Below are 72,089 nucleotides of genomic sequence, written 5' to 3' on the forward strand. Positions count from 1 at the left end.
AGTTAGGGACCTTAGTAAATGAAAATATGTTTTTGCCAAGGAATAGTTTTGAGCTTTGATCATAATGTAATCATTTTTGCCAAATAATATTTGGGCTTTAGTAGAATAATTGTTTACCCAATAGTTTTGGTTTTTTTGATAAAACGGTATTGGGCCTTTTGTAAAAGTTGCTAAAATAATATTTGGGCTTTTTGTAAATAGGTGTCAAAATAGTATTTGGGCTTTTGTAAATAGGTGCCAAAATATTATTTGGGCCTTTTGTAAATAGTTTGAGATTTTGTAAAAATATTGCCGTGTAGCAATTGACTTAGTAAGAATGCCGTGTAGCAACAAGCTTTTACGGGCTTTCTAAAAAGATTTTTGTTGGGCTTTTTGGATTTTGCCCACAAGGTAAATGAGTTTGGGCCTTTTATAGAGATGGTATAATTTTGTGGCCCAATTTTGGTAGTGGTATGATAAGTATTTGTGTGAGAACCCAAGTTGGATAATATGTGGGATATGATAGGTAATATTTGTGAGAGCCTAGGTTGGGTAAAAATATGGAAAAATATTTGGGTAATATGTGGGAAGTATTTAGGAAATATTTGTGTGGGCCCAAAATAGTTTATGGGCTTGTATTGGTATTTTAGTGAGTGGGCTAATGAGATTAGGGCCCGAAAATTTGCACCTCAACAGTAAGTAACTGAACGACTACAGGCAGCGATAAGATTTATCTATCTTTTGTTAAAGCCCATCTTCTCCATGATCTTCTCTAAATACACCCATTTGACTCGATCATATGCTTTGCTCATATCGAGCTTCAAAGCCACATATCCTATTTTGTCACATCTTCATTCCTTCAAGTAGTGCAGTGTTTCATGTGTTACAAGAATATTATTTGTGATAAGGCGGTCAGACATGAATGCGCTCTGAGTTTCTAACACCAGGTTAGGCAGCAAATGCTTCAAAAGGTTTGCCAGGACCTTTGCTATCAACTTATACAACACATTACTCAAGTTGATCTGCCTAAAATCAGATACTTTTTTGGGACTTTGAATTTTTGGAATCAAAGATATGAAAGTATGATTAAGGGAAACAGGAATGGTACTTGAGTTGAGAACTGTAAGGACTGCTTCAAAAACTTCCCTTCCAATTTTCTCCCAGAACTACTTGTGAAACAACGGTGGAAGACCATTTGGACTTGGGGCTGTATTTGCATCCATTTGCTTGAGAGCAGACAGCACCTCTGCCAGCACGAAAGGTTTAAGCAATTTAGAGTTCATACCTTTCGTGACTTGTAATTCCACACCATTGAGTACTGGGTCCAAATCCATGGGGTTTGTAGTGGTGAACAATGAAGAGTTGTACCATGTAAGCAAATCTCTAATATGATTTTCCCTTTCCACCCAAGCCCCCTGTTCATTCTCAAGCCCTGAAATAAAACTCTGCTTATTCCTCTCCGTGGCTTTACAATGGAAATACTTGGTGTTTTGACCCCCGTATCAAAGCCATTTAGTTCTAAAGTGCTACTTCCACATGCATTCCTCCCTATCCATGAGTTGTTTAATCTCATTAGTCAGCACTTTTACATGAGCATGCCCTTTGGCATGGATACACTGTCTGCCTTTAGTAGTTTTTTTCCTCTTCCTAGCTAGAACAATATGAACATTGCCAAAGATATTTTTATCCCACAATTTAAGCTGATTTTGGCTGTCACTAACCTTCCTTAAGACCTTATCCATTGGATTACCGTCGGAGCACATATCCCACGCTGAATGGACTACTCCTTCACATTGCTCATCCTTGAGCCACATTGCCTCATAGCGAAAAGATTTTTGAGGTCGATAAAATTGAGTTTGGATATCATCTGAAGCAAGCCACAAAGGTTTATGGTTAAAGGAAAAACCTTGCAAATGGTGCAACTAGATTGATGGGAACTTTAATAGCCATTCAGTTGTTGTTAGAGCTCTATCTAGCCGAACCCACATCAAAGGACCATTGAATCGATTGTTACACCATGTGAAAGTAAGCCCGAAAAGCATAAATCATTAAATCCACAAAAATCCTGGCAATCCCTAAAATCTAGCATTTGCTTCTCTGGCCAGATCTCACCTCCAAATTTCTCCTCAACTTTCGTGATTTCATTAAAATCATTGATACATACCCATGGCAAATCAAGCTGGGGTCCGAGATGACGAAGAACTAACCAAGAATCTTCCCAGTTGGCCACTTCAGGTGCTCTATAGAACCCCGTGAAGCGCTAGGCGTCATCAATTCTTGGATTTATCACTGCGTCGATATGTTGAGGCAAAAATGTTCTGATGTGAAGGTTGATGTCATTCGACCATAGCAAGGCAAGCCCTCCACCTAGATTCTTCCTTGGCACAATAAATAAATTGTCAAATTTTAGTTGACACCTAAATCATTCCAAGTAGGACTTCTTCTTCCTAGTTTTCATCAGAAAAACCAGGTTGGGATCTTTTTCCTTCACTAAATCCTTGAACTCGTCGTGGGTTCCTAAGCCCACGACAGTTGCAACTTATGCATTTCATGTTGAACGGTGGGGTTGAAGGGTAGCCACCGTCGATGGATTGGATGGTATATGAGCTTCATCGAGACTCACCTCTTGCCATTTTGTTGGTTGTACTTCTGAGATATCAAGCGTTGGCCTTTCCCTCGGTTGGGTGTTATTTGGTACCTGTATCTCATCAACTCGGGCTGCCTTAATCATCCTAGTCCATCCACCCCCTTGCATCTTTTGTGGCTTGTTGATGGGCTCGACCTGATTTGTTAACTCCTAGAAGGGCCTTCTTAACTCCTCACTCACCTTTCCTTGCACAAATTGAAGCCTAGGTTTGTCCTTCAGCCTAGCTGACGAAGGCCCATTTACTAGCCCACACAATTTGACAGGCCCAAAACACTCCACTAAGTTTGGTCCCCCACCCAGTGCTCTTGCCTTGATATTGTGACAAAGGTCACTGTCATTAATACATCGAGCATCCAAAGACGTGTTATTTGGAAATTCATTTGCCCTCGATACAATCCCACAATTATCGGTATCAAACTTTCAGATATCTTGATCTATTTCCTATAACTTAGCCAGGAATGGATCACCACCCTCAAACTTACCCACATTTTGCATACCCAAAGCTGATGAAACACCTAAGGTCGTTTTACTCACCGTTTTGCTTTCCTTAAGTGCTTCCTTACTAGCTCCTTCCCAGAGAGTGGACTTTTTCGATTTCAAAATGAACCCAGTTGGATTTACCTATTATGTAGGCAAATTAGCTAGGTAGCAGTAAATTTTGCGTACTCCACACCCCCCCCACCCCTTGAATCCTATTCCATATCGGGATTGCTCTCAGACGGAGACCAATGAAGATTCTCTTCTGCCATGCCTAAGCTGCTCCCCCCATCACTTGTAGTGCTTTTTTTGACAGAAACACTGGCTCCGTCATAGTAACTAGGAGCAAAAACAACCAGCTTATTATAGGATCTATATGGAGGAGCCCTCAAACCTTAATCAAACTGTTTTTGTTCCGTAGTGAGAGTGCCTTTGCTTCAATCCACATTTTACACTCTTTGTCTCCATGATCCAGACACCCACACCAATAACAAATATTAGGCAGTCTTTCATACCTGAACTTGACCCACATATTCTTCCCGTTCTCAAATGACACCAATCTACCCCTACACAGTGGTAAGGCGATATCCAAAGTTACCCTTACCTGTATGAAATTGCCACTGTCCTCATCTACTCCGCCCATTGATATACTAACCTCCCCAGTGATATTGCTAATGTTCTCTGCTATTTCTCTCGTCATGAAATAGATTGGAATGTCATGCACTTGAACCCAAAAAGTAGCCTTATTGAATTGGAGCTCGTACATGAACATCAGCCTCAAATTTCTCCAAAACTACCAAATGCTTGACAAAACACCATGGCTCGCTCCGGATAATACGAGTCACATCCACCTGGTTACTAAAAACAAACATGACTATATGATCATCAAGAGTCTGAATTTAAAAAAAAAAACTAGTGGACTGCCACAATTGCCTGAACGTTCATGCCATTGCTTCTATTTTTAGCACTCGCCTGGTTAAGAATTTTGCAGCTATTAGAAACTCAGAAGATCTGAGTTTGTTCTGTAGTGTGAAGCTTGAACCTCCCTTCTCTTTAAGGGAGAGGTTGTTCCAAGTCTTGGTAATTTCCTCCATTAAAAGGTGTTTCCTTAATCCCCATAACAAAAAACCCAACAAGCTCAAAAGGTAATGTTGTTACCTTTGGAGAACAAAACACTCCTTCACAAGGAAGGGACAACCTATTTTGCAGCCTAAAAGAAGATGGCTAGAGCCAAAACTTTCCTAGCGATAGAGAAACCTACATGAGAGGACCTCGTGCCCCCATCTCATTTGCTTTGGCGTTGGAGTAATTGGGTCCCCATTGCATTTACTTTGGGGTTGGCATAACACCTTGTTCCCCTTTTTCTTTTCTTTTTTTTCCTTGTTTTTTTTTTTGACAAAAAAATCATATAAAGTTTATTTTATCAATTAATATTGAGGGTTATTTTTTTAAAAGTTAAAAATAATGGGTTTATTTTTTATTTTTTTTATATCTAATATATATGGTATTTTTTTTTTTACACACTTTCTAAACCATAATAAACATTAAATATATTTTTTAAAAATTTAAAATAATAGAGAAGATAGCTAATTAACTACATGAACAAGAAATTTCACAAAAGAAAAAGGAAAAAGTCATATGTTATAAGCTAAGTAGGGAGGGGGTTAAACTTCACAATAGATGGAGGCTTTCCAAGCGGTACAGTTTGTTTTCTAGGTTGGTATGCAAGACATTATTCTTGAAGGGATTGATCAAGGCCTCTTTGCTAAAGTACGGTAGGGTCATACTAAAAAGCTTTAGCACAAGGCGTGCTAGTAGAGGACTTAAGGTTGCTCATTGGTTCATTTAGAAGTTAGAAGTTATGCTTTGTTTTAAGACCAAAGAAATAGATAGAATAACGTAATTAGTTGGCTAAATTATCATTAAGTGTAAGTGAGTAGATCTTTTGGTAAGATAAAATTCCTCCCAGGTTAAGGAAGATAGTCCAAGCTGATGTATTATAAATTGCTATTACTATAACCCACCCTCCACCCCTCCCCCCGTGGGGGCGAAAAAGTAGGCAAGAGTTTTTAATAAGTATTAGCTATAAGAACTAGGGTAATTTTTGGGTGGGATGGAAGGGCAGTTGCCCCCCCAGTTGACCCCTCTAGCTCTGCCTTTGGTTTAAATCTAATATTGCATATCCACTAGTTTTATTGCATAAAACATGAATAACTGTTTATAATGTTCTTATTAAAGCAAGTTAGAGCAATATAAGTTTTTAAATCGTGAAATGACATTTTGGGTTTTATTTATTTATTTATTTATTATTATTTATTTAAAATTCCCTTACCTCGGAGCAGAAGAAACGAGAGCTTAAATTTTGAAGGAGCTCAAACCTAATCCTTACATTACCCAATTCAATTTGGGATCTGCTGAAAGCTTATTTGGTGGCCAAGATTTAAAGGCTTCAAGCCATTAACACTAACAAAATTTTGCGAGATTGAGGTACAGGCCAAGGCCATTTCTCAACTTTTTTATGGTGAATCTGATGGATACTAATTTTTTGCTTTGAAATAATTCGTAACAATTGTGTCATGGATTTTTGGATGTTCAACATTTACCTTTTTGGTTTGCATGATACCATTAAGCAGGATGTGAAGATACTATATATTAACAAGAGTGGGAATCTTTTTGCCTTTCATGTGTTAGATTAGATGCCTCACTTGTACTCAGTTTGAGGGCTAGAGGCCTTAAATGATCAGTGAGCCAGTTCCACGGTGAAATAAATATAACGATCATAAGGTTGAATACAACCCAAACTTGATTGACCCCAAGGCACCATAGGCTAAATCGTCTAGTTCTTGGGACCATGTTGTTTTGGTAAGGTTTACTACATGTGCAAGCATTCATTGCATAAAGTAGAATATAAAAAATGAGATAGATAATTTGTATTCTATGTTTATAATCGAGGTCGTTGAAGCTGGTATGATTATAATTTAAAAGCATATATTATTTTCAGCATAACGTACTTATTCTTTAAGCAGTTGAGAACTCAACCTAAACTCAATGTACTTGTTGATACATGACGAATGACAAAAGCTCATGAAACTCACATACACATTGATACATAGAAATAGACTTGTGCTTATGTAGCTTTCCATGAAGAAAGTGGTGGGGTTTCAGAATCCTTCCAAGTTGCAACATCCTTTGTATATCTGTCGCCCTTCACGACATCCTCAGCAGCAAATGATTCAAGTTCAACCATTTCTTCTGGTGTCAGTTTCACAGACAGAGCTCCAATGTTTTGGTTAAAGTTTTCAATCTTGGTGGTTCCAGGTATGGGACACACGTCCTTTCCTTGGTGATGAACCCAAGCAAGTGCTAGCTGTGATGGGGTGCATCCCTTCCTTGCTGCCATTTCATTAACACGCTCAAATATGGTTTTGTTATGCTCCAGATTTTCAGGTTGGAACCTGGGTAGGAACTGCAAGTAGCAACTACATATATTAGCTAGCATCAGGACAGAATCACGAAACAACAACGGAGACTTTCATGGAGGCAGGGTCACTACTCAGTCATTCATAAAGCCAATGATATTTACACATTAAAATACTCATTGTTATCAGCATCAAGACTTCATCACTAAAAATAATTTTGAGGTAGCACAATTTATAAAGGCAATGACGAATATAAAGTTTTAAAAAAGTCCATAACACATCTATTTAGGTCTGTAGGCATCCATAGTTGTTGTTCCTTGGCCTAATGATGAGGACATCACACCTTATTAGATTGGATTTCTTATGTAGTTGGATTAGTTCATATATCATGCCTATGAACTTGCTAGAAAATGTGAGTTAGCTTTTAGATCCCTGTTTGTGAGGTATCCTGACATCCATAGTGTCACCACCAGTCCTCTATCTTCAAGTAGCAAGCCTCAATTCACCTTACCCCCTAGGCCTCAACTCACCTTACCCCCTCCTATGTCCAACACAATTAGTGCACCATTAGCTAGGGATGATAAAGGAAAAGGAGGGGAGAGTGAATCATCAAAGATAGGTTCCCACCTACAATGTTTTAAATCGCAAGGCTTTGGTCATATTGCTGCCAAATGCCCAACTAAGGCCCTTATCCTTTATGAAGAGGAGAAAGAGAATAAAGAGGACGATTTAGAAGAAGTGAATGAACCCAACATGGTTGAAATCAATGTTAGAGATGATTAATGCGAGGAAAACCTTAAACTTGGTTGCATTCAAATGATACCAACTCACAACCCATGAGAGTGATCTAGAAAAGACAGAGTGAGGATTCCATTTCCCATGTAAACCAATATGCATGTGAAAGTCCCAAAACTGAAAGCATGATTCCATTTGAAGTAAGGTAGGAAGCCTTTAGGTACTCATTTCACCCCATGATAGGGCACTTGAGTCAATAGGAACATATAAGCATCATGAGGTAAGTAAACAATTTCCAGAAAATGATAATCCCTATAAAATTCATGCTAGTTCAAATTACATGAAATTTCAAGTGCGAGATTTCATCATGGTTCCAAGTAAGCAATTGCAAGCTTGTAGGACTAAATTAGTCAATATGTTGAAACATGTTGGACCAAATGCATATATTGTTGATTTTCAAACTGATTACAAAAATGACTCCATCTTTAATAGTGAGAATTTGGATATTTACAAAGGCCTAGCAGTTTATTACCAACCCATGATTTTGTCCAAATCCCTATACCAGCATGTAAATAAAATATTGATGGTATTTTAGATGAACAGGTTATTTCTACTAGGGATGGAGAAATTCAGTGGTACCTAGTTTGCTGGAAGGGATGACCAATATCGGACTGCACTTGGATCACAAGAGATGAACTGCAGCAACTTGATCTAGATTTATTAGAGTACTACTCAGGGTTATACTTGATGGAGCAGAGTCTTCCCCACCCCAGGAGGGTTGATGAGGACAGCACACCTTATTAGATTGGATTTCTTATGTAGTTGGATTAGTTTAGGATTCCAATTTATTTTGAGTTCACATAAGGATTAGACGATTAGATAAGGATTGGCCTTTAGATTACTATCAGTTTAGAGTTTTATGGTGGCCAAAATCGAAAATTAGCCATAATTTTTAAACATTATAATTAGTAGGCTAAGTTTTCAAACTATATTTTTTACTAGCAACTTGAGTCTTAGAGACTCGATTTCGGCCTATAAATCGAGTTTTTAAGACTCGATTTCCATGAGTTAATCACGTCTGATGTGGCATTTTTTCCACGTGGCGCATACATGGAAATCGAGTCTCTAAGACTCAATTTATATGTGTTTTTAAAAAACGGGTCCTATAGCCACTGTGCCACTGATAATGTTTGAGTTTTTTTTTTTTTGACTGAAAAGGTAGAATTTGAATTAAAATAATAAAATAAAAGTACAAAGGTGTCAGGCTATACATACTAGCTTGACACCCAGGACAAAGAAAAAAATAAAAAAATAAAATCATTATTTTGTGTACATTGGTTTGGCATACCAACACACCCAGGACAAAGAAAAACTTAAAAAAAGGAAATCATCATTAGCTGACACCCAGGACAAGGAAAGACTAAAAAAAAGGAAATCATCATTAGCTGTGTACGTAATGTTTAATATATATGTAGAAATGGCTGGGCTTATAAATCGAGTCTTAGAGACTCGATTTCCATGTGTGCGCTTCGTGAAAAAAACGCCACATCAGAGGTGATCAGACTATGGAAATCGAGTTTTTGAGACTCGATTTATAGGCCCAAAATCGAGCTTCTTAGACTCGAGATATTAGTAAAAAATATAGTTTGAAAATGTTTCCTACTCATTATAATGTTTAGAAATCAGAGGTAATTTCCCATTTTGGCCTTTTATGGTTTATGAAATTTTATTCTTGCAAGCTCTATATAATGGCTTCAAGTGGTTTATGTTTTATTAGACTTTTTTTTTTTACTATTTTTTTTTTATAGGTAATAAAAGTTTTATTGATAGCAAAAGTGCAATTTGTTTACGATTGTAAACTCATAGCAAAGAAAATAATACCAAAAAAAAAATTAGATAGAAACTCTAACAAAATAAGGAAAAAAGACAAGGAAATACAATGTGTAAGACCCCAAATACAAGACCACTCAAACAAGGTCCTAGCTAGCAAATTCTTCAACAGATAAATATGTCTCTCAGTGTCCTCAAAAGTTCAAGCATTGCATTCCTTCCATACTCACCACATAAGACATGCTAGTACTATATTCCAAACATTTGAAGAATAATTCCCCAATCAATTCCTCCAAGCGAAAAGAAGAGAGACAATTGTATTCGCTATTCGGCATCACCCGCTGAACCCAAACAAAAGAAGAACCTCACTCCACAAAGCATGAGCAAAACTACAATGGAGTAAAAGGTAATCCACAGTTTCCTCATCACACCAACATAGGCAACACCAATTAACAAGAGGCAAGTTCTTTTTAACAAGGTTATCTATTGTAATAATCCCACCCCTAGCAGCAGCCCATAAAAAGAAAGACAACCTTTTAGGTATCTTAACACACCAAATGCTTTGTCAAGGGAAAGAAACAAAAGTTGCTTTCAATAAAAAATTATAAAAGGAGTGCACATAAAAAATACCATAAACGATTCAACTGCCAAATTATAACATCATCACCCACCCCCCTTGGAATTTTGGCAGAAACATGCTTAAAGAAAGAGTGAAATCTCCCCGTTTCCTAGTCATTAAACTCATGACGGAAAAGTAAGTTCCAACTTCTACCTCCCCATCTAGTGCATATAAAATCAGATCAGAAATCAGAGCATCTTGAACCACAGCACAGACAAAAAATTCCTGATATAACTCTTTCAAAGAAATAGGACTGCCCCAAGAGTTGTGCTAGAATTGAATGGGAATACCCCCTCCCTCTGCATACACCACATGACTGCATCTTTCCTAATGTTCTTCCACAACCCACATCCATGTGTCCCTCTAACAGCTCTATTGATTAATGAAATTCAGCTGGGAGATTTTTCAATTCATTGGGTGCTGATTCCTAACACCTTAGGTGTTGATGGCTAAATTTTCTTGCTTGGTGCCAATTCCAAGCGACCCCTAGGTGCTGATTCTTAGGGTTTATCTTTTAGTTTTCTTGTTCTTTTATTTTCTCTTAATTGTCCTGCATCACTTAATTTTCATGACTCTAAAAGATTCCAGAAGGCAGTTCAGATGACATAAACTGAGGTAGGAAAATAACAATTGTAATCTAGGTATGCCATGCTTAATTTATTCAGTTCAATCGGTATGATGTGCCATTGAAGTATTGGCATATATTAAAATCAGTATCTTTCAAGTAGTACAGCATCCAAAAAGTCAAAAACTTCTTTCATAGACGACTTACATAGATTCTAGAATTGATTATTATAAGTCTTTGGAGCAATGACAAAATAGCAACAAACAATTAGTCCATAAACATTACATAAAAATAGTTTTCTGTAAAACGAAAAGGAGTTAAATGGGAAAATATTCTATTTCAAGAAAACTGATCTAGAAAGCGGTTAAAAAATCTTATTATAGAGAAGAACCAAATATTCTGAATGGCTAAATGAGAAATGAGGTAGGATACATTAACAAATATACAATAGAAACTTGACATCTGCAGTGTGAAGTTATCAGCAAAACATTTAGACATTGAAAATAACTTGTTCAGATTATTAGATTACCTGTATACTATAACCACTAACGAAGTTGGTAACAAGTCAAACCTTATATGCTGTATTAGTTCATTAAGAGAATCAGGCAGAGCATATAGATATTTGCAAGGTCAATCACCATGTGAGCCAACTGGGGAGATAAAATCTCTAATAATGCACTGATGATGCTATAAAACTGTGAAACTAAATGCATGTATATCTCATTTCGAAGCACAACATTTGAGTGATGGACCTACAGACCTTTCGGAAATCATCGTCCGTCAGATTTTCAAGAAGCTTAGACCCAGAGGAAAAGAACCCTCGTCCTAGAGGACTGTATGCCACAATCCCAATCCCTAGTTCCCTGAACAAATAGGAGAGTAAATTTAAATTTTGAACCATAATTATTATATACCTTAAAATGCAATTGTAATTGACACCTCACCTGCAAGTAGGAATTATTTCTTCCTCCACATCTCTAGACCACAAAGACCACTCTAGCTGCACAGCAGTTATGGGATGAACCGCATGTGCCCTTCTGATTGTAGAAGCAGAGGCCTCAGATAGACCTATATACTTTATTTTACCCTCTTCAACTAGTTTCTTGAGTTCTCCAATCTTACAATACAAAGGAGATTAGAATTAGAGGATGCTCAACAGCAAGATTTTAAAAGATGCATAATGGGACGTATTAAGAGAAAATAGAATTAGAGGATGCTCAACAGCAAGATTTTAAAAGATGCATAATGGGACACATTAAGAGAAAATAGTGGCAACAAATGTAACAACTAAGCTAGCTAACAAAGAGATAACTGCAAGATAATCACTGTAACAATAGTATATTGATATGTAATTAGACTACTTGGAATATGATAAGTGCCAAATTATAATGCTTGCTGATCATTATCCGACAGTCATGATAGGATAGGTTCATGGTTACATGTTCTTAGGCAAATGGTAGTTTCCTTTATTCAAAGATCTCATAAATAATTACAAAATAATTTAACAATGATGATCACTTACAGTGAAGCATGAAGCTAAATTTAAATATGCATATTGATAGTCATCATATGTCAAAATACGACGCCTTCACAACAATGCTCATTAATCCTTCAAAAGGGGCACAAGTAAAACATGGGGCCTTTGACTCTCTCTCTCCCCGAAAGGAAATGTGAAGTCACTAAAAATATATATTAAATATAAAAATGAATTCAGAATATTGATTTCTTGAATTTGCCTAGGATGCAGTTCAAAATCTTAGGGATGTGTAGATACAGATAAGAGTGGGGGGATGGGGTGAAGTTGTATGATATACATTATATAGAAAAGTGAAAATGAGTTCATCAAAACAAAAGTGTATTGAGGCGCTTCAAACTGGTAAAATTAAAGTGTATTGAGGCGCTTCAAAGTGTATCGAGGTACTAAAAAATATACTTCCATTCCATGAACAAAAATCCAAATGGTAAAGTTAAAAAAAAAAAAAAAAAAAAAAACCCCTCAGTAACAGCAGCTAAATAAAAATTAATTTTAGAGGTCATTAAAAAAGCACAAGACTACTACTACTTAAGACTTGATATCTGAATCTGATATGAATTAACTAACCGTGACTTCAATGGGAACGCGGGTGTCAACACGATGCTGATAGTAGAGATCAATACAATCAATATTGAGGCGCTTCAAACTGGCCTCACAGGCTGCTCTCACATACCCTGGATCGCCACGGATTTCCATCTTCCCATCCGCAAAGCTAGCACCAAACTTTGTTGCCAATTCCACCTTCTCTCTTACCCCTCCCTTCAAAGCCTGTAGCAACCACCCACGCAAAATGGAAAATTAGCTAGGAAAGTAGTAGCAGTAGGAACACGTACAACATTTTAAATTAGTAGTAGTACCTTTCCAAGGAGGATTTCATTGGTGAAGGGGCCATAGACGTCGGAGGTGTCGAGGAAGGTGACACCAGCGTGGATGGCGTGATGGATGAGAGAGATCATGTCTTCATCAGGCTTTGGAGGACCGTAGAAGGCGGACATTCCCATGCACCCTAAACCTTGTGCAGACACCTCCAGTCCCTGCGAACCCAGCTTTATTCTCTCTACTCTTCCACCCATTATTAATTCTTTGCTTCTTCTTTTTTTTCCTTCAACAATCAACTTCTACTGCTACTGCCACTTGTTGCTGCCTTTTATAGCCAAGAAGATAGAAATATCAAAATGCTGGCGTAAGGACATACGTTTTCTTCGGGTAACTATTCCCCCGCTCCCGCTCCCAACCCCACGGCCCCACCGTCTGTTGGAGGGATTGAATTAAAAAAAAAACCGTGTTCTAAGAATACAAATTAATCTATTTTTAAAAAAAAATATTTTCTCAAAAATTAAAAAAAATTTTAATACTTTTACAATCTGAAATTTTGTTTTTTAAAATAAAAATTATTATGTGCCCCTACGCATTAGCAAAATCTAAAAAAATAAAAGCACCTCAAGTGTACATAGAAGGACAAAAAAAGCTAAAGGACGAAAATTAATCCAAAAAAGGAGAAAACGACAAAAAAAAAAAACTAATGAAGATTAAGAAAACGAAAAGGACAAAAAAACTAAAGAAGGAAATTTATAAAATAAAAAAAAGAAACAGCTGACACGTATAAAAAAGACAAAACGGAAAAGAGAGCGAGAAAAAAAAAAAGACTATAAACAGTATTTAGCACATTGACCGAGGCAAATTTTTTGTCTAAACATTTTGGTTCTATTTGATATACCCGCTCAAACACATATTTTTAGTTTTTAAACATTATTATATGTATTTTCATAATTTTTTATCTACACATATTTTAACACATGTTTTCAAATGTATGTTTTTAATTTTTAAGTGCATGTACCAAACACCATATTTCTTTTGTTTTCTCTCATTTTGAAGAGAAAAGTTTTTGATGGGCCTAGGAAAAAACACTTGGATCCTATCATTAATTTTCCTTCCCCTCGCTCAACCAAACACACTCTAAAAAAGTTTTCATTTTTATTTTCTTTCAGAAATTTTCTATCTATCCTATATCACCTCCAAGCAAACACACCTTATGATAACTACAAATATAAACTTGTTGTTGAGGTAAAAACAGCTTATTAAATTAGTCATGAATATACCTTTCTAAAAGAAAAAAAAAAAAAAAGAAATTAGTCTCTAGTATCATTTCTACGATTTTTTTTTTATTATAAAGTTTTAATTTATAGCGGCCACTTTTGAATAATTAATTACTTTGAAAATATGATTTGATCTCCTTGTTTTCGGTTGAAATAAATCTTTCAATAAAGCCTATTATGTGATATTAATTGAAAATTGAAATTGACGGCATAACCGCATAAGCATTTTTTGATAAGCATAACTGCATGGCATATACGCATTGGCTAACAAGTAACAATAAAAGTAAAACAATAAGTAGGATACTCTCAGCAAAAAAAAAAAAAAAAAAAAAAAAAACAAACAAACAAACAAACAATAGGTAGTATACAAAAATCATCCAGAAGTCCATAATCTTTCAGGTTAATTTTTTTTTTTTTTAAATAACTACTTAAATATATGCACTTTCTTATGTTTACCAAAAAAATTTCATTTTAATATTTTTCCTTGTATTGTCGATTGAAATAATGGAATTGTTCTAATTGGAGAACTTGACAGCCTTTCTTTTCTTTATTAGGCTTTTGAGTGGAGTTGTGGTGTGCTTTTGTATTAGAACTCATTTTACTCTCCCTTGTGTGTATTTGTTTCTCAAAAAAAAAAAAAAAAGTAATACTTTAAAAAAAAAACTTTAATTATTTTTTAATGCTAAAGTAGGCAATCCACTAAAATGATGCAATTGCTCACTAAAGTTTACCTTCGTTTCCAATTTGGGGTCAAAACGGCCAAATACCATTTCTGGACAAAATATTTAACAATCTACCACTGTTTAAGAAATATTTAGCACTATAACACTATTTTGAAAGTCGAGTTCATGAAACTAGAGTTCTACATAGAACTCAAGTTTATAAAAATTAAGTTCCAAAAAAATGTGACATGGTGGTAGAAGCTAATTTGGTATTTTATAATTTAAAAGTTCACGTGGAACTCAAGTTTAGGAAGCTCGAGTTGCTTGTAATATAAAGGGGAAATTACACTAAACCCACTTGTAATATTGTTCTTGCAGTTGGGTCGATTGCTTCTGTGGTTGAGTTTTTGTAGTTGGGTCAATTGCTTCTATAGCCACCACCAACAATTTTTTTTTTTTTTTTTACAGTTTTCTGGTAATTGTTTATTTCCTAACTCTAATTTATAATTTCCTGTGATTGTATATGAGGAGGGCAGATCTAACATTGTCAGTTCTTCAGAAAGTTTGGGTTTTATGGATTTGATCTAAACTTTGATAGAGTATGGGACATGAATAATTATTTTTTTTTGAACATTTCATGAAAGGCCAAAGAGTCGGGCCATACATGGTTCTAGGTGCGAAAGAGCCGAACAATACGCAGGTTTTCAATTTCCGACACAGTTGTTCTTGGTGCATGAAAACCTTTAGTTTTAAAATATCAAGAAGGAAAGGCAATTGTACAAGTTATTATATTTAAAATCAAACCTCCATGTAGCAGCATTCACATAGTTCCATTCACGTGAAATTTTCTATATGGCTTGAAGAATTGCTTTCCAAATTTCACTATCGTAAAGCATCCACAGCAATTAACAACGTGATGCATTAAGTTGTCCAAGGGTGGAGTACTAATTGCAAGCCAAGATATTGTTCTATTTTGGATAAGACAGCTAGGAAATAATATAGGTACATAGAATCTATAAAATAAGGAGGTACTTAGGATGGTAATATGTTAATTAACCATATCTCATGGATGTTTGCTTCCGATGTTAGAATAAATTTTTTTAAGAAGACAATATTAGTATACTTGATCTTTTGTGGAGGCATTATTTGTCAAATGCAATTGGTATACAACTATTAGATGTCAATTACATGGAGCAACGACCAAGCCTTAGTTCCAATTGTTTTTGAAATTGACTATAGATCCTCTACAATCAGAATCGGCCACCTATAAAACAAAATAAATAAATAAAGGATGGATACTAGCTGTTTTCAAAATCTTTTAAGGGCAAAAGTTTTTTTTTTTTTTTTTGGTTGTTAATAATTTGATAATTGGGGGCGAGGGGGATTTGAACTTGGATGTCTTTATTCAAAACACCAAGATGTGCCTATTAGTTGAGCTACAAGGCTCTTGGTGGCAAAAGAATTCTATTTTATAAATATATCTGTAACACCCTGACCCAACTGTATAGTTAAACTATGTGTTTGAGTGGTTAAGTATTATTAATATTTTAAGCAACTTACTTTCTAAAATTAATATAAGAGTATTTAATAAACATATTATTTTATAATGCCATTGAATAAGAATTGTAAAGATTATAAATAAGTGAATGACTAATTGTATTATAAATATATACTAAGTATGTACAAAACTATATTAAGTGGTTAAGTTATTAGATGTATATATATATATATATAGTTGTGGGTGTTTAATTAAGTATAAAGGTAAGAGTTTATATGCAAAGTTATTTTTATAGATTGGGCCTTATAGAATATAAGCTTGTGAGGGGGGTGGAAAGTAAATTTTAAAAAGTTTGAAGGGTGACTCATCAACCCTTTTCCCTTAGCAATACACGTGCCCCAGCAAGTCAAATTCCCTTATCTTTTCTTGGCTGCACCAGAAGCTTCATCTTCCATTCTTCTTTCTCTATTCCTTTTTCTTTGTTCTTATCTCTTTCTTCTTCACTTGTTCCCACACGACAGCACCTTACTTCTCACCAATAGCCTTCCCTCTCTCACCGAAACCATATATCTTTCTCTAAAAAGGAATTGTTAAATATTAGCATTGATACACCATGTTGAATATGCTAGTATGGATGCGGAAGCGAAAGTATAAAGTATAGAATATAATAACACACGAGAGTTACGTGGTTCAGCCTAACGGCCTACATCCACGGAAGAAACCCTAAAGGGCTACATCAATAATATATTATAGTGTAGTACAAATCCTGTGTTACAATGAATCATAACATGTGTATATATAGTAGACTAAACCCTAGACTAATAGATTTCTAGTACAAGTAGGAGACTTGGCTTGCACACAAAGTAGAATTAGGCTTGGGCCTATACTAATGGGCTAATATATCTCTAACACCCCCTCTCAAACTCAAGATGGAAGTTTGATGAAATCTTGAGATTTGATAAAATTGAGAAGGTCCCTTGAATGAAATTTGGCTCTGTGACAGTAAGGCAATGGTCTTGCAGTGTTGATGCGACTTCTGACGATGGCTTGACTATGCTGGAGAGTTTTGACGGCAGCAGTAGGAAACCAAAGAAGATGAACGCAGCGAAAAATACACCGAGAAAGACAAAGATTGCTCTTAAATATAATGCAAGGACAGAAAACCATGGCCACAAGAAGGTGGCTCTGATACCATGTTAAATATTAGCATTGATACACCATGTTGAATACGCTAGTATGGATGCGGAAGCGAAAGTATAAAGTATAGAACATAATAACACACGAGAGTTACGTGGTTCAGCCTAACGGCCTACATCCACGGAAGAAACCCTAAAGGGCTACATCAATAATATATTATAGTGTAGTACAAATCCTGTGTTACAATGAATCATAACATGTGTATATATAGTAGACTAAACCTTAGACTAATAGATTTCTAGTACAAGTAGGAGACTTGGCTTGCACACAAAGTAGAATTAGGCTTGGACCTATACTAATGGGCTAATATATCTCTAACAGGAATCAAACTCTTACTAAAGTTTCAGCTTCAAGTAAGTATATATGTTTATTTTTTATTATGGGTATTTTAATGGTGGTATGGTTTGCTTTAGTTTCACTTCTATGTTCTCTAATATTATTGTTAGAAGCTGAAATTTGTGGTTTGTGAAATGAGGAAATCATGAACTTGTAAGTTTATATACATATATATATATATATATATATATATGTTGTGTTAAGAGGCTTTGAAATTGTGTTGGTGATTTGTTGAAGGTAGGTTAGGGTTTTTACCAATTAATGATTTTATATGATTAAGGAAGTAAGAAAAAGTTAGGGTGATTACTTTTGATGTTACTGCTGGGACTTTTGTTGTATTTAATTTTGCTATAAATGGTTAAATGACTATATATAAGTGTTTTCTAACATGTCTAATGAGTGTATAAAAATCTCCATATGAAAATACCATTGTTTGATAATTGTTTGTGAATTTACAAGAAAATGTTGCAAAGCTGTCACTGTGACAAATTCTGTGTTTACGCATGATAAATTATGTATTAAATTGTACACAGTGAATTTCGATGCTAGGGATATTTCCTATGAAAGCTAAGACACATGTGACTGTTATGAAAGTGGTCTCACAGCATTTGGATAAATATAAAAATAATGGTTTAATTTCTAAATTGCATGAAAGTTTGTCAGGACAGATTTGAGTATGTTGTCTTGTATGATTTTTAGTAAATCATGGTTTTATGATATGGCTCTAAAATTGATATGATATTTACTAGGCATCTAGAGGAGTTTCTCTATAAAATTGCATGACGTTTGGATGTGTATGGACAGTCCATTTGTATTTTACAAATGAGGCATATGTTGCTGAAATGAGCAGTAAACAGTAATTGTTAATTCTGAAATTTAGGATTTAATTCTAAAGTTAGAATGAATGTTTTAAGCTATAATTTAATACGCTTATCATTTGGTATGTCTAGATCATATATAAATTTTTTATGATTTGGTTCAAGGTAGAGTACTCTAAAGGAGGGGTTTTAAATTATTCAACTATTGTTTTTATGGAGCTATTTTGTTCATGCTATATGTTGCCTTGTGTAAGTTTATACATGTACCATTGCCTCCAATCTCAAACATGTTCTGAATTGATTTTAAAGCTGATTGACATAATCTGAATATGAACATTAAAACAATGGTTTCTCTATGATTTGGTACATCATGTTATTTGATGAATGTATTTTGTGTTTGGGGAACCTCATTGATGTGGGATTAGGATTTTCTTGATTTTAAGAGATAAGCTTTGAGATGAATGTTTAAATTTATGATAAAGAATAATTGATAGTAATAAATTTTGATATTTGGTTTAGATATTACTAGCCCCCAGGTCTGAGCTCCCTTGACTTTAAGCTTTCGGTTCCTCTACTTTCAAGTAAGGGATAAGTTATATGAGCATTTGGTAAGTCATAAGGTTATTTTAAAATATATTATGCATTAAAAGGTTTTTTATTAGAAATATGACATATAATCATGTTTCAGACAAAGATATGTTCGTGAGTTCTTGAAACCTTATGTATATAATTTAAGCATATTAATACTATTACTAATTCCATGAACATGATGTTTAAAGAAAACAATGGAGATGCTTTTATTATGAAATGTTATGCAAACTATGAATTTCAGTATGATGTATAAATATGAAATGTTTTCGGGTTATGTCCTCTGGTGATCTGAGCTCTGCCAGTAGGGGTTAATTACTAGCTTTTTATGAAAAATGTTATCTGATTGGCCATTAAAAGTGGGACTGGCTCTGCTATACCCGCCCTTGTTGGTTATGGTCAACTTGTGGAGGATGCCAACCTATCCTCATGGTTGAAGATATGTATTATGATGTAATCTAGGGAATACCTGGCATTGTCAAGAATGCTGGATGCCTAGCATAGTGGTGTTGGAAGCCTCCCATATAAGTACAGACTTATCAAACATGGACTAACCAATATGTTATTTATGAACAGCTATATTATGTTATTAATAATGAGAGAATGATTTTGTTTAAATGCATTGTAAAAAGTTAAAAGCTCTCATGAAAAGAAGAAGTTCTGATAAAAAGAAAAGCTATTCTTTAAAGATAAGAGTTTCTGAAGTTTTGTTGTGCTTTAAAGATAAAGAATCTAATGAAAATGTTTTAGTGTTCTATAAAGATAAACCTTTTGATGAAAGTACAAGTTTATATTAAAAAGTTATCAGATATCTGTTCTTTATGAAACGTTCAGTTTTATGACTATGAAAGTGATAATATTTTACGAGAAAAAGTTTATGAAAAAAAGTTTTATTATTCTTTAAGATGTTTCTAGTTTAAGACAAAATCACCAATTATCTGTTTTAAGTTAAAATGATTATGTTGTAATGAGAATATATATACATATATGTATGTATGTATATGATTTTAAATAATCAATAATATACTTGGTGACTTTGTAAGAAATGAAAGAAGTTCAATCCGAAAGGTTTTGGTAATATTATTCTGATAAGAAAAAGGAGAACAATTATTTTTCCGATGAAGAGCGAATAAATTATTATTATGAATATTATAAAATATTATGCATGAAAAGATGTTCTCCTATGTGAATGTCTATAAAATTAAATGATTTGATTTACATGCATTCTTATTGAAGTCTTGTGTATCTTACCCTTACTGAGCTGTGTAGCTCACCCCTTCCACTCTTTCATTCAATAGGTTTTATTTTGGAGCAAAGGGAGCCTCAGTCGAGTTTGGAAGGAGCTGGTTTTAGTTTTAAACGTATACATCCCAAATTAGGAATTTGATGTTTAGCTTTGTAGTATTTGTGTATTTTAGGATCTAATGAAAGTTGTGTACCTTAAAGTATTAAGAGATGTATTATGTGGAATTTAGAATATGAGTAACTGATGGATTATGTTATTTTTTGAGTATAATGTAGATGCTCTGAATATCAAGTAAAAAGTTATATCATTTAAGTAAAGAAACAGAGATGAAAAGAAAGAGGGAATCTTTTGTAGAATCTTTTGAAAAAGTTTAGTTGGTTCTTGTTAATACCAAGTTTAAGCTTGATATTAACATGCCGGTCATGGTCACAAATCCGGGTATCGGGTTTGGGATGTGACAATATTTATGTGCAAAATTGGTGAAGTAAATACAAATAATATTTTTTTAAAAAAAAATTATGGGAAAGGGAAGGGAAGGCAGGTCGAATCTGTGATACGGGAGACGGGAGGGGTTAGGCGCCATCGGACTAGAAGCCCATTGGCACAAATAATGAATCGTAAAAGCCTACAACTCATCATGATTATCAACTAGTTTTAAGCCCTAGCTCATATCTTCATAATGTCTCACATGGGGAACAAGTGCACCATTATCAATTCCTTTCTTTGTCTTGTAATCATAAAATGGGGGAGCATGAAAACAAGGCTCCATTGATATGACCTGACGACAAGGTGGATTAGGGGTCGTCAGATTATTAGACTTTTAGAGAATCCATGGCTTCAAACCTCCAAGACCTAGAGCTACATAACCAAATGTTGACCATTCACTTGTAACCAAGACATCAATTAAGTTGAGGAGATACATTTCTGCCCATGCCTTGCTGTTGTGCAACTTGTTCTCTGTATGTTGAAATTGTTGTTGGCTTGGTTGGAAAACCTCAACCACATCTCCATTCACGGTTGGGTGTTCCCAGTACAAGTTTCTTACATTCTCAGAGTACCCAGAACTCAAAGATGTTATAAGGATAGCTTTCAAGTTGGCCTTTTTTTATTGGGTAACAATAGTTCTCTTCCGATCTACTTGTGGCAACACTTTATACTTTAGTGTACAAGCTAAAACTTGATCCATCACATATTGGAAAGGACCAGGTCCTGTATCAAAATTTCTTGTTTGAATTCCAATCCTCTCATCTGCTTTAGCTAAGTAGGCTTGATAGTACCTTGTTATTAGTCCCCATACATGATTTAAGGGGTGGAAAAGATACTGGCCTAAGTGGTAGAAAATGATATCTTTTTGTGGGAATAATTTGCTTAATTCTTGCTCAAAAGAGGGCATCAAGAAGAGAGATGGGACAAAGTAGTTATCTGATTTCATTATCAACCAAAGAACTCTACTGAGAAGAGTTTGATCTTGATCACATAAAAGAGCTTATCATGATCATCATAATCATGTGCTAGATGGTAGTGATATTGTTGAAATATTTAAGATGTTCTTCTTCAACATGTTCCCATAAGAATGAGGAAACTTTTGACTAAGGATTTTAAATGTCTCTTTGAGGGGGAAGTCAATAGACAAAAACCATGATTTTTCTGGAAATGGCTCACAGAAATGATCAGCCATATCTATTCCTTAGTCAACAAGCAATACTCTATTTGTGAGGAGGGCATAGAGAAATGTAGATGTTAGGGTTAAAACCCTGTTGCCCAAGCCACTATAAGATATCCACATAACATACTTACACTTTGTAGAACTAGCACTGTGGTTAGACTTGAGCTGTTTTTGTGCTCTATTGTATGATTTAGTATAAGGTCCACATCGTTTATGGAGATCTTCATGACTCTGTAGTCTTGAAAGGAGATAAGAAGATGGTTTGTGGAGTGATGGTCTTCAAAATAAATTGGATTGATATCTGCTTAAGCAAGATCCCTCATTAAATCCAGAAGCAAGAAGTCCACCAAGTAGTTTGTCTTTAGGCATCTCAGTAAATTGAGAGGAAACATCTTCTGAACCTACAAATTGTAGTAAAGAAATGAAAATACTATGCTTATTTGATATGATAGAATATCAATACAGGAAGATACTGTTAGGCGTGCCTTGTTTTGTTGGTAGAGATTAGTAAGGGTAATTGGGTAAAGCAATAATGTTGACTGCAAAGATCACAAAAAAAAAAGAAAAAAAGAAAGAAGATTCAAGTGGCTTAAGCTAATGAAGATGAAGTGTAGTTGGAGAAGTTGGAGTAGGCAGAGAGGCAGAGCATCAAGCAGAGAAGCAGAGCATTAGATCAGAGTAATGGAAGATTAGCATTTGGGCTTGATATACGACAATCATGATTAAAACGACTTGTAGTTTACAATGTAATGTATATATAGACACGTGTAATGTACTGATTGGTTGTAAGTAAGTAGATTTGTATAATGTGGGATTAGTTAGTTGTCAGTTATCTAGTCTGGTGATTGTTCTAGTATATAAATACCTCTTGTATTCACAGTTCTTAATTAATGCAATTAACGAAAAATTTCTTAAATCTTGGTCTTCTCTCTGGCTTGTTCTCAATTCCTCTCTTTCCTAGCTCTCTATTTTCTTATAGAATGAAACTACTAAGAAGGATGTTAAGATACTATTTATTAACAAGAGTGGGAATGACACAGGACAGCCAGAACGAAACTGAAATAACGGAAAAATAAAAGATATGACCTAGGAGTCAACACCTAGGCTTGGCTTGGAGTCAGCATCAAGTGGGGAAACCACTAGGAGTCAACACCTAAGGTAGACTTGGAGTCAACACCAGACCAAAAGAAGGACCAAACGGCCATTGTTTTCATTCATCAAAATATCAACTTTCTCCTAAAGGAGTATAATAGGTTGCTTATAAAGGATTGCTAAACCCTAGTTTTAATTGGCTTAAAAACCCTAATTGCCTTATTACAAAAATAATCTTGCTTCCCAAATTAAAATACTAATAGCCTAATAAACTACTAGGACCTAAAATATAAAAATACAATTGACTTGCAAACATAAATAATATTAAATAATAATTTTCTTGCATATGACGCAGGACAACCAGAACGAAACTGAAATAACGGAAAAATAAAATATATGACTTAAGAGTCAGCATCTAAGGCTTGCTTAGAGTCAGTACCAAGCGGGGAAACCACTAGGAGTCAGCACCTAGGATAGACCTGGAGTAAGCACCAGACCAAAATAAAGACCAAACGACCATTGTTTTCATTCATCAAAATATCAACTATCTCCTCCAGAAGTACAATAGATTGCTTATAAAGGATTGCTAAACCCCAGTTCTAATTGGCTAGGAAACCCTAATTGCCTTATTACAAAAATAACCTTGCTTTCCAAATTAAAATACTAATAGCCTAATAAACTACTAGAATCTAAAACATATAAATACAATTGACTTGCAAAAATAAATAATATTAAATAATAATTTTCTCGCATCTCCCACATCAGGAAATCTTTTTGTCTTTCATGTGTTAGATTAGATGCCTCACTTGTACTCAGTTTGAGGGATAGAGGCCACAAATGATCAGTGAGCTAGTTCCACGGTGAAATAAATATAACAATCATAAGGTTGAATACAACCCAAACTTGATTGACCCCAAGGCACCATATAGGCTAAATCGTCTAGTACTTGGGACCATGTTGTTTGTGTAAGGTTTACTACATGTGCAAGCATTCATTGCATAAAGTAGAATATAAAAAATGAGATAGATAATTTGTATTCTATGTTTATAATCGAGGTCGTTGAAGCTGGTATGATTATAATTTATAAGCATATATTATTTTCAGCATAACGTACTTATTCTTTAAGCAGTCAAGAACTCAACCTAAACTCAATGTACTTGTTGATACATGATGAATAACAAAAGCTCATGAAACTCACATACACATTGATACATAGAAATAGACTTGTGCTTATGTAGCTTTCCATGAAGAAAGTGGTGGGGTTTCAGAATCCTTCCAAGTTGCAACATCCTTCATATATCTGTCGCCCATCACGACATCCTTAGTAGCAAATGATTCAAGTTCAACCATTTCTTCTGGTGTCAGTTTCACAGACAGAGCTCCAATGTTTTGGTTGAAGTTTTCAATCTTGGTGGTTCCAGGTATGGGACACACGTCCTTTCCTTGGTGATGAACCCAAGCAAGTGCTAGTTGTGATGGGGTGCATCCCTTCCTTGCTGCCATTTCATTAACACGCTCAAATATGGTTTTGTTATGCTCTAGATTTTCAAGTTGGAACCTAGGTAGGAACTGCAAGTAGCAACTACATATATTAGCTAGCATCAGGACTGAATCACGAAACAACAACAGAGACTTTCATGGAGGCAGGGTCACTACTCATTCTGTCATTCATAAAGCCAATGATATTTACACATTAAAATACTCATTGTTATCAGCATCAAGACTTCATCACTAAAAATAATTTTGAGGTAGCACAATTTATAAAGGCAATGACGAATATAAAGTTTTTAAAAAGTCCATAACACATCTATTTAGGTCTGTAGGCATCCACAGCTGTTGTTCCCTGGCTTAATGATGAGGACAGCACACCTTATTAGATTGGATTTTTTATGTAGTTGGATTAGTTCATAGATCATGCCTATGAACTTGCTAGAAAATGTGAGTTAGCTTTTAGATCCCTGTTTATGAGGTATCCTGACATCCATAGTGTCACCACCAGTCCTCTATCTTCAAGTAGCAAGCCTCAATTCACCTTACCCCCTACGCCTCAACCCACCTTACCCCCTCCTATGCCCAACACAATTAGTGCACCATTAGCTAGGAATGATAAAGGAAAAGGAGGGGAGAGTGAATCATCAAAGATCGGTTCCCACCTACAATGCTTTAAATCGCAAGGCTTTGGTCATATTGCTGCCAAATGCCCAACTAAGGCCCTTGTCCTTTATGAAGAGGAGAAAGAGAATAAAGAGGACGATATAGAAGAAGTGAATGAACCTAACATGGCTGAAATCAATGTCAGAGATGATTAATGCAAGGAAAACCTTAAACTTGGTTGCATTCAAATGATACCAACTCACAACCCATGAGAGTGATCTAGAAAAGACAGAGTGAGGATTCCATTTCCTATGTAAACCAATATGCATGTGAAAGTCCCAAAACTGAAAGCATGATTCCATTTGAAGTAAAGTAGGAAGCCTTTAGGTACTCATTTCACCCTATGATAGGGCACTTGAGTCAATAGGAACATATAAGCATCATGAGGTAAGTAAACAATTTCCAGAAAATGATAATCCCTATAAAATTCATGCTAGTTCAAATTACATGAAATTTCAAGTGCGGGATTTCATCATGGTTCCAAGTAAGCAATTGCAAGCTTGTAGTACTGAATCAATCAAAATGTTGAAACATGTTGGACCAAATGCATATATTGTTGATTTTCAAACTGATTACAAAAATGACTCCATCTTTAATAGTGAGAATTTGGATATTTACAAAGGCCCAGCAGTTTATTACCAATCCCATGATTTTGTCCAAATCCCTATACCAGCATGTAAATAAAATATTGATGCTATTTTAGATAAACAGATTATTTCTACTAAGGATGGAGAAATTCAGTGGTACCTAGTTTGCTGGAAGGGATGACCAATATCGGACTGCACTTGGATCACAAGAGATGAACTGCAACAACTTGATCCAGATTTATTAGAGTACTACTCAGAGTTATACTTGATGGAGCAGAGTCTTCCCCACCCCAGGAGGGTTGATGAGGACAACACACCTTATTAGATTGGATTTCTTATGTAGTTGGATTAGTTTAGGATTCCAATTTATTTTGAGTTCACATAAGGATTAGATGATTAGATAAGTATTGGCCTTTAGATTACTATTAGTTTAGAGTTTTATGGTGGCCAAAATCGGAAATTAGCCATAATTTTTAAACATTATAATTAGTAGGCTAAGTTTTCAAACTATATTTTTTACTAGCATCTTGAGTCTTAGAGACTCGATTTTGGCCTATAAATTGAGTTTTTAAGACTCGATTTCCATGGGTTAATCACGTCTGATGTGGCATTTTTTCCATGTGGCGCATACATGGAAATCGAGTCTCTAAGACTCAATATATATGTGTTTTTAAAAAACGGTTCCTACAACCACTGTGCCATTGATAATGTTTGAAATTTTTTTTTTTTGACTGAAAAGGTAGAATTTGAATTAAAATAATAAAATAAAAGTACAAAGGTGTCAGGCTATACATACTAGCCTGACAACCGGGACAAAGAAAAAAATAAAAAAAGAAAATCATTATTTTGTGTATGTTGGTTTGGCAAACCAACACACCAAGGACAAAGGAAAACTTAAAAAAAGGAAATCATCATTAGCTGACACCCAGGACAAGGAAAGACTAAAAAAAAAGGAAATCATCATTAGTTGTGTACGTAATGTTTAATATTTATGTAGAAATGGCTGGACTTATAAATCGAGTCTTAGAGACTCGATTTCTATGTGTGCGCTACGTGGAAAAAACGCCACATTAGAGGTGATCAGACTATGGAAATCGAGTTTTGAGACTCGATTTATAGGCCCAAAATCGAGCTTCTTAGACTCGAGATGCTAGTAAAAAATATAGCTTGAAAACATTTCCTACTAATTATAATGTTTAAAAATCAGAGTTAATTTCCCATTTTGGCCTTTTATGGTTTATGAACTTTTATTCTTGCAAGCTCTATATAATGGCTTCAAGTGGTTTATGTTTTATTAGACTTTTTTTTTACTATTTTTTTTATAGGTAATAAAAGTTTTATTGATAGCAAAAGTGCAATTTGTTTACGATTGTATACTCACAGCAAAGAAAATAATACCAAAAAAAAAAAAAAATCAGATAGAAACTGTAACAAAAATAAGGAAAAAAGACAAGGAAATACAATGTGTAAGACCCCAAATACAAGACCACTCAAACAAGGTCCTAGCTAGCAAATTCTTCAACAGATAAATATGTCTCTCAGTGTCCTCAAAAGTTCAAGCATTGCATTCCTTCCATACTCACCACATAAGACATGCTAGTACTATATTCCAAACATTTGAAGAATAATTCCCCAATCAATTCCTCCAAGCGAAAAGAAGAGAGACAACTGTATTCGCTATTCGGCATCCCCCGCTGAACCCCAAACAAAAGAAGAACCTCACTCCACAAAGCATGAGCAAAACTACAATGGAGTAAAAGGTAATCCACAGTTTCCTCATCACACCAACATAGGCAACACCAATTAACAAGAGGCAAGTTCTTTCTAACAAGGTTATCTATTGTAAGAATCCCACCCCTAGCAGCAGTCCATAAAAAGAAAGACAACCTTTTAGGTATCTTAACACACCAAATTCTTTGTCAAGGGAAAGAAACAGAAGTTGCTTTCAATAAAGAATTATAAAAGGAGTGCACATAAAAAATACCATAAATGATTCAACTGCCAAATTATAACATCATCACCCACCCCCCTTGGAATTCTGGCAGAAACATGCTCAAAGAAAGAGTGAAATCTCCCCGTTTCCTAGTCATTTAAACTCATGACGGAAAAGTAAGTTCCAACTTCTACCTCCCCCATCTGGAGCATATAAAATCAAATTAGAAATCAGAGCATCTTGAACCACAGCACAGACAAAAAATTCCGGATATAACTCTTTCAAGGAAATAGGACCGCTCCAGGAGTCATGCTAGAATTGAATGTGAATACCCTCTCCCACTGCATACACCATATGACTGCACCTTTCCTAATGTTCTTCCACAACCCACAGCCATTTGTCCCTCTAACAGCTCTATTGATTAATGAAATTCAGATGAGAGATTTTTCAATTCATTGGGTGCTGATTCCTAACACCTTAGGTGTTGATGGCTAAATTTTCTTGCTTGGTGCCAATTCCAAGCGAACCCTAGGTGCTGATTCTTAGGGTTTATCTTTTAGTTTTCTTGTTCTTTTATTTTCTCTTAATTGTCCTGCATCACTTAATTTTCATGACTCTAAAAGATTCCAGAAGGCAGTTCAGATGACATAAACCGAGGTAGGAAAATAACAATTGTAATCTAGGTATGCCATGCTTAATTTATTCAGTTCAATCAGTATGATGTGCCCTTGAAGTATTGGCATATATTAAAATCAGTATCTTTCAAGTAGTACAGCATCCAAAAAGTCAAAAACTTCTTTCATAGACGACTTACATAGATTCTAGAATTGATTATTATAATTCTTTGGAGCAATGACAAAATAGCAACAAACAATTAGTCCATAACCATTACATAAAAATAGTTTTCTGTAAAACGAAAATGAGTTAAATGGGAAAATATTCTATTTCAAGAAAACTGATCTAGAAAGCGGTTAAAAAATCTTATTATAGAGAAGAACCAAATATTCTGAATGGCTAAATGAGAAATGAGGTAGGATACATTAACAAATATAAAATAGAAACTTGACATCTGCAGTGTGAAGTTATCAGCAAAACATTTAGACATTGAAAATAACTTGTTCAGATTATTAGATTACCTGTATACTATAACCACTAACGTAGTTGGTAACAAGTCAAACCTTATATGCTGTATTAGTTCATTAAGAGAATCAGGCAGAGCATATAGATATTTGCAAGGTCAATCACTATGTGAGCCAACTGGGGAGATAAAATCTCTAATAATGCACTGATGATGCTATAAAACTGTGAAACTAAATGCATGTATATCTCATTTCGAAGCACAACATTTGAGTGATGGACCTACAGACCTTTCGGAAATCATCGTCCGTCAGATTTTCAAGAAGCTTAGACCCAGATGAAAAGAACCCTCGTCCTAGAGGACTGTATGCCACAATCCCAATCCCTAGTTCCCTGAACAAATAGGAGAGTAAATTTAAATTTTGAACCATAATTATTATATACCTTAAAATGCAATTGTAATTGACACCTCACCTGCAAGTAGGAATTATTTCTTCCTCCACATCTCTAGACCACAAAGACCACTCTAGCTGCACAGCAGTTATGGGATGAACCGCATGTGCCCTTCTGATTGTAGAAGCAGAGGCCTCAGATAGACCTATATACTTCATTTTACCCTCTTCAACTAGTTTCTTGAGTTCTCCAATCTTACAATACAAAGGAGATTAGAATTAGAGGATGCTCAACAGCAAGATTTTAAAAGATGCNTAGCAAGATTTCAACAGATGCATAATGGGACACATAAGAGAAAAATAGTGGCAACAAATCTAACAACTAAGCTAGCTAACAAAGAGATAACTGCAAGATAATCACTGTAACAATGGTATATTGATATGTAATTAGACTACTTAGAATATTATAATGCTTGCTGATCATTATCTGACAGTCTTGATAGGATAGTTCATGGTTACATGTTCTTAGGCAAATGGTAGTTTCCTTTATTCAAAGATCTCATAAATAATTACAAAATAATTTAACAATGATGATCACTTACAGTGAAGCATGAAGCTAAATTTAAATATGCATATTGATAGTCATCATATGTCAAAATATGATGCCTTCACAACAATGCTCATTAATCCTTCAAAAGGGGCACAAGTAAAACATGGTTCCTTTGACTCTCTCTCTCCCCAAAAGGAAATGTGAAGTCACTAAAAATATATATTAAATATAAAAATGAATTCAGAATATTGATTTCTTGAATTTGCCTATGATGCAGTCCAAAATATTAGGGATGCGGAGATACAGATAAGAATGGGGGGGATGGGATGAAGTTGTATGAAATACATTATATAGAAAAGTGAAAATGAGTTCATCAAGACAAAAGCGTTAGTTGATTCCCGCATTAATTCAATATTCAGTTCAATCAATTAAAAAAACATAAAAATCATTAGTTTGATTCCCTCACTCGGTTGAATTGATTGAAGTAGAATAAAGGAGAAAATGAGGAGTTCCTACTTTGGTTTGCTTTTGTTGTCATTCATACACATGATCTTCTTCCAATACTCTAAACTATAATGGAAATGTGAAAGAAGGTTTCAGTCGTTCCAATACGAATGAGCAAAAGAGGCAAGTGAGAACAAACTTCTACTTTTTTGGCACCGCAAGTATAGAATGGAGAAGGAAGTCCACACAATGTTCATGTTTAAAAAATATGAAAGTAAAAAGGCTTCTAATAGTGTTCCTGAGAGAGGAAACTACAAAAAGGAGATTGTAACAAAGTGTGGCTAAATATCCTGCACTCTTTTTTCTGAATGACATTCTTTAAATCTTGGATCTTCAGTCAAATCTTAATATGGCATTTCACTGAGACAGGATATGACTCCAACGGGGACTTTTAAAATCAGAAGACAAAATCAGCTCAACTCTAAATGGAATCCGAACAGATTCTGCTCATGTTGTTCAAATAATTATCAGGAAATAGAAAATGAAAAAAAGAAAAGATAATAGGCTAAATTTCTGTAAAAGGGGATTTCTCTACTGCCAACATTTCTGGTTCTATTCCTGAATTGAATGCATACACTCTATTTCCACCAGCTATTGTTTGGAAAAATCCAATTAAAAAAAAATTTACAAAGCAAAAGAGTTAGAGTAACACTAAAATTGAAGAAACACATGCTAACAAAGATCATGAGTTGAAACCAAGAAGAGAACATAAACAGGATAAAATAAGGAGATCGATTGTGACATGCCATGACATTGCAACTAATAAGTCAACCCTGCCGCCATAGAAATTTGCCTCAACTTAGGCTTTACTACATTACTTTATCTAAAAATGGAGTGACCCTTGTAAGCTAGAAAGAACTTTGAAAAGAACAAAGCACACTAGACTAGAGAATTTGGAACAAAGATTCCATAATATAATAATGCTTACAAAAAATTAGAACTAAATAGTCCCTCCCTTTTTTTTTTTTTTTTAAGAAATACAATGGTCTTTATTGTGTGGAAGTTGGTTACAAATACATTAAGATAAGGTTGTGAGAGTTAAAAAAATGTATACTCCAGTTCCAGCCATCACACACACACAAACACACACACACACATATATATGCAAAGAATAATTTTTGATATTATAATAATGAAAAGACAAATGGAGATGGTACTATATATATAGGTGTGTGTGTACGGAATTGTCGATAGAAATTAATTTCAGGGGACATTGAAAAGAAAAAAGCACAAGACTGACTAGTACTTAAGAGTAAGACTTGATATATCTGAATCAGATATGAATTAACCAACCGTGACTTCAATGGGAACGCGGGTGTCAACACGATGCTGATAGTAGAGATCAATACAATCAATATTGAGGCGCTTCAAACTGGCCTCACAAGCTGCTCTCACATACGCTGGATCGCCACGGATTTCCCTCTTCCCATCCGCAAAGCTAATACCAAACTTTGTTGCTAATTCCACCTTCTCTCTTACCCCTCCCTTCAAAGCCTGTAGCAACCCACGCACGCAAATGGACAATTAAGAGTGAGTAATGCATATGTAGGAAGTGAACACGGACAACATTTTAAATTAGTACCTTTCCAAGGAGGATTTCATTGGTGAAGGGGCCATAGATGTCGGAGGTGTCGAGGAAGGTGACACCAGTGTGGATGGCATGATGGATGAGAGTGATCATGTCTTCGTCAGGCTTTGGAGGACCATAGAATGCGGACATTCCCATGCACCCTAAACCTTGTGCAGACACCTCCAGTCCCTGTGAACCCAGCTTTATTCTCTCTACTCTTCCACCCATTATTAATTCTTTGCTCAACTTCTACTGCTGCTACTACTACTTGTTGCGCTTGCTGCGTTTTAACCAAGCGGTAGAAGAAGAAGAAGAAGAAGAAGAAGATAGAAATATATATATATATATAGGGTCCTATTACTCCTACTCCTAATCCTACACCTACAAATACAAACCGTCCTCTTTCGTAATTATCAAAAATGCTGGCGTAAGGACATACGTTTACTTTGGGTAACTATTCCCTCGCTCCCACCCCGTCTGTCTGTTGGAGGGATTGCGTTTTAAAGTTGAAAAAAAATATAATAAATAAATTCAACTAATTTGTTTAGAAAAGATTATTTTTGCTAATTTATTCTACTATTAAATTTATTTTTGTTACTATTTATAAGTCTTATAATACTTTTTGATATTATTCATGGGTCCTATTATATTATTTCAGTTAACTTTTATCTTTATTTATAGTACTTTTAGGAAAAAATTTTCAATTTCAATAAAATAAGTAAATCTCAAATGGGTCTTAAATATATAAAAATAAAAAAAAAAGTAAAAAAAAAAAAGTGTAGGGACTCAACTTGGATTGGACCCAGAGTATGAATGGGTTTGCAGCTCAACAAACCCAAACAATAAATTTGTAGAGAGTGGATCGAAGGTTTAGGCGCTAGCCGACGTTCACGAAGCATGAATTCTTTTCTTTTATTGAAAAAATACTTAGAACTATTTACAACTGGAGGATGCTCCTCGGCCTATGGCCGACAAGGCCTTTTCTTCCTTCTCCCCCCCTCCTCTTACTTTACTCGCTCCTCTTATATAGTCTTCATTGTCCTATCTCGTTCTTCCATCTGTTGATCATCCATTCGCCTTTCTTCTGACCGTCCGTCCCATCAGAGGCCTTATCAGCACTCAAGTGGTATGAATGGGTTTGCAGCCCAACAAACCCAAACAATAAATTTGTAGAGAGTCGATCGAAGGTTTAGGCGCTAGCCGACGTTCACGAAGCATGAATTCTTTTCTTTTATTGAAAAAATACTTAGAACTATTTACAACTGGGGGATGCTCCTCGGCCTATGGCCGACAAGGCCTTTTCTTCCTTCTCCCCCCCTCTTCTTACTTTACTCGCTCCTCTTATATAGTCTTCATTGTCCTATCTCGTTCTTCCATCTGTTGATCATCCATTCGCCTTTCTTCTAACCGTCCGTCCCATCAGAGGCCTTATCAGCACTCAAGTGGTTCACCCTGATCAACGTCGCCCTGCCAAGGGGTTACATCCCCATTAATGTGGCCAGAGGGGTTAGGTGAATGCATTAAGGATGAAGGTGACAGCTTGCTCTGGGCTTGTCCCTTCCCAAAATTATCCTTAGTATGCCGAAGACGAAGAGGTCTTCGGCGTGGATCCAAAAAAGAGTCTCTCCCTAATTTAGCCTCGGATGGTCATCCTTCCTCGGCATGGGCCTTGGGCCTACTACACGATGGGCTGAGGTTATTAGGCCCACGAGCCCCACAATAGCCCCTCAAAATCTTGCTGCACGTTCCCTCGGACGGGGAGGAGGGTTTTGATATCTACGGGCCCTCTAGACGAATTGCCCCACTTCGGTCCGCGCTAATGCTGGCAACTTTTCGACTGCCCGATGTACGTTTTGGCGTTTCAAGACTTGGTGTGCACCCACATTAAATTTTAGCAGCTCCACATTTCCCACTTTCAACGATGTGATGGTAATTGTTCGGTGGGGATCTCCTGCTTTTACGGGCAGACGGTTACATTTGGGGAACCTAAGGGGGATTATAAGTACTTGTTTGAACCGCCTGGTTTCCTCATTTTCGCGCTTACGACCATTGATGCGTATAATTTGAATCTGGTTCAACTTACACATTGCCCGAAGAGGATCTTCATATTTCTATAAGTCTTCTTCTCCCGGTAACACCAAATTTTCTTTGATTCTACTCCTTCTTTTCTTCTTCTGGAACCTTTAGTCGTCCTTGGGGATGGGTAAGTTTAAGAAGTTGGTTGAGTCCGACGAGATGATGAACAAATTCATTGTTGACTATGGGATACCCAATAATGTGAGTTTGAGGTACTGTGAAAAAGGGGAGTGGTACATTAAGAGGAGAAAGGGTGAAGTCGTGATCCCGATAGTCGCTTTTGTAGAAGGAGGGATGAGAATCCCTATGAGGTCAGTGACTATCGGTTACCTTAGGCATTTCCGTCTGGCTCCTACCCAGTGCGCCGTGAATGTATTTAGGATATTAGTGTGTGTAGATACCTTGAATGAGAAAATGGGGCTGAGACTGACTCATCACGATGTAAACTGGTGTTACAACCTTCATCACCTGAGAAGTAAGACGTACTATATGAAGACGAGGGATGACAGGGTCCGACTTATCCAGTGCCTTCCTGATTCTAATAAGGGGTTGACTCAAGATTTCCTCATAGTGTCGGGGGAGTGGCACAACGGTCTTCACTGCCCAACAGTAGAGGGGGAGCCAGGTAGGGTATCCGAAGTAGGAGACGATCTAGATTTCAGTATTTTTATTTATTATTATTTTTTTATAGCTGCATATCCGCTTTGATTGATTAACCACAGGAGTTTTGCTTTTCTCTTCGCAGATCTGCACGCCTTCGCACGTCATTTCCACTGGGTCAACAAAGCGGATTTGGAAACCGTTCTTAGGACGGAACTTTTCCTGAACGAAACTGATAACCAGGTTAGAGCTACTCACAAAATCCTCGGATGCGACCCAGCCCAGAAATCATTCCCAGTCCCGAAGCACGTAATTAGAGCTCGTGACCCTCGGCTTAGGCAGATTACCGTGGTGGAGGACGGTTTTGCATTTTTCGAGGGATCTTATATACCTGAAGGCATTCCGCTAGCAGGTCCCTCCTCATCCCACCAAGTAACGGAGACCGAGGAAGGACAATCTAAGAAGGCAGGGGAGGTGGTTGAACTGAGCTCTTCTGAGGACGAATATAGTGTGTTCAACCTAGCTGATCAGTCCGAGGATCCTTCTGGTGATCTAGGAGACCCCATCTGTCCGAAGCCGATCTTCGGTCCCTAAGAGTTACTACTCAGGCCGAGATGGGTTTAAAAAGACAGCCCCAAACCAATCTTCTTGACCTGCTTGAAGGCAGCTCCAAGAAGGGTGCACCGAAAGAGTCGCAGCCCAAGCCCTCAACACCTCCGCCCTAAATTTTAACTGTGCAAACCAGGTCATCCTCTACCCCTACAGTATCAGACCCTCAGACCGAGTCTTATGACCCAAAAAGGAAGAGACCTTCCAAGGGTAAAGAGCCAATGGATGGGAGCAAATCCCACTCCCCGCCCGAGGAGGGTGGATTCCGCAGGCCTCCGAAGCAACTGAAACTCGGTGGTCAACGCAAAGGTAGGAAGATCGTCCAGCAGTCTGAGGCCCAAGCCTGGCTGCCAGCTGCCATGCTCCATGATCAACCCTTGATGGATGACGCATCGATACGGGAATCTCAAGGAGTTGAGGGGGCTCTCGTAGCCGATGCCCTGGAGAAGTCTCTTCTCCTTCCCACTGACATGGCCGAGCTAAGAAATATGAGTGGGTCAGAGGTTGTCCTTAACCTTAAGAAATATCTAGGCATGGTGGGTCCCTTGGTACCTATTTACTTTATTTGAACTTCGTTACTTAGTACCTTCCCTTCTCTTTACGGAGTTACTTGTTTTTATTGGCAGGCTATCCAGGCTCTTTTCAGGTTGGACGAGGAGGTCGATGGCCAGAGCAGCGCCTTAGCGCAAAAGCGTGACAAGTTCTTGAAAGCTGCCAGTACCCTCAAGAGATCTGAGGCCGACCTAAAAAAGGCGACCGAGAATTTGGAGGAGATGACAAAGGCCAGGGACACTGCTGCCTCCGACTTAGCCGCGGCTAGGAAGCAAGCTGAGGATCAGACCAATCGCTTGCAAGACGTTGAGGGCCACCTACAAGCTGCCAAAGAGGACATTGCCGACTTGAAGAAAAAGTTGGCCGAGGCAGTCCATGAGAAAGGTATTGCTGAGTATGCCAGGGACGAGGCTGTGAGAGCCAAAGATGAGGCGGTGTTTGCAAGAATAGACGCTGAGTGCTCTGTAGAATAGGCGGAGGAGGAGGCTTTCGTAGATGGGGTGGCTAAGACTGAAGCCACCCTTCAGGCTCAAGTTCCTGCAGTGTGCAGGCATTTTTGTTCTGAGACCTGGCATGAAGCCCTCAACCAAGCAGGAATTGATGCCTCATCTGACCTTAGGAGGGAGGACATGGTATATTACCCCATTGCAATTCGCGAGACTGCCCCTGTTGCTCCCGAGGAGGGGTTCGCATTACCAGCGAGTGAGAGCCACAATAAGACCGCCGAGGATACATCTTCAGCTGACAAACCCCCCGAGGAGGTTGAACCCCAGAGAACGTTGGGGGGAGTTAGAACCGAGGGTCAGGAAATGCCCCAAGACGTGGCGAGACCTCCTGCGGACTCCCCGGCCATACCCGCGGACCCTCCGAGACAAGGCCCCTAGGCATTGGCTAAAGCCTTTTGATCTGCTTATCGAGTTAATTTGCCTACTGAGTTGGAGAGACTGGCGTATGACATAGGATAGTTCTGTTTACTTTCTCTTTTATTTCATTTTGCTTCTTGCCTCGATGGCGTTGTAAGGAGACTGTATATTTTCTGTTTGAACTGAATGCTCAATACTTTGCTTCCAACTATGGATATTTTCTTTTACTTGCCTTACTCTAATATTTTGCTCAATACTTGTATTCTATTCTGGAGTTAGTCTCATGAGATCACCTGTTATCCTTCAAATATAAATCTAAGGACCGTATTATAGCTTAACTCTAGGTAACGCTTTGGTTTTTCTACAGATAGTTATTTTCTCCATAGGTTCGAGTCCTTGGACCATGCAATACCTTAGTTCTGTCTAGTACGCAGATATAGCTGAGCGGTTAGTTTCCCCATAGGCTTGAGTCCGAGGACTATGCAATGCCTTGGTTCTGTCTAACGCTTTCATTTCTCTGTAAGTATCTAGTTTCCCCATGGGTTTGAGTCCGAGGACCATGCAATATCTTGGTTCTGTCTAGTACCCAGATATAATGGTGATCGGTTAGTTTCCCCATAGGCTTGAGTCCGAGGACCATACAATGCCTTGGTTCTGTCTATCACTTCTATTTTTCTGTAAGTATCTAGTTTCCCTATAGGTTTGAGTCCTTAAACCATGCAATACCTTGGTTCTGTCTAGTATCCAGATATAATGGTGTGATTAGTTTTCCCATAGGCTTGAGTCCGAGGACCATGCAATACCTTGGTTCTGTCTATCACTTCTATTTTTCTGTAAGTATTTAGTTTCCCCATAGGTTTGAGTGCTTGGACCATGTGATACCTTGGTTCTGTCTAGTATCCAGATATAATGGTGTGATTAGTTTTCCCATAGGCTTGAGTCCGAGGACCATGCAATACCTTGGTTCTGTCTATCACTTCTATTTTTCTGTAAGTATCTAGTTTCCCCATAGATTTGAGTCCTTGGACCATGCAATACCTTGGTTCTATCTAGTATCCAGATATAATGGTATGATTAGTTTTTCCATAGGCTTGAGTCCGAGGACCATGCAATGCCTTGGTTCTGTCTATCACTTCTATTTTTCTGTAAGTATCTAGTTTCCCCATAGGTTTGAGTCCTTGGACCAGGCAATACCTTGGTTCTGTCTAGTACCCAAATATAATGGTGTGATTAGTTTTCCCATAGGCTTGAGTCCGAGGACCATGCAATGCCTTGGTTCTGTCTATCACTTATATTTTTCTGTAAGTATCTAGTTTCCCCATAGGTTTGAGTCCTTGGACCATGCAATACCTTGGTTCTGTCTAGTACCCAGATATAATGGTGTGATTAGTTTTCCCATAGGCTTGAGTCCGAGGACCATGCAATGCCTTGGTTCTGTCTATCACTTCTATTTTTCTTTAAGTATCTAGGTCGTTTTCCTTCTTTTTTTTTTTAAATTTTCGTCCTTTAGCTTTTTTGTCCTTCTCTGTACAGCATTTGTATTTTTTTTAAGAGTCCAGATAATTTGTGTGTTAAGTACATACATTAAGCTATTAATTTTTAAGAATATTTTTTCGAAAATTAAAAATATTATTAATATTCTTTTAATTTTTAAAAAATATTTTTAAAAATAATTAATTATTCTGTGCCACACACACATTATCAAAATCTTTTTTTTTTTTTTTTTTTTTTTAATTCAATCCCTCCAACAGAGCGGTGGGGCCGTGGGGGTGGAGCGAGGGAATAGATACCCTAAGAAAACGTATGTCCTTAAAGCCAGCATTTTGATAATTCTATCTTCTTGGCTATAAAAGGCAGCAACAAGTGGCAGCAGCAGCAGCAGTAGAAGTTGATTGTTGAAGGAAAAAAGAAGAAGCAAAGAATTAATAATGGGTGGAAGAGTAGAGAGAATAAAGCTGGGTTCACAGGGACTGGAGGTGTCTGCACAAGGTTTAGGGTGCATGGGAATGTCCGGCATCTACGGTCCTCCAAAGCCTGATGAAGACATGATCTCTCTCATCCACCATGCCATCCACGCTGGTGTCACCTTCCTCGACACCTCCGAAGTCAATGAAATCCTCCTTGAAAAGGTACTACTACTAATTGAAAATGTTGTACGTGTTCCTACTACTTTCCTAGCTAATTTTCCATTTTGCGTGGGTGGCTGCTACAGGCTTTGAAGGGAGGGGTAAGAGAGAAGGTGGAATTGGCAACAAAGTTTGGTGCTAGCTTTGAGGATGGGAAGATGGAAATCCGTGGCGATCCAGGGTTTGTGAGAGCAGCCTGTGAGGCCAGTTTGAAGCACCTCAATATTGATTGTATTGATCTCTACTATCAGCATCGTGTTGACACCCGCGTTCCCATTGAAGTCACGGTTAGTTAATTCATATCAGATTCAGATATCAAGTCTTAAGTAGTAGTTGTCTTGTGCTTTTTTAATGACCTCTAAAATTAATTTTTATCGGAAAGACAACTAACTGAATCTTAAGAGAGAATCTAAGCAACAGTTACTGTAAGTTTTGTCCAATATATATATATTATATATATACACATATATATAAATATAGTATCATCTCCATTGGTCTATTCATTATATCAAAAATTATTCTTTGCATATATATGTGATGGCTGGAACTGGAATATACATTTTTTAACTCTCACAACCTTATCTTAATGTATTTGTAACTAACTTCCATACAATAAAGACCATTGTATTTCTATAAAAATAAAAATAGGGGAGGGACTATTTAGTTCTAAGTGTTTGTAAGCATTATTATATTATACAATCTTTGTTCCCAAATTATCTAGTCTAGTGTGCTTTTTTCCTTTCAAAGTTCTTTCTAGCCTACAAGGGTCACTCCATTTTTAGATAAAGTAATGTAGTAAAGCCTAAGTTGAGTCAAATGTCTATGGCGGCAGGGTTGGCTTATTAATTGCAATGTCATGGCATGTCACAATCGATCTCCTTATTTTATCATGTTTATGGTCTCTTCTTGGTGATCTTTGTTAGCGTGTATTTCTTCAATTTTAAGTGTTAATCTAACTGTTTTGCTTTGTAAAGTTTTGTTCAATTGGACTTTTCCAAACAATAGCTGGTGGAAATAGAGTGTATGCATTCAATTCAGAAATAGAACCAGAAATGTTGGCAGTAGAGAAATCCCCTTTTACAGAAATTTAGCCTATTATCTTTTCTTTTTTTCATTGTCTATTTCCTGATAATTATTTGAACAACATGAGCAGAATCTGTTCCAGTTCCATTTAGAGTCGAGCTGATTTTGTCTTCTGATTTTAAAAGTCCCTGTTGGAGTCATATCCTGTCTCAGTGAAATGCCATATTAAGATTTGACTGAAGATCCAAGATTTAAAGAATGTCATTCAGAAAAAAGAGTGCAGGATATTTAGCCACACTTTGTTACACTCTCCCTTTTGTAGTTTCCTCTGTCAGGAACACTATTATAAGCCTTTTTACTTTCATATTTTTTAAACATGAACATTGTGTGGACTTCCTTCTCCATTCCATACTTGTGGTGCCAAAAAAGTAGAAGTTTGTTCTCACTTGCCTCTTTCGATCATTCAAATTGGAAGAACTGAAACCTTTTTTCACATTTCCATTATAGTTTAGAGTATTGGAAGAAGATCATGTGTATGAATGACGACAAAAGCAAACCAAATTAGGAACTCCTCATTTTCTCCTTTATTCTACTTCAATCAATTCAACTGAGTGAGGGAATCAAACTAATGATTTTTATTTATTTTTAATTGATTGAACTGAATATTGAATTAATGTGGGAATCAACTAACACTTTCGTTTTGATGAACTCATTTTCACTTTTCTATATAATGTATATCATACAACTTCACCCCATCCCCCATTCTTATCTGTATCTCCACCTCCCTAAGATTTTGGACTGAATNAAAAAAAAAAAAAGAAGGAAAAAGAAAAAAAAAAAAAAAAAAAAACTAAAGGAGACTAAGAAGAGGAAAAGGACCAAAAAAAACTAAAAAAGGAATTTTATAAAATAAAAAAAGAAACAGCTGACACGTATAAAAAAGACAAAACGGAAAAAAAAGCAAGAAAAAAAAGACTACGAGCAGTATTAGCACGTTAACCGAGGGAATTTTTAGTCCAAACATTTTGGCTCTAATTGATACACCAATTTAAATATATATTTTTAATTTTTAAACAATATTACATATATTTGTACACACTTTTTTTACCTATATTTATTTTTACACATGTTTTTAAATATATATTTTTAATTTTTAAGTGTATGTACCAAACACCCTCTTTCTCTCTTGTTTTCTCTCATTTTGGATAGAAAATTTTTTGGTGAGCCCCAAAAAAAATACTTGAGTCCTATTATTTATTTTTCTTTCCAGTGCCGACTCTATATATAAAGCAACCGATGCGGTCGCCTAAGGCCTCAAGTAAAAAAAAAGCCTCCAAATTTTAATCAATAGAGGTTTTTTAAAATATTATAATAGTATTAATTAAGTCCAAATATTAGTCAATGAATAAAATAATATTTTTTTATCAAATGAAAAAAAGAAAAAAAATGTTACATTCACAACATTTTTCACAACACTTTCAAAATAAATCCTAAGAGATAAGTTGTTACACGGTATTATTGATGATAAAAAATTAATTCCAATGGTGAGTTCAAATTAGAACTGATAACAAATTAACACCTAAAATTTGTTATGAAAATATTATGAATATAGCTTCTAAAAAAAAAGAGCAATACAAAAAAGAAAATCACAACATTTTTTACAAGTTGAATTGACAAACTTTTACTAGTTTTTATCTAAGTTCACCATTAACATCACTTTTTTACTTACCACTATCAAATTATCAATCTGCCACGTCAATAGATGTGAAATGTTTTGTCAAATTTTTTTTCTATAGACTTTCAAAAAAAAAAAAATCTACGTGGTTCATGTTAATTAGTAGTAATTTTATATCTAAAATAAGATAATTGAATTTAAATTTTAAAAAAAATCATATTTAAATATATAAAAGGCTTCAATTCTAGTTTTTGCCTTAGGCCCCCAAATACATTAAGCTGCCCCTATTCTTTTCTCCCACTCAACCAAACACGCTCCAAAAAAGTTTTCCTTCCTATTTTCGCTCAAAAGTTTTTCATCTATCATAACCTTCAAACAAACACACCTTAAGATAACTGTAAAGATGGACTTGTTGTTGAGGTAAAAACGGCTTATTAAATTAGTCATGAATATACCTTTCTAAAAGAAAAAAAGAAAAAGAAATTAGTCACGAGTATCATTCCTTTTTTTTATTTTATTTAATAAAGTTTCAATTTATAGCGACCACTTTTGAATAATTAATCACTCCGAAAATATGATTTGATTTTTTTTTTTTTTTTGAGAATCAAAAGATATGATTTGATTTCGAAAATATGATGATCTCCCTGTTTTCGGTTGAAATAAATCTTTCAATAAAGCGTATTATGTGATATTAATTGAAAATTGACATGGTTTCTCCAAAAAAAAAAAAAATTGAAAATTGACATTGACCGCATAACCGCATAAGCATTTTTTGATAAGCATAACTGCATGGCATGTACGTACAGGCTAACAACAAAAGTAAAATAATAAGTAGGATACTCTCAGCCAAAAAAAAAAAAAACAATAGATAGGATACAAAAATCATCCAGAAGTCCACAATCTTTCAAGTTAAATTTATTTTTAAAAAATAACTACTTAAATATATGCACTTTCTTATGTTTACCAAAAAATTTTCATTTTAATATTTTTCCTTGTATTGTCGATTGAAATAATGGAATTGTTCTAATTGAATAACTTGACAGCCTTTCTTTTCTTAACTAGGCTTTTGAGTGGAGTTGTGATGTGTTTTTGTGTTAAAACTCATTGTCCTCTCCCTTGTGTGTGTGTTTGTTTCTCCAAAAAAAAAAAAAAAACTTTACTTCTTTTTTAATGCTAAAGTAGGCAATCCACTAAAATGATGCAATTGCTCACTAAAGTTTACCTTAGTTTCCAATTTGGGGTCAAAATGGCCAAATACCATTTTTGGACAAAATATTTAGCAATTTACCATAGTTTAAGAAATATTTAGCACTATACCACTATTTTGAAAGTCTAGTTTATGAAGCTTGAGTTCTACATAGAACTCGAGTTTATAAAAATCGAGTTCCAAAAAAATGTGGTATGGTGGTAGAGGCTAATTTAGTATTTTATAATTTAAAAGTTTACGTGAAACTCGATTTTAGGAAGCTCAAGTTGCTTGTAATATAAAGGAGAAATTACACTAAACCCACCTATGATTTGACCCGAAGCCACTTTGCCTACCAAAAGTGTAACTTTATCCACTTGAGGTAAAGTCCGTTAGTCTCCTGTTACTTATCTCTGTTAAAAATATGGATAAATTAATCAAAAAAAAAAAGATCTAAAAGTTATGTTTTATAAAATTAAAAAAAAAAAACATAATATTGTTCTTGCAGTTAGGTCAATTGCTTCTATGGTTGAGTTTTTGTAGTTGGGTCAATTGCTTCTATAGCCACCACCAACAAATTTTTTTTTTTTTTTTAATTTTACAGTTTTCTGGTAATTGTTTATTTCCTAACTCTATAATTTATAATTTCTTGTGATTGTACATGAGAATGGCAGATCTAACATTGTCAATTCTTCAGAAAGTTTGGGTTTTATGGATTTGATCCAAACTTTGATAGAGTATGGGACATGAATAATTATTTTTTTGAACATTTCATGAAAGGCCAAAGAGTCGGGTCATACATGGTTCTAGGTGCGAAACAGCCGAACAATATGCAGGTTTCAATTTCCGACACAGTTGTTCTTGGTGCATGAAAAACTTCAGTTTTAAAATATCAAGAAGGAAAGGCAATTGTACAAGTTATCAATCAATCAATCAATATATTACTAAAAATTGAAGCGTAGCATTTAATGTCGTTGCACTCACGTTGTGCCATGTTAACAGCCATGTCATCCCAATCCTTTTTTCTTTTCTTTTTTGCCTACAATTTTTACAAATTTCAAAATAATAAATCTCAGCCCTATAATAAATCTGTATAATAAATCACAGCCCACTCTTTATCTATTTACTTTCACCATAAAGCCCAGCCCAAGGCCTTTTCAACTTAAAGGAAAGATTTGAAACCATGGAACCTTGAAGGGTTGTGCGTGAGAAGCAAAGCTTGAGGACCACTAGAGAGTTCAGCACTACGCTTCGGCTCTACGTTTCACAGTAATGGTTTCAAGGACAACCAAAGAGTCTGAAAATCTCCCCACCTTCTTGCTCTACGGTTTCACAGTAACGGCCGTTTATCTGAGTTCCTTCCTTGCTATCTTCCTCTCCTCACAGTATATAAATACTTATGGAACCTAGCTGATTTGGTTGAGGTATCTCTAAACCCCAATTCTTTTTGTGCTCCATTATTTTGCTCGATGTTTTTGGTTTCGCTTTTTACATTTGTTACGGCCTTTTTCATGGTGTGGTGTGGATGATTGTTATGGTTGCTGTGGTTTTTAATTGGTGCACTATCTAACAAAAGTTGCAGAAATACTGCCAATAGTTTGTCTTTTGATTTATATGGATTGGTAGTAGTGGTTTGCTACTTGGTTTTAAACACACAACTCAGTTTTTGAGATTACAAGGAAAACAAACACACATTCAAAATTGAATCTTTATTATTGGCCCAAGAATTTGGGTTGCTGTGGGTCGTCCAAGACCAATCGGTGCAGACAGGTTTATCCAAGATCACGAGCAAATATGGACATAACAATTGTCCAAAACCTTAAAGTTGAATTCTGGAGAATTTGAGATGGAGTAAACCAAGCCCTTCAATTATGAATAAAGAACTTTGATTGTTGAGAGATCAAAACTTACATTGTCCTTAACTTGCTTAACCAATGGAATTCACTCACTGTTTGCACTCACAAATACAATAACTTTTTGTCTAATTGCATATACCTGTTTAGCCAGTTGGGACTACTTTTGTTTTGTTTTTTTTTTTTTTTTTTTTGGTTAGCAATTGTCTTTTACATTGTTTTTTCAAACTAACAGAACCTTAAGAAAAATGCTCAACACAATGTTTATACCTTTGCATTTTCTTTTGCAAGTTGGCACAATGCCATAGTAGGACTTTTCCTAGGTTCTTCCATTTTATACTTTCCTTTTTACCATTTCTCTCTTCTTTATCTTATTTTTATGCTTAAGGGGGGTTTTAATTTATGAAATAGGTTATTGGTGGGATTAATACCCAATTAGTTGTGGTGAAATTGTACCTTCCACCTTAGGCAACCGTGCCCACTGACTGATTGGAAATAACTTGAAATGTAAATGTTCAGAGCCCTGTTGTTTTGCAACTTATCTTTGATTGGACTTGGAATAGCTTATCATTTATTGAAAATTTGGAATTGAAAATCCATTTTTATGGTTGGTTGATGCACTTATATTGGCTTCTTTCATTATTTTTCCCACAATATTCCTGCCAAACTGAGGTTTGCTGGACAACAACTATAGAGCAGAACATTGAGACCACATAAGTTGCACTTTTGGTTTTGGAGTATCGAATGCACTATGGAAAAGTAAGAACACTTTTAGGGGGCCTGAAAACAACTTTTTGTTGCTCTTTGGGACCATGATTTAACTTTCCTGTGCATAGCACTTGGAAAATTTCTTGGATCTTTTGTGATATTTTTTTTCCTAGTGGGCACGTCCTAAACTATTGTATGTGCAATATTTTCCTCAAATTGAGAAGTTTTAATTAACTGTAGACTTTTTTTTAAAATCTATGCCTCTTATGTCATGTCACTACTATTTAAGCACGATGAGCTAAGGAAAAAGAAATCAACATTGAGATTAATGTCTACGACATTTTTCAACAACCATCTTGACGCCTTAGAACATGGTTAATTAATTATTTCCTGGATATAGCCTTATATACATCATTAAGTTCAATAATTTAGATGATTCTCAAAAAAGTTCAGTAATTTAGTCTTCTTGTGAGGTCCATTATGTGAAATAATTGCTACCAAACGCCAAGCTTCAAAACATGGTTATATACATAATACATTTCGAAGTACAAAAAACAAAACTTGTTTTGTTTTGGGTCTTTTGTCTATTGATCTCATTCAAAAAGAAGGTGTTAACTGCAATTATAACAGTTAGAAAATCAATTGTGGAGCAATAAGTTATTTAATGAATTTTTGACCGAAATTCACATGCTTGGCAGTGGAAGGTTTTAACACAAAGTGAAAGAGTAAAAACAAAGGTAGATTAAAAGCAAAAAAGGAGGGAGATTAAAAAGAATGAGGTTGGTCAAAAAAACTATTATAGTTTAAGTTTTTGGGTTGGTCTTACCTTGTGATATTTTAATTTTTAATGGAACTGCATAAAGACAGGAATCTCCAAATAGTCTTAGAAAAATGGTCCTCATGATACTTGTGTGAACTTACTTACCAAGCAGGAAGACACTATAGATAGATGACATAAAATATTATATTTTTTTTAGTGTTTGAGTGTGTATTTGCATGTGTTTTTGAGTTCATTTTTCAAAAGATTAAATAAAAAAAAAGGTCTTGGTGTTCAATGATATGGACACCTGTCACCGTTTTGATTACTATTTTACCCACCAATTGCTCACAAGTTACCTGTTAATTTACATATTTTTACACTGGATTTTTTTTCAAGTATTTCTAACTTTTAATTATAAATAAAATAAAAAGGCTTTGCTAAAATATTCTTTATATTTTTATTTGGTTGTGTAGGTTGTTCATATTTTCTACCAGTTGATTACGGAATATCTATTAAATTGCAAGTTCAACAACTATAAAATGAAAAGGATATGCTAAAATATTTTTTATATTTTCTTTTGGTTATATAGGTTGTTCATATTTTCTACTAGTTGATTACGGATTATCTGTTAAATTTCAAGTTCTACAGCTAGATTGTTTCGTAAAGTATGTCCAACTCTCAATTAATGAAATGGCTATTATAAAATTGAGATTATATTATCTTTTGTTGTGCTAATTTTATTTATTTATTATCTTTTGGTTTCTAACAAATTATAACGGATTATCTATTAAATTGCAAGTTCACACAAGCTGGAATATTTCTTCAGGTCTCTCTAAAATGAAATGCTTTGCTAAAATAGTCCTCATATTATTGGTAGGGTGTTCATATTATCCACCAGTTATTTGAAATGATCTTTTGCTATAATGACGATTAAATGATGGTTGGTAGGGCTTAAGTAGTAATACATTGAAAATTATTCAAAATAATTTGAATTTAAAATTATTTAAAATTCAATATCAGAGCCCAACTGTTGAGAGGGCTTAAGTAGTAATACATTGAAAATTATTCAAAATAATAAAACAATCATAAATATATATATATATATATATATATAAAAAATAAAAAATTTATCATGCGCAATGCGCAGGTCTGCGATTAATTATATTTAAAATCAAACCTCCATGTATCAGCATTCACATTAGTTCCATTCACGTGAAATTTTCTATATGGCTTGAAGAATTGCTTTCCAAATTTCACTATCGTAAAGCATCCACAGCAATTAACAACGTGATGCATTAAGTTGTCAAGGGTGGAGTACTAATTGCAAGGCAAGATATTGTTCTATTTTGGATGAGACAGCTAGGAAATAATATAGGTACATAGAATCTATAAAATAAGAAGGTACTAGGGATGGTAATATGTTAATTAACCATATCTCATGGTTGTTTGCTTCCGATGTTAGAATACTTTTTTTTAAGAAGACAATACTAGTATACTTGAATCTTTTGTGGAGGCATTATTTGTCAAATACAATTGGTATACAACTATTATATGTCAATTACATAGAGCAACGACCAAGCCTTAGATCCAATTATTTTTGAAATTGACTATAAAAAAAAAAAAAAACAATAGGTAGGATACAAAAATCATCCAGAAGTCCACAATCTTTCAAGTTAAATTTATTTTAAAAAATAACTACTTAAATATGTGCAATCTCTTATGTTTACCAAAAAAAATTTCATTTAAATATTTTTCCTTGTATTGTCGATTAAAATAATGGAATTGTTCCAATTGGATAACTTGACAGCCTTTCTTTTCTTTATTAGGCTTTTGAGTGGACTTGTAGTGTGCTTTTGTGTTAAAACTCATTTTTCTCTCTCTTGTGAGTATGTTTGTTTCTCAAAAAAAAAAAAAAAAAAAAAAAAGTAATACTAAATTTTTTTTTAATTCTTTTTTAATGCTAAAGTAGGCAATCCACTAAAATGATACAATTGCTCACTAAGGGTCTGTTTGGTTAGAGGAGTGGAAAAGTGAGATGATGGAAAATATTTAGTTTTCCCTCGTGTGTGTTGGAAAAGCAGGAGGGTGGAAAACTTTTTTGTTTTGTTGAAAAGAAAAGTGAGAGGATAGAAAATGTAATTTATATAAATTGACTATTATACCCTTGTTACATAATAAGTAAGAAATAGATTTATTTGTACTCATTAAATGATATAAAATTTACTAACAATTATATTTTTTAATGAGAACTGTTATGTCCACAACATTTTTCGTAATACTTTTACAATAAAATTTATGTGGAAAGTTGTCAGCACTGAAATTATTTTTTTACTCACCAATATTAACTAATAACAATCCATTACTTAAAATTTATTGTAAAAATATTGTGCTAATATTTCTCAATTAGAATTTTTTATTCATTTTATTATTTTCCCTGTAGGGACTCAGTTTGGATTTGACCCTGAGTATGAATGGGTTTTCAGCCCAACAAGCCCAAACAATAAATTTATAGAGAGTGGGTTAAAGGTTTAGGCGCTGGTCGTCGTTCATCAAGCATGAACTCTTTTTTATAAAAGAAAATATTTAGAATTTCTTTACAACTAGGGGGATGCTCCTTGGCCCATGGCCGAGGAGCCCCTTTTCTTCTCCCCCCCCCCCCTCTTTACTTTACTTGCTTTTCTTATATAGTCTTCATCTTCCTATCTCCTTCTTCCATTTGTTGATCATCCATTCGCCTCTCTTCTGGCCGTTCGTCCCATCAGAGGCCTTATCGATACTTAAGTGGTTCACTCTGATCAACGTTACCCTGCTAAAGGGTTATATCCCCATTAATGCGGCCAGAAGGGTTAGGTGAATACATTAAGTGTGAATGTGACAGCTTGTTCTGGGCTTGTCCTCTCCCAAAAATTATCCTTAGTATGCGGAGGACGAAGAGGTCCTCGGCGTGGGTCAAAAAAGAGGCTTTCCCCAACTTAACCTTGGCTGGTCAGTCTTCCTCGGCGCTGGCCTTGGGCCTACTACACAATGGGTTGTGGCTGTCAGGCCCACGGGCCCCACAATAGCCCCTCAAAACCTTGTTGCACGTTCCCCCGGACGGGGAGGAGGGTTTTGATATCCACGGGCCCTCCTAGGCGAATCGCCCCACTTCGGTTTGTGCTAATGCCGGTGACTTTACGACTGCTCGATGCGCTTTTTTTTTGCGTTTCAAGACTTAATGTGTGCCCACATTAAATTTTGGCGGCACCACGTTTCCCACTTTCAACGGTGTGATGGTAATCGTTCGGTGGGGATCTCTTACTTTTATGAGCAGGCAGTTACATTTGGGGAACCTAAGGGGGAGTATAAGTACCTGTTTGAACCGCCTGGTTTCCTCATTTTCGTGCTTACAATCATTGATTCGTATGACTTGAGTCTAGTTCAACTTGCACACTACCTGAAGAGAATCGTCATATTTCTGTAAGTCTTCTTCTTCCAGTGACCCCAAATTTCCTTGATTCTACTTCTCCTTTTCTTCTTTTGGAACTTTCAGTCGTCCTTGGGGAATGGGTAAGTTTAAGAAGTTGGTTGAGTCCAACGAGATGATGAACAAATTCATTGTCGACTATGGGATACCCAATAATGTGAGTTTGAAGTACTGTGAAGAAGGGGAGTGGTACATTAAGAGGAGAGAGGGTGAAGTTGTGATCCTGATAGTTGCTTTCGTAGAGGGAGGGATGAGAATCCCTATGAGGCCAGTGACCCTCAATTACCTTAGGCATTTTCGCCTGGCTCCTACCTAGTGCGCCGTGAATGTATTTAGGATATTAGGGTGTATAGATATCTTGAATAAGAAAATGGGGTTGAGACTGACTCACCACGATGTGAACTGGTGCTATAACCTTCATCACCTGAGGAATAAGACGTACTATATGAAGACAAGGGACGATAGGATTCGTCTCATCCAGTGTCTTCCTGATTCCAATAAGGGGTTGACTCAAGATTTCCTCATAGTGTCGGGGGAATGGCACAACGGTTTTCATTGCCCAACAGTAGAGGGGGAGCCAGGTAGGGTATCCGCCTTTTTTAGGTCGGCCTCAGATTTCTTAAGGGTATTAGCAGCTTCCAAGAACTTGTCACGCTCTTGCGCTAAGGCATTGCTCTGGCCATCGATCTCCTCATCTAACCTGAAAAGAGCCTGGATAGCTTGCCAATGAAAACAAGTAACTCCGTGAAAAGAAAGGAAGGTACTAAGCGACAAAATTCGAATAAAGTAAATGGGTGCCAAAGGACCCACCATGCCTAGGTATTTCTTAAGGTCAAGGACAACCTCTGACCCACTCATATTTCTTAGCTCGGCCATGTCAGTGGGAAGAAGAAGAGATTTCTCCAGGGCATTGGCTATAAGAGCCCCCTAGGCTCCTTGAGATTCCCGCATCGAGGCGTTATCCATCAGGGGCTGATCATAGAGCATGGCAGCGGGCAGCCAGGCTTGAGCCTCGGACTACTGGATAGTCTTCTTACCTTTTCGTTGACCACCGAGCTTCAGTTGCTTTGGAGGCCTGCGAAGTCTACCCTCCTCGGGCGAGGAATGGGATTTGCTCCCATCCACAGGCTCCTTACCCTTGGAAGGTCTTTTCCTCTTCGGGTCATGAGACTCGGTTTGAAGGTCTGATACTGTGGGGACAGAGGATGACCTGGTGTGCATAGTCAAAATCTGGGGCGAAGGTGCTGGGGGCTGGGCTGCGACTCTTCCGGTGTACCCTTCTTGGAACCGCCTTCTAGCAGGTCAAGAAGATTGGTTCGGGGCTGTCTTTTTAAACCCATCTCAGCCTGGGTACCAACTCTTAGGGATCAGAGATCTGCTTTGGACAAATGAGGGTCTCCTAGATCACCAGAAGGATCCTCGGACTGATCAGCTAAGTTGAATACACTATATTCGTCCTCAGAAGAACTCAGTTCAACCACTTCCCTTGCCTTCTTAGATAGTCCTTCCTCGGCCACCGTTACTTGTTGGGATGAGGAGGGATCTGCTAGCGGAATGCCTTCAGGTATATAAGACCCTCGAAAAATGCAAAACCGTCCTCCACCACGGTAATCTGCGTAAGTCGAGGCTCACGAGCTCTAATTACGTGCTTCGGGACTGGGAATGATTTCTGAGCTGGATCGCATCCGAGGATTTGATGAGCAGCTCTGACCTGGTTATCAGTTGCGTTCAGGAAAAGGTCCGACCTGAGAACGGTTTCCAAATCCGCTTTGTTAACCAGGTGAAAATGACGTGCAAAGGCATGCGGATCTGCGAAAAGAAAAGTGAAACTCCTGTGGTTAATAAACCAAAGCGGATGTATAGCTATAAAAATAAAAATACTGAAACCTAGATTGTCTCCTACTTCGGANGGAGCGAAGTAAAAAAAAAAAAAAAGAACAGAGAGAGAGCGCTGGAGAAAAAAGAGAGAATGAGAGCTTACTACTACATCTGAATGAGGAAGAAGATAAAAAAGAAAGGGGACAGGGATAAGATAAAAGAAGGGGATAGGGATAAGGAAGGATAACGTGTGGAGGAGAAAAAGAAAAATGAAAAACGTATGGATGATATGAAGGTTGGGAAAAGGAATGTGGGCCCGTGGGCCTGACAGCCACAGCCCATCGCGTAGTAGGCCCAAGGCCAGCGCCGAGGAAGACTGACCAGCCAAGGCTAAGTTAGGGAAAGCCTCTTTTTTGACCCACTCCGAGGACCTCTTCGTCCTCGCATACTAAGGATAATTTTTGGAAGGGGACAAGCCCAGAGCAAGCTGTCACATTCACACTTAATGTATTCACCTAACCCCTCTGGCTGCATTAATGGGGATATAACCCCTTAGCAGGGTAACGTTGATCAGAGTGAACCACTTGAATATCGATAAGGCCTCTGATGGGACGGACAGCCAGAAGAGAGGTGAATGGATGATTAATAATGGAAGAAGGAGATAGGAAGATGAAGACTATATAAGAAAAGCAAGTAACGTAAAGAGGGGGGGAGAAGAAAAGGGGCTTCTCGGCCATGGCCGAGGAGCATCCTCCCAGTTGTAAAGAAACTCTAAATCTTTTATAAAAAAGAGTTCATAATTGATGAACGACGGCCAGTGCCTAAACCTTTAACCCACTCTTTATAAATTTATTGTTTGGGCTGAAAACCCATTCATACTCAGGGTCAAATCCAAACTGAGTCCCTACAATTGGCGCCGTCTGTGGGGAGGATTAGGGTGCTGGCCGGCGCACCAGGCGATTGTTCTAAGTGGTCGTTTTACAGTAGGTTGGCGAAGTAAAAAAAAAAAAAAAAAAACATTGACAGCGAAAAGAGAAATCTTGATATTATTATTTCATAAATAGAAACAGTACAAATTATAATCAGAGGCTCAGGCAGGCGTGTTTCACAAACAAATTTACAAGCTAATCCTACCAGCTAGTTCTACAATCAGAGGCCCAGGTAGAGCCGCCCTAAAAAAACTAGCCAGAAGGAAGTGTCAAGCCGTGCTTTTATTGGTATAAAGAGAATGGGAAGCTTGACACAAAAAGCAGGGAAGAGGGAGGGCCATCTTGTTTTCAGGCCACCAACAACTCCCTTCTCGGCACGGCGGAGCTGGAACAAAGAGAAGAGCAGATGCAGGGGCTCCGGGATACCTTCCCCATGATGTTCCTTTGATTCTCTCCAATTCTCACGAGTGTTGGCCGTTGGAGACGGCAACACTCGAGCACCGCCCATGAGATGAATTCGCACGTCTTCTTCGTCGAGGGTGCGCTCCGAGGAGAGACGTTAGATACTCTAACAACATCCCTCCGGGCCACCTTGTATGGCGCCATCGGGGTTACGCCTAGATTCTGCTGCACCGGAATCCCAGTGGGGCTGCGGCCATAATGGCTCTTGGCACGGATGTCCTCACACCCCCAAAGCCGCCTCATATTTGCCAACTCCAGTCACACTTCCGACGGGGTTGTTAAAAGGGATTGGGGAGCTAAAAGGATGTGTTTTTCTTTTTGTTTGTGTTGGGAGGTTCATGGATTGTGGAGAAACCATCTCCCACCTTATATAGGGGATGAGGGTTGGTGAGAATTAATTCATGCAGAATTCGAAAAGAGAATTATCAGCTGGGCTAATAATAAAGCTACTAATTTCCAAGGAGGCCATAGACTGTTGGACTCGTGTTAATTCACGAGGACATTAATGAAGGCGCGTTTCGCGCACCGAAGCGTCAAGCGTGGAACACGAACGGACAAAGGGTGCTTCATAAATGAAAAAGATGGGGCCTTGAGCTGGAGGCGAGATCAACGCCACGTGTAAAGATCATAATCCGACCCAAGGAGGAATCATCTCCAGTAAAGCGGTTCGAGGACAAACCTATACTTATAGAAAAATAGAAGTGGTAGACAGAACCAAGGTATTGCATGGTCCTCGGACCCAAGCCTATGGCAAAACTATTCACACCATTATACCTGGGTACTAGACAGAACCAAGGTATTGCATGGTCCTCGGACTCAAACCTATGGGGAAACTAGATACTTACAGAAAAATAGAAGTGCTAGACAGAACCAAGGTATTGCATGGTCCTCGGACCCAAGCCTATGGTAAAACTATTCACACCATTATACCTAAGTACTAGACAGAACTAAGGTATTGCATGGTCCTCGGACTCAAACCTATGGGGAAACTAGATACTTACAGAAAAATAGAAGTGGTAGATAGAACCAAGGTATTGTATGGTCCTCGGACCCAAGCCTATGGCAAAACTATTCACACCATTATACCTGGGTACTAGACAGAACCAAGGTATTGCATGGTCCTCGGACTCAAACCTATGGGAAAACTAAATACTTACAGAAAAATAGAAGTGGTAGACAGAACCAAGGTATTGCATGGTCCTCGGACCCAAGCCTATGGTAAAACTATTCACACCATTATACCTAAGTACTAGACAGAACCAAGGTATTGCATGGTCCTCGGACTCAAACCTATGGGGAAACTAGATACTTACAGAAAAATAGAAGTGGTAGACAGAACCAAGGTATTGCATGGTCCTCGGACCCAATCCTATGGCAAAACTATTCACACCATTATACCTGGGTACTAGACAGAACCAAGGTATTGCATGGTCCTTGGACTCAAACCTATGAGGAAACTAGATACTTACAGAAAAATAGAAGTGGTAGACAGAACCAAGGTATTGCATGGTCCTCGGACCCAAGCCTATGGCAAAACTATTCACACCATTATACCTAGGTACTAGACAGAACCAAGGTATTGCATGGTCCTCGGACTCAAACCTATGGAGAAACTAGATACTTACAGAAAAATAGAAGTGGTAGACAAAACCAAGGTATTGCATGGTCCTCGGACCCAAGCCTATGGCAAAACTATTCACACCATTATACCTGGGTACTAGACAGAATCAAGGTATTGCATGGTCCTCGGACTCAAACCTATGGGAAAACTAGATACTTACAGAAAAATAGAAGTGGTAGACAGAACCAAGGTATTGCATGGTCCTCGAACCCAAGCCTATGGCAAAACTATTCACACCGTAATACCTAAGTACTAGACAGAACCAAGGTATTGCATGGTCCTCGGACCCAAGCCTATGAAAAACTAGATACTTATAGAAAAATAGAAGTACTAGACAGAACCAAGGTATTGCATGGTCCTCAGACCCAAGCCTATGGAAAACTAGATACTTATAGAAAATAGAAGTACTAGACAGAACCAAGGTATTGCATGGTCCTCGGATCCAAGCCTATGAAAAATTAGATACTTATAGAAAAATAGAAGTACTAAACAGAACCAAGGTATTGCATGGTCCTCGGACCCAAGCCTATGGAAAACTAGATACTTATAGAAAAATAGAAGTACTAGACAGAACCAAGGTATTGCATGGTCCTCGGACCCAAACCTATGGAAAACTAGATACTATAAAAAATAGAAGTACTAGACAGAACCAAGGTATTGCATGGTCCTCGGACCCAAGCCTATGGAAAACTAGATACTTATAGAAAAATAAAAGTACTAGACATAACCAGGGTATTGCATGGTCCTCGGACTCGAACCCATGGAGAAAATAACTATCTGGAGAAAAACCAAAGCGTTACCTAGAGTTAAGCTATAATACGGTTTTTAGATTTATATTTGAAGGATAACAGATGGTTTCATGAGGCTAACTCCAGAATAGGATACGAATATAGAGCAGAATATTATAGTAAAGCAAATAAAAGAAAATATCATTAGTTGGAAGCAAAGTATTAAGTATTCAGTTCAAACGGAAAGTATACAACTTCCTTACAACGCCACTGAGGCAAGAAACAAAATGAGATAAATGAGAAGATAAAAGAGAAAACAAACAAAATTATCCTATGTCATATACTAGTCTCCTCAACTCAGTAGGCAAATTAATTCGATAAGGAAATTAAAAGGCTTTAGCCAAGGCTTAAGGGCTTTGAATCGAAGGGTCCGCAAGAGGCCTCGCCACATCTTGTGGTATTTCCTGACCCTCGGCTCTAACTCCCCCCAACGTCCTCTGGGGTTCAATCTCCTCGGATGGTTGGTCAGTTAAAGATATATCCTCAGCGGTCTGATCGTGACTCTCAACCGCTGGTAATAAGGACCCCTCCTCGGGAGCAGCAGGGGTAGTCTCGCGAATTGCAATAGGGTAATATACTCTATCCTCCCTCCTAAGGTCAGATGAGGCATCAACCCCTGCTTGGTTGAGGGCTTCATGCCAAGTCTGAGAACAGTGTGCCTACACACCGCAGGAACTTGAGCCCGAAGGATGGCTTCAGTCTTACCCACCCCATTTGCGAAAGCCTCCCCCTATGCCTGTTCTACAGAGCGCTCAGCGTCTATTTTTGCAAATACCGCCTCGTCTTTGGCTCTCACAGCCTCGTCCCTGGCATACTCGGCAATACCTTTCTCATGGATTGCCACGGTCAGCTTTTCCCTCATATAGGCAATGTCCCCTTTGGCAGTCTGTAGTTGACCCTCAACGTCTTGCAAGCGATTGTTTGATCCTCAGCTTGCTTCCTGGCCATGGCTAGGTCGGAGGCAGCAGCGTCCCTGGCCTTCGTCATTCCTCCAGATCCTCCGTCGCCTTTTTAGGTCGGCCTCAGATTTCTTAAGGGTATTAGCAGCTTCCAAGAACTTGTCACGCTCTTGCGCTAAGGCATTGCTCTGGCCATCGATCTCCTCATCTAACCTGAAAAGAGCCTGGATAGCTTGCCAATGAAAACAAGTAACTCCGTGAAAAGAAAGGAAGGTACTAAGCGACAAAATTCGAATAAAGTAAATGGGTGCCAAAGGACCCACCATGCCTAGGTATTTCTTAAGGTCAAGGACAACCTCTGACCCACTCATATTTCTTAGCTCGGCCATGTCAGTGGGAAGAAGAAGAGATTTCTCCAGGGCATTGGCTATAAGAGCCCCCTAGGCTCCTTGAGATTCCCGCATCGAGGCGTTATCCATCAGGGGCTGATCATAGAGCATGGCAGCGGGCAGCCAGGCTTGAGCCTCGGACTACTGGATAGTCTTCTTACCTTTTCGTTGACCACCGAGTTAAAATGCGTTCAGTGCTTTTTTTTTTTTTTTTTACTTCGCTCCAGTGCTCTCATTCTCTCTCCTTTTTTTTTTCCTTCAGTACTCTCTCTCTCTCTCTCTCTCTCTTTTTATTTTATTTTATTTTTTAACTTGATTCCGCTCTCATTCTCTCCTTTTTTTTTCTTCAACGCTCTCTCTCTTTGTTCTTTTTTTTTCTTGATTCCAGAATGGGGTATTACGGTAAAACTGCACTGAGGCAGTTTCTCTCGTTACTTTTCCTCCCGATTTGGGAGGAAAAAATTTGTGGGACCAGGAGAGAAAATTTTCTCCTGGGTTTTCCACTCCCCCTGTTTTCTTCCTATTCCCAAACAGTGGAAAACTATTTTCCTTTTTACATTTTCCATCCCTCCTAAATTCCACCCAACCAAAAACAGTGTAAAGTTGTCAAGGGTGGAGTACTAATTACAAGGCAAGATATTGTTCTACTTTGGATGAGACAGCTGATATAGGTACATAGAATCTATAAAATAAGAAGGTACTTAGGATGGTAATATGCTATAATACCCGGGAAAAAAAAATTAAAAGGAAGGGTATTTAAGTAAATTTATTTTGTGGGACCAATTTTATAATTTATAATTATAAGGGAGTTTTTAGAAAATAAGGTTGTGATGTCGTGGAAGTCTAAAGAAAAGCACACACGATGCTCTTTTGATGGAACAAAAACTAAACTGTTAGTTCCTAGTTAGTAAACCTCGAATCCACGAGAGGTACTTTGAATCCACAATGTTATAGGTCTGGAATCCACCAGATAATACAATAAACACAAGTCTGAATTTTTATTGATAATAAACTATGAAAAAAGTTTACAGACTTAGGGGCCTATTTAAGGGCTCCTTAAAACTTGATAGACAAGAAAATGTAATCTAAAATAACTCTTAATTGATACCTAACCATAACAGAAATCAAATTTGATCTAAAAAGCATTAAATGCACCTAAAAACAAGGAAATAAATCACCTAAACCTAAAATAACGTTTTTTTTACAAAAAAAATACCAAAAATAATAAATTACAATAATTAAATAGTAAATTGTATCCTACATCAGACCCCTCCACTTGAAACAAACTCGTCCTCGAGTTCATCTTTGGAATTTGAAATCTTCCATGCCAAGAGAACAAATACTTTGAATACTTCATCTTCTTTGTTTTCTTGCCAAACTTGAAAGTCATTAATTGGGCAACTTGAACTTCTTCTCCCTTGATTTTCATGTAATTGACAATATTCATCAAATAAGAGTCAATGATCAAATCAAATCTTTCCACCCCAATAAAATCAATAAACTTTGTTTCAGTGACTCCCAATAAAATAATAGGAGTTTGAATGTTGCAATCATCTAACTTGATTTCATCAATATCGTTGACAACTTCTTCTGTAATTTCTTCTTTAATGGTCTCTACTATCTCAACCTCAAGATCTTTCTATAATGGGGTCTTCATTAATATCCTTCACAATCTTGATTTCAGGTTCTTCTTCTATAACAAGGCCTTCATTAATTTCCTCAGAAAACCCTATATTTTCTTCTTTGACTTCTCCATATTCAAGAACGACATTTTCTTTAACATGTAATTCTTTTTTTAACGGTGGAATATTTGGCTCTTCAAAAATAATTCAAGTATGAACTTTTTGGCCAATAATAATCTTGTATTGTATACGTCAAGATTTCTTCACAATCCAAAGGATAAAATTTGATAGCAAGCATCTTTTTCATCCTTGGCCATAATTGAAATTTGTCTTTACCTTGTCGGATTCTATCAAATTGTACTCGTTCCCACCAACATAAGGCATACTTACTAAGTTTATACAAAGCAAGTCCAACTTTTCTCTCATAACAAATATTCTTATAGTCAAATAAATTCTCTAGATCAAGTAACCAATCAAGAAAATCTTCTTTTAAAAAATAACCATTAAAACTTGCAATTCTCTTATAAAGTCTATATGAAATTTGCTTACCAATAGGTTGCCCGTGAGTTATGTCTCCGTTGTAGTTATCCCTATTGTTTCCATTCTTCAACGACACCATTCTAGCATAGATATTTGTGAGTGTTTGTTGTACATCACCTAATACTCGCTAAGTTATTCATCGTTGTTGTGGTGGTGGTTACCGTCTCGCTGGTTAGCAATCAGACCAAGGTAAGTCAAGGCTCTGATACCAACTGATGTCACGGAAGCTTGAATAAAAGCACACACGATGCTCTCTTGATGGAACAGAAACTAAATTGTTAGTTCCTGGGTAGTAAACCTCGAATCCACCTACCAGAGACCACAATAGACACAAGTCTGAATCTTTATTGATAATAAACTATGAAAAACGTTTACAGACTTAGGGGCCTATCTAAGGGCTCCTTAAAACTTGACAGACAAGAAAATATAATCTAAAATAACTCCTAATTGATACCTAACTATAACAAGAATCAAATTTGACCTAAAAAGCATTAAATGCACCTAAAAATAAGGAAATAATCACCTAAACCTAAAATAACATTTTTTACATAAAAATACCAAAAATAATAAATTACAATAATTAAATAGTAAATTGTGTTCTACATCAGGTTGAAACCCTAACTATATATAAGCTTATTAAGTAGGGATGACAATTTTTGCCCGACCCGCGGGTACCCGGCCCGGCCCGGCCCGACCCTAATAGGTCGGGTTTTACCCGGTCCAATTAAGAATAGGGTTGGATATGGGTTTAAAAAAAAAAACCTGAAGCGGATTCAGGTCGGGTCTGAGTTTTATCCAAAAAACCCGAGACCCGGCCCGGTTAAAAACCCGGTACCCTAAAATTACAAAAATACCCTATATATATATATTCCTATATTCTAACCCTAATCCCTCATTTCTTCACTCTTCAGCCGACACTCACACTCCCTCAGTCCCTCATTTCAGCTCAGTCCCTCTTCACCTCAATCCCTCTCCCTTAGCAACTAAATCCGAGACACTCCCTCACTTCGACACTCCCTCGGTCCCGCCGCCTCTGCACGGCCTCAACGACTTGGTCCACCACTTCGCTAAGCAAAACGACGTGTCATTTGCCTCTTCATCTTCCTCCACTGTCCTCGGTGGCCCCACTGCCATTTCCACCGCCGCTTCCCAACGTGGCTGGCCTTCTTCCTCTTACTTCATCAATGGTTTGTTTGCTCTTTTTTCCTCATCTGGGTGCCTTTCATTTTTGTTGGGTTTTCCTTGTTTTTAGCTAAATTAGCCATTTTTATGAGATATCCTCTGTATATTTGATGCTTTTCTCATCTGGGTGCCTTCTATTTTTGTTGGGGTTTCCTTGTTTTCAGTGAAATTTGCCATTTTTGTCAGATTCTCTTTTTTCTCATCTGGGTGACTTTTATTTTTGTTGGGTTTTCATGGTTTTTAGTTAAATTAGCCATTTTTATGAGATGTCCTCTGTATATTTGATACTTGATATGGGAGTTTGATTAAGAAAGCGGTTGTTTTCATTGTTGCTTTGCTCTTTTTTCTCATCTGGGTGCCTTTTATTTTTGTTGGGTTCTCATAGTTTATCTTTGGATTTGAGTGCTTTTAGTTAAATTAGCCATTTTTAATGAGAAATCCTCTGTATATAGCTTTATGGTTTTATTTGAAAACTCTATATGTGTATATAGCTATGTATTGATCTGAATAGTTTTGAATTATCCAGGTTAGTTGAACTAATTGGATTATGCTCACAACCTGAAGCTGGTGGTCGCCCCCCCAAAAAAAAAAGTAAAAGGGTGGAGGGTGAGGTTACAAATTTTTAATCTTTTATGTCGTATATTGTTAAGATATGGTTTATGCTTGTGATAGTGCAAATAGCAGTAACTGTGTATCTTGTAATGTGTAGCTACTGTAATAAAAAAAATGTGTTGTTACTGTAATTGAGCATGTGCTTAATATGCTTAGAGATGAGGTAGTTAAGGGGTAGTTAAGAAACTGTTAGGCTGATATAGATTGTAGATTCTGTCAGATGCTAGTATAAAGGAGCACTGAATTGTAATGTAATGAATAAGCTTATTTGTGTGTTCTGTTCTGCTTTGCACTTTCACTGTTGATATAAGTATGTCTAGGGCTATGAAGCTGAATAGTGTTGTTTAATGTGATCTATTGTTCAATACTTGCATTTCTTGTTTTCTTATTGTGATTTTGTGATGTCCAAATGCATTTACCTCCTTTATATTTGCTAGTTACAATTTGATGAAGTTTATTCCATTTTTTAATTTATTGTTGTTGTAGGTTCTTCAACTATATCGGGAGATAGTACATTTCAATCCATTCTTGATGATAGGGAGCCAAATGAAAATGATGGGAGTTGTGCCACAATTGATGGGAGTTGTATCACAATTGATGAAGATTAAACATTTTGTATTAATTTAGTAGCTTTTTTAATTTCTTAGACTCGTTGGATTAATTTGTTGGTTTGTAATTATTCTAAACTTGTGGGATTTATTTTGTAGCTTTTTAAATTCTTGGACTTGTTGGACTTTTGATACTTATATCTTGGACTTGTTAGATTTATTTTATTTTTATGTTTAGCTGATGATTTTAGTTATGATTTTGTTGATTAATGATTAAATGGTTATCTTAGCTAGGTAATTTATTGATTTAAAATCTTATGATTTATTTAATTATGATTATGATATTAGTTATGGTTTATTGATTTATAGATTTATAATTAACAGGTTATTTATTTATTTATGATTAGTAGCTTATGATTTGGACTGATTTGGCATTTGGGCCTTGAATTAGAATATGCAGGCTTAATGTAGGCAAAAATAAATTTGGGCTTAAATTTTTTTTTTTTGGGTTGAGCCACGAATTGGGTCTGGGTCATGTTATCTAGGCTTGAATTAGAATATGTGGGCTTAATGTAGGAAAAAACAAATTTGGGCATAAATTTTTTTTTTTTTTGGTTGGGCCACGAATTGGGCCCAATCCCTAAACGGGACCCGTGGGGCCCGCGGGGCCCGGCTAGGGCGAGTCCAGACCCCGAAAAAAAAAATTCGGTAACCTAAACGGGCTGGGTTTGGGCAACGGGTCTTGCCCCGCAGGTCGGGTCCGGGTATGAAAAAACTCGGCCCGAACCCGACCCGTTGTCATTCCTATTATTAAGTTTTGGGAGATGTGACTATCCAAATTACTCCAGTAGAGAATGTTTGACTGCACAATTGAAATAAAAGTTTAAAAATCTTTTTCTTGTCAAATCTAAGTTTTATTTAGAATTAAAGTATTTTTCTTATATGATTATTTTGGCTAATAGTGAGACTATTTAAAAAATTCAATGAGTATGATGATGTAAATGAAGAAGGAATAGATCCTTTTTTCCTTGTGCCGGTGCTGCGTTACCTGTAAGTGCTGCACAGGTTTACCAAACTGAGTTTTGGTGAATAACAAAAAGTTATGGTGGGGGCTGGTAGTGTGATAAATATATAATATATTTATTTATTTATTTATTTATGTATATGTGATAAATGAAATCACTACCTTGACAAATCAATGCCTGCACCTTTCCTTTATTGTTATTATTATATTTGTTTATTTGTTTGGTTGAGGCATATAAAGGAAGTCAGTAGGTTTGACATAAGTGATTAAATATATATATATATATATATATATATCAACTCACGAATATAATAATAGGTGATGTACTTTTGACCCTTCATGCCTATAGGTATGATGTACTTATAGACTTCATTAGTGGCAGAAAATAAAGAGAGCAAAAATATTGTATTTACGTGGGATTTTGGTGTGAGTGGATAGTGGGCAATTATTTGATTATTTTTAACAGTCTCTCTCCTAACTAGGTACATTTATAAGTTTTTTTTTGAATTATTTGATTATTGAGTATAGTACTTGAAAATTGTTTTAGGTAATATCTAAGAATTTTAAAAGAAGTGTTAGAGAGAAGTTCCTTTTGGTATGGCTTTTGGAGGTAAGTAACCTTATCCTAATTAGTTTTATTTTGCGTATTTTAACTATTAAAAATTGTTTACAGTTGTTGTAGGGACTCAATTTGGATTTGACCCTGAGTATGAATGGGTTTTCAGCCCAACAAGCCCAAACAATAAATTTTTAGAGCATGGGTACAAGAACTAGTGCTGTTTGACAGGAAATGTTATACTCATCAAGTAACAAGGGATATTTTAGGTTCATTCCTTGAGAAAAACTCTCCTCAGCTTTCTTTCAGTCCGTCCCTCTTTTCTTCTTTCTTTCTTTCTTTTTTATCAAGAGTCCCCCCCTCAATTTCATTCGTTTCTATATTATATACTCCGTTCTCCCCTCCGTTTCCATTGTACACATGTAGTTCTTATCGTGGAAGCTCCTTTCTGTCCCATCCAGCACCTACCGGAACATTCTGCTTAGTGGCCGTAAAGCTGCTTAGTCACTATTCAGGTATCACCTCCACATTAATGCGGCCAGAGGGTTAGCTGGAAAGCATTTAATGTGGAGGTGATGGCCTTGGAAGATATTTGATACCTTCCCCGACTCCCCCTTAGGTCTATACCCAATTTCCAGTTCAGATACAACTTAGCGGAGTCTCCTCAATAAAACGAAAGTTACATTCACCTCGGACTTTGGCGTCCTCGAACGTACGTTATGTCGCTGTATACAATATCCACTTCTTTCTCCTATATTATCCATTTAATAATAATAAAACTTTTTTAGGCTATTCTCGGATAATTAAGCATCCTCGGATTGGGCCGTTGGGCCCCGAGCCCACTTCTGAGGATTATTATATCTTTTTAACCAACAGGCCCCACAATAGCCCCTCAAAATCTCGATTTTTGCTACCTCGAGAAAAAGGGAGATTTTGACATCTAGCCTTCATTTATTTCGTAGGTTTCCCCCGCTTTTAGAATGTCTTTTTGTTTGCCTAAGGCACGCTCCTGACGTTTCGGCGTCATGAGCACGCCATTATTAAATGATAACTGCTCTGTTGTCCCACACATTCAACGACCTGATGCAAATCTAACGGTGGGGGATCCTTTGCATTTATGGGCGGGGTTTTTCCCGCTCCCACTTTCTGTGCCCTTATAAAGTGCCTTTCAAATCAAATCTTTCTTCAGTTACAAATTACTCCCTCTCAGCACGTATTCATTGAATCTGTCTTTCTCTCATTACTCCACGCTCTCATAAATACTAAGAGCCTGTCCGAGGAGCTTATTTTCCAAACCTGTAAGTTTCCTTAACCCTCCCTAGTTTTCCATCTTCTATATCAGTTTTTCTCTGCTACTGTTAGAAAATGGGTAGATTTAAGTATCTAGTTGATTCCGAGGAACAAATAGAATCATTTAGGGCTAAGTATAGGATTCTCTCAACAGTGGGTATGAGATACGCTTCCCCCCAAACTTGGTTGCACGATAGAGAAACGGGGGAGGTAGTCATCCCTATGGTAGCTTTTGTCGAGGGAGGGATGACTATCCCAATGGGTAGTCTGACGAGAAATTACCTTAGGTTCTTTAGGTTATCTCCCACGCAGTGCGCCTCGAATATGTTCAGGGTGCTTGGAAGTATAGAGGCTTTAAATGCCTTATACAATTTAGGTTTGACCCATCACGATGTGAACTGGGTATATAATCTCAATCATTTGAAGGATCAGGGATATTACCTTAAGTCTAGGTACCTGCAGTAAGATTGATCCAGTGCCTCCCTACCTTAAACAAGGGTTTTAAAGACGATTTCTTTATTTTTTCCGGGGAGTGGCATGATGGTTTGCCTTGCCCGACTGAAGAGAGACAACCAGGTGGGGTTCCTAGGATGTACGTCCCTGATAATTCATATTAATTTTTTAATTGAAGCAGTTTTTATTTCTAATGGAAATTTTCTTTTATGTTTTAATTACTTTGCAGACAAGCGCGCCACTAGACGCAATATCAGGCTGATCAACAGGGAGAGCCTAGATAGAATTCTGCGGTCCGAGGTGTATGTGAATCCCTCTGACGGCCAATTAAGAGTAGCACACTTAATACTCAAGTACAAACTTGCGTCCACAGCCTTTCAGGCTCCTCAGTATGTGATAAAGGCAAAAGATCCTCGGCTCCACCGTATCAGTGTAGCCTTTGAGGGATTCATTGTTCCTGAGGGCACCCCTTTTCCTGAAGGTGAGCCCTTTACTGAACCATCGCCTGAGGCCACTCTTTCTATAGGAGCTTCATCATCACGCTCCGTTCCCCAAAAAGTGAGAGAAGAAGAAGAAAAAGAAAAAGAGGCCGAAGGAGAAGAAATAAAGAGTGGGTTAAAGGTTTAGGCACTGGCCGTCGTTCATCAATTATGAACTCTTTTTATAAAAGAAAATACTTAGAGTTTCTTTACAACTGGGAGGATGCTCCTCGGCCATGGCCGAGAAGCCCCTTTTCTTCTCCCCCCCCTCTTTACGTTACTTGCTTTTCTTATATAGTCTTCATCTTCCTATCTCCTTCTTCCATCTATTAATCATCCATTCACCTCTCTTCTGGCTGTCCGTCCCATCAGAGCCTTATCGATATTCAAGTGGTTCACTCTGATCAACGTTACCCTGCTAAGGGTTATATCCCCATTAATGCAGCCAGAGGGGTTAGGTGAATACATTAAGTGTGAATGTGACAGCTTGCTCTGGGCTTGTCCCCTTCCAAAAATTATCCTTAGTATGCCGAGGACGAAGAGGTCCTCGGAGTGGGTCAAAAAAGAGGCTTTCCCTAACTTAGCCTTGGCTGGTCAGTCTTCCTCGGCGCTGGCCTTGGCCTACTACGCGATGGGCTGTGGCTGTCAGGCCCACGGGCCCCACATTCCCTTTTCCCAACCTTCATATCATCCATACGTTTTTCATTTTTCTTTTTCTCCTCCACACGTTATCCTTCCTTATCCCTATCCCCTTCTTTTATCTTATCCCTGTCCCCTTTCTTTTTATCTTCTTCCTCATTCAGATGTAGTAGTAAGCTCTCATTCTCTCTTTTTTCTCCAGCGCTCTCTCTCTGTTCTTTTTTTTTTTTTTACTTCGCTCCAGTGCTCTCATTCTCTCTCCTTTTTTTTTCCTTCAGTACTCTCTCTCTCTCTCTCTCTCTCTTTTTATTTTATATTTTTTAACTTGATTCCGCTCTCATTCTCTCCTTTTTTTTCTTCAACGCTCTCTCTCTTTGTTCTTTTTTTTTCTTGATTCCAGAATGGGGTATTACGGTAAAACTGCACTGAGGCAGTTTCTCTCGTTACTTTTCCTCCCGATTTGGGAGGAAAAAATTTGTGGGACCAGGAGAGAAAATTTTCTCCTGGGTTTTCCACTCCCCCTGTTTTCTTCCTATTCCAAACAGTGGAAAACTATTTTCCTTTTTACATTTTCCATCCCTCCTAAATTCCACCCAACCAAAAACAGTGTAAAGTTGTCAAGGGTGGAGTACTAATTACAAGGCAAGATATTGTTCTACTTTGGATGAGACAGCTGATATAGGTACATAGAATCTATAAAATAAGAAGGTACTTAGGATGGTAATATGCTATAATACCCGGGAAAAAAAATTAAAAGGAAGGTATTTAAGTAAATTTATTTTTGGGACCAATTTTATAATTTATAATTATAAGGAGTTTTTAGAAAATAAGGTTGTGATGTCGTGGAAGTCTAAAGAAAAGCACACACGATGCTCTTTTGATGGAACAAAAACTAAACTGTTAGTTCCTAGTTAGTAAAACTCGAATCCACGAGAGGTACTTTGAATCCACAATGTTATAGGTCTGGAATCCACCAGATAATACAATAAACACAAGTCTGAATTTTTATTGATAATAAACTATGAAAAAAGTTTACAGATTAGGGAGCTTTAAGGGCTCCTTAAAACTTGATAGACAAGAAAATGTAATCTAAAATAACTCTTAATTGATACCTAACCATAACAGAAATCAAATTTGATCTAAAAAGCATTAAATGCACCTAAAAACAAGGAATAAATCACCTAAACCTAAAATAACGTTTTTTCAAAAAAAATACCAAAAATAATAAATTACAATAATTAAATAGTAAATTGTATCCTACATCAGACCCCTCCACTTGAAACAAACTCGTCCTCGAGTTCATCTTTGGAATTTGAAATCTTCCATGCCAAGAGAACAAATACTTTGAATACTTCATCTTCTTTGTTTTCTTGCCAAACTTGAAAGTCATTAATTGGGCAACTTGAACTTCTTCTCCCTTGATTTTCATGTAATTGACAATATTCATCAAATAAGAGTCAATGATCAAATCAAATCTTTCCACCCCAATAAAATCAATAAACTTTGTTTCAGTGACTCCCAATAAAATAATAGGAGTTTGAATGTTGCAATCATCTAACTTGATTTCATCAATATCGTTGACAACTTCTTCTGTAATTTCTTCTTTAATGGTCTCTACTATCTCAACCTCAAGATCTTTCTATAATGGGTCTTCATTAATATCCTTCACAATCTTGATTTCAGGTTCTTCTTCTATAACAAGGCCTTCATTAATTTCCTCAGAAAACCCTATATTTTCTTCTTTGACTTCTCCATATTCAAGAACGACATTTTCTTTAACATGTAATTCTTTTTTTAACGGTGGAATATTTGGCTCTTCAAAAATAATTCAAGTATGAACTTTTGGCCAATAATAATCTTGTATTGTATACGTCAAGATTTCTTCACAATCCAAAGGATAAAATTTGATAGCAAGCATCTTTTTCATCCTTGGCCATAATTGAAATTTGTCTTTACCTTGTCGGATTCTATCAAATTGTACTCGTTCCACCAACATAAGGCATACTTACTAAGTTTATACAAAGCAAGTCCAACTTTTCTCTCATAACAAATATTCTTATAGTCAAATAAATTCTCTAGATCAAGTAACCAATCAAGAAAATCTTCTTTTAAAAAATAACCATTAAAACTTGCAATTCTCTTATAAAGTCTATATGAAATTTGCTTACCAATAGGTTGCCCGTGAGTTATGTCTCCGTTGTAGTTATCCCTATTGTTTCCATTCTTCAACGACACCATTCTAGCATAGATATTTGTGAGTGTTTGTTGTACATCACCTAATACTCGCTAAGTTATTCATCGTTGTTGTGTGGTGGTTACCGTCTCGCTGGTTAGCAATCAGACCAAGGTAAGTCAAGGCTCTGATACCAACTGATGTCACGGAAGCTTGAATAAAAGCACACACGATGCTCTCTTGATGGAACAGAAACTAAATTGTTAGTTCCTGGGTAGTAAACCTCGAATCCACCTACCAGAGACCACAATAGACACAAGTCTGAATTTTATTGATAATAAACTATGAAAAACGTTTACAGACTTAGGGGCCTATCTAAGGGCTCCTTAAAACTTGACAGACAAGAAAATATAATCTAAAATAACTCCTAATTGATACCTAACTATAACAAGAATCAAATTTGACCTAAAAAGCATTAAATGCACCTAAAAATAAGGAAATAATCACCTAAACCTAAAATAACATTTTTTACATAAAAATACCAAAAATAATAAATTACAATAATTAAATAGTAAATTGTGTTCTACATCAGGTTGAAACCCTAACTATATATAAGCTTATTAAGTAGGGATGACAATTTTTGCCCGACCCGCGGGTACCCGGCCCGGCCCGGCCCGACCCTAATAGGTCGGGTTTTACCCGGTCCAATTAAGAATAGGGTTGGATATGGGTTTAAAAAAAAAAACCTGAAGCGGATTCAGGTCGGGTCTGAGTTTTATCCAAAAAACCCGAGACCCGGCCCGGTTAAAAACCCGGTACCCTAAAATTACAAAATACCTATATATATATATTCCTATATTCTAACCCTAATCCCTCATTTCTTCACTCTTCAGCCGACACTCACACTCCCTCAGTCCCTCATTTCAGCTCAGTCCCTCTTCACCTCAATCCCTCTCCCTTAGCAACTAAATCCGAGACACTCCCTCACTTCGACACTCCCTCGGTCCCGCCGCCTCTGCACGGCCTCAACGACTTGGTCCACCACTTCGCTAAGCAAAACGACGTGTCATTTGCCTCTTCATCTTCCTCCACTGTCCTCGGTGGCCCCACTGCCATTTCCACCGCCGCTTCCCAACGTGGCTGGCCTTCTTCCTCTTACTTCATCAATGGTTTGTTTGCTCTTTTTTCCTCATCTGGGTGCCTTTCATTTTTGTTGGGTTTTCCTTGTTTTTAGCTAAATTAGCCATTTTTATGAGATATCCTCTGTATATTTGATGCTTTTCTCATCTGGGTGCCTTCTATTTTTGTTGGGGTTTCCTTGTTTTCAGTGAAATTTGCCATTTTTGTCAGATTCTCTTTTTTCTCATCTGGGTGACTTTTATTTTTGTTGGGTTTTCATGGTTTTTAGTTAAATTAGCCATTTTTATGAGATGTCCTCTGTATATTTGATACTTGATATGGGAGTTTGATTAAGAAAGCGGTTGTTTTCATTGTTGCTTTGCTCTTTTTTCTCATCTGGGTGCCTTTTATTTTTGTTGGGTTCTCATAGTTTATCTTTGGATTTGAGTGCTTTTAGTTAAATTAGCCATTTTTAATGAGAAATCCTCTGTATATAGCTTTATGGTTTTATTTGAAAACTCTATATGTGTATATAGCTATGTATTGATCTGAATAGTTTTGAATTATCCAGGTTAGTTGAACTAATTGGATTATGCTCACAACCTGAAGCTGGTGGTCGCCCCCCAAAAAAAAAGTAAAAGGGTGGAGGGTGAGGTTACAAATTTTTAATCTTTTATGTCGTATATTGTTAAGATATGGTTTATGCTTGTGATAGTGCAAATAGCAGTAACTGTGTATCTTGTAATGTGTAGCTACTGTAATAAAAAAATGTGTTGTTACTGTAATTGAGCATGTGCTTAATATGCTTAGAGATGAGGTAGTTAAGGGGTAGTTAAGAAACTGTTAGGCTGATATAGATTGTAGATTCTGTCAGATGCTAGTATAAAGGAGCACTGAATTGTAATGTAATGAATAAGCTTATTTGTGTGTTCTGTTCTGCTTTGCACTTTCACTGTTGATATAAGTATGTCTAGGGCTATGAAGCTGAATAGTGTTGTTTAATGTGATCTATTGTTCAATACTTGCATTTCTTGTTTTCTTATTGTGATTTTGTGATGTCCAAATGCATTTACCTCCTTTATATTTGCTAGTTACAATTTGATGAAGTTTATTCCATTTTTTAATTTATTGTTGTTGTAGGTTCTTCAACTATATCGGGAGATAGTACATTTCAATCCATTCTTGATGATAGGAGCCAAATGAAAATGATGGGAGTTGTGCCACAATTGATGGGAGTTGTATCACAATTGATGAAGATTAAACATTTTGTATTAATTTAGTAGCTTTTTTAATTTCTTAGACTCGTTGGATTAATTTGTTGGTTTGTAATTATTCTAAACTTGTGGGATTTATTTTGTAGCTTTTTAAATTCTTGGACTTGTTGGACTTTTGATACTTATATCTTGGACTTGTTAGATTTATTTTATTTTTATGTTTAGCTGATGATTTTAGTTATGATTTTGTTGATTAATGATTAAATGGTTATCTTAGCTAGGTAATTTATTGATTTAAAATCTTATGATTTATTTAATTATGATTATGATATTAGTTATGGTTTATTGATTTATAGATTTATAATTAACAGGTTATTTATTTATTTATGATTAGTAGCTTATGATTTGGACTGATTTGGCATTTGGGCCTTGAATTAGAATATGCAGGCTTAATGTAGGCAAAAATAAATTTGGGCTTAAATTTTTTTTTTTTGGTTGAGCCACGAATTGGGTCTGGGTCATGTTATCTAGGCTTGAATTAGAATATGTGGGCTTAATGTAGGAAAAAACAAATTTGGGCATAAATTTTTTTTTTTTTGGTTGGGCCACGAATTGGGCCCAATCCCTAAACGGGACCCGTGGGGCCCGCGGGCCCGGCTAGGGCGAGTCCAGACCCCGAAAAAAAAATTCGGTAACCTAAACGGGCTGGGTTTGGGCAACGGGTCTTGCCCCGCAGGTCGGGTCCGGGTATGAAAAAACCCGGCCCGAACCCGACCCGTTGTCATTCCTATTATTAAGTTTTGGGAGATGTGACTATCCAAATTACTCCAGTAGAGAATGTTTGACTGCACAATTGAAATAAAAGTTTAAAAATCTTTTTCTTGTCAAATCTAAGTTTTATTTAGAATTAAAGTATTTTTCTTATATGATTATTTTGGCTAATAGTGAGACTATTTAAAAAATTCAATGAGTATGATGATGTAAATGAAGAAGGAATAGATCCTTTTTTCCTTGTGCCGGTGCTGCGTTACCTGTAAGTGCTGCACAGGTTTACCAAACTGAGTTTTGGTGAATAACAAAAAGTTATGGTGGGGGCTGGTAGTGTGATAAATATATAATATATTTATTTATTTATTTATTTATGTATATGTGATAAATGAAATCACTACCTTGACAAATCAATGCCTGCACCTTTCCTTTATTGTTATTATTATATTTGTTTATTTGTTTGGTTGAGGCATATAAAGGAAGTCAGTAGGTTTGACATAAGTGATTAAATATATATATATATATATATATATATCAACTCACGAATATAATAATAGGTGATGTACTTTTGACCCTTCATGCCTATAGGTATGATGTACTTATAGACTTCATTAGTGGCAGAAAATAAAGAGAGCAAAAATATTCCCACAGACGGCGCCAATTGTAGGGACTCAATTTGGATTTGACCCTGAGTATGAATGAGTTTTCAGCTCAACAAGCCCAAACAATAAATTTTTAGAGCATGGGTACAAGAACTAGTGCTGTTTGACAGGAAAGGTTATACTCATCAAGTAACAAGGGATATTTTAGGTTCATTTCTTGAGAAAAACTCTCCTCGGCTTTCTTTCAGTCCGTCCCTATTTTCTTCTTTCTTTCTTTCTTTTTTATCAAGAGTCCCCCCTCAATTTCATTCGTTTCTATATTATATACTCCGTTCTCCCCTCCGTTTCCATTGTACACGTGTAGTTCTTATCGTAGGAGCTCCTTTCTGTCCCATCCAGCACCTACCGGAACGTTCTGCTTAGTGGCCATAAAGCTGCTTAGTCACTGTTCAGGTATCATCTCCACATTAATGCGGCCAGAGGGTTAGCTGGAAAGCATTTAATGTAGAGGTGATGGCCTTGGAAGATATTTGATACCTTCCCCGACTCCCCCTTAGGTCTATACCCAATTTCCAGTTCAGATACAACTTAGCGGAGTCTCCTCAATAAAACGAAAGTTACATTCACCTCGGACTTTGGTGTCCTCGGACATACGTTATGCCGCTGTATACTATATCCACTTCTTTCTCCTATATTATCCATTTAATAATAATAAAACTTTTTTAGGCTATCCTCAGATAATTAAGCGTCCTCGGATTGGGCCGTTGGGCCCCGAGCCCACTTCTGAGGATTACTATATCTTTTTAACCAACAGGCCCCACAGTTGTTATAATTTTATTTCTATTGTATTACTGATTTCAAGTAAAAAATTATCACAAATATATTTGATTACTGAATATATGCTTTATTTTATTTAATTGTTTTTTAGCTATGTTAATTTAAAGTAAAGAATTATAGAAATATCACAAATAGATTTGAATATTGAATATATGATATTATATATATATATATATATATATTTGAATAAGATATATTTTTCTTAGAAACTATGATTTCATATATATGATTATGAATAATCTGATTATGAATTTATTCTG

General features: G+C 36.6%; 3 protein-coding genes and 1 pseudogene across 4 annotated transcripts; 1 reads left to right on the forward strand and 3 right to left on the reverse strand.

Annotated features, from left to right (window-relative positions):
* Window positions 1-6,071: 6,071 nt before the first annotated feature.
* Window positions 6,072-12,943, reverse strand: LOC111998054 (probable aldo-keto reductase 2). The gene is made up of 5 exons (XM_024030173.2): window positions 12,663-12,943; window positions 12,373-12,573; window positions 11,216-11,388; window positions 11,032-11,134; window positions 6,072-6,569 (listed from the first exon to the last, which is right to left on the reverse strand). Exons 1-5 carry the CDS (start codon window positions 12,876-12,878, stop codon window positions 6,231-6,233), a joined length of 1,032 nt encoding a protein of 343 aa, XP_023885941.1. The 5' UTR covers window positions 12,879-12,943; the 3' UTR covers window positions 6,072-6,230.
* A 7,813-nt stretch (window positions 12,944-20,756) lies between these two features.
* On the reverse strand, window positions 20,757-22,310 carry LOC111998057 (galactoside 2-alpha-L-fucosyltransferase-like; annotated as a pseudogene).
* Window positions 22,311-24,015: 1,705 nt separating this feature from the next.
* Window positions 24,016-32,115, reverse strand: LOC112006346 (probable aldo-keto reductase 2). Of its 2 annotated transcripts, none has more exons than XM_065775199.1 (5): window positions 31,784-32,115; window positions 31,495-31,695; window positions 29,230-29,402; window positions 29,046-29,148; window positions 24,016-24,573 (listed from the first exon to the last, which is right to left on the reverse strand). In XM_065775199.1, the coding sequence occupies exons 1-5, from the start codon at window positions 31,997-31,999 to the stop codon at window positions 24,235-24,237; spliced, it is 1,032 nt and encodes a 343-aa protein (XP_065631271.1). In that variant the 5' UTR covers window positions 32,000-32,115; the 3' UTR covers window positions 24,016-24,234. The 2 variants fall into 2 exon arrangements, with proteins under 2 accessions (XP_065631271.1, XP_065631272.1); XM_065775200.1 differs by lacking the exon at window positions 24,016-24,573 and adding an exon at window positions 25,891-25,962 and having other exon boundaries at window positions 31,784-32,108.
* A 6,169-nt stretch (window positions 32,116-38,284) lies between these two features.
* LOC111998055 (IN2-2 protein) lies at window positions 38,285-38,908 on the forward strand. Its single transcript, XM_065775155.1, has 2 exons — window positions 38,285-38,600; window positions 38,684-38,908. Exons 1-2 carry the CDS (start codon window positions 38,400-38,402, stop codon window positions 38,891-38,893), a joined length of 411 nt encoding a protein of 136 aa, XP_065631227.1. The 5' UTR covers window positions 38,285-38,399; the 3' UTR covers window positions 38,894-38,908.
* The last annotated feature ends 33,181 nt before the right edge of the window (window positions 38,909-72,089 follow it).

This window comes from Quercus suber, unplaced genomic scaffold, assembly GCF_002906115.3.
Source record: "Quercus suber isolate HL8 unplaced genomic scaffold, Cork oak 2.0 scaffold_106, whole genome shotgun sequence".
Lineage (NCBI taxonomy): Eukaryota > Viridiplantae > Streptophyta > Magnoliopsida > Fagales > Fagaceae > Quercus > Quercus suber.

Coding starts and splice junctions, on each gene's coding strand:
- LOC111998054 (XM_024030173.2), bottom strand. CDS start 12,878: ATGGGTGGAAGAGTAGAGAGAATAAAGCTGGGTTCGCAGGGACTGGAG. Junction 11,389..12,372: donor GCGTTCCCATTGAAGTCACG/GTTAGTTAATTC, acceptor TTGTATTGTAAG/ATTGGAGAACTCAAGAAACT. Junction 11,135..11,215: donor GAAATAATTCCTACTTGCAG/GTGAGGTGTCAA, acceptor CTATTTGTTCAG/GGAACTAGGGATTGGGATTG.
- LOC111998055 (XM_065775155.1), top strand. CDS start 38,400: ATGGGTGGAAGAGTAGAGAGAATAAAGCTGGGTTCACAGGGACTGGAG. Junction 38,601..38,683: donor ATGAAATCCTCCTTGAAAAG/GTACTACTACTA, acceptor TGGCTGCTACAG/GCTTTGAAGGGAGGGGTAAG.
- LOC112006346 (XM_065775199.1), bottom strand. CDS start 31,999: ATGGGTGGAAGAGTAGAGAGAATAAAGCTGGGTTCACAGGGACTGGAG. Junction 29,403..31,494: donor GCGTTCCCATTGAAGTCACG/GTTGGTTAATTC, acceptor TTGTATTGTAAG/ATTGGAGAACTCAAGAAACT. Junction 24,574..29,045: donor CGGACGATGATTTCCGAAAG/GTCTGTAGGTCC, acceptor TGCTACTTGCAG/TTCCTACCTAGGTTCCAACT.